The sequence below is a fragment of the Nicotiana attenuata genome, unplaced genomic scaffold (assembly GCF_001879085.1).
Source record: "Nicotiana attenuata strain UT unplaced genomic scaffold, NIATTr2, whole genome shotgun sequence".
Classification (NCBI taxonomy): Eukaryota; Viridiplantae; Streptophyta; class Magnoliopsida; order Solanales; family Solanaceae; genus Nicotiana; species Nicotiana attenuata.
This window is the reverse complement of record NW_017670422.1, coordinates 352,308-423,706: the sequence shown is the minus strand read 5'-3', so window position 1 is coordinate 423,706 and position 71,399 is coordinate 352,308. Positions and strand designations below refer to the sequence as shown.

Below are 71,399 nucleotides of genomic sequence, written 5' to 3'. Positions count from 1 at the left end.
TGGTGAATTGAGGGTTTTATCCTGTATAAAGTTGAATCCGTAAACACAAATTTCCGCCAGGTCTAATGCGTGAGTTACACACGTTCTAACGCGGATCAGTAACCCAATCAGAGGCTGACAACTGTAAATGGGTTGGAAAAGCATCTCACACGCTCAAATGTAATAACAACCCACACCCTGTGTCAGGTCTTGGGTGTCCACGAGACACACTTGTGTCAAGTTGAAGTGTCTATATGTGCACTCCCAAAGTTGGAGTGCTTACTTGCTTGCTGAGGCCAAGTTTGAATGCCTGTTTATGTATAAATGCCCTTTTGTGCCAGCATAATAACAGATCAGCAGGTGAATTTGGAATAACCCGCTTCAGGATCAAAACATTGAAGAACGTATGCCAAAAGAGATATGATCAGATTCTCCTCCACACAGAAAGCCCCTCTTTTGTATGTTGTTTTGACTAGCCATGTAAAGATTATCACTTCCACTGGTGCATTTAGAATTCCAAACCTTCTTCACGGGTGACCCAAAAATTTCCTGGTTGGCTTCTTCTTTTTACTAACACACTGTAAGATACAATTTCATGCTATATTGCTTGACATGAAGAAGAAGAAGAAGAGCAAGAGAGACATGCAACACAGTGATAAGTTCACAACACTATGGCTACCATTTTATCCAAAACATTTGTAGAATTTCATAATGCTACGATGTTAATAATGAGATATATTAGCCAAATTCATATGCTTAAAGTCTGCGTTGCTCATAGCGATTTGTGTCATTTAAGTACCTAAAGTGGAAATATAGAGTAATACAATTGAATTGGTGAAACTCTTCTGGTTGATAATAAAATTTTTAAGGATCATGTACAACGCGCAAGCTCAAGATCATAGGAAAACATGAAACAATTTGTTAGGAAATTGGGATCACACTAGAAAGCATATTAAAATTCCAAAAATAGTTCCACTGTCCCGCGTACTTTGAAAGGAGAAAGGTATTCATCAATATTGGTCAACATATAATAACTTGAAGCAACGACCACAGTGAGGCTGGTCTAGCAGTTGAAAAATTGGAGAAACAACCTCGGAAACCAGGTAGAATCCTGGCAGAGATGACACTAGATGAATTATTCCAATTTACCCAAGACCGGATGGTAGAGTTACCTGATATTTGTGCTGGTGAAAAGTACAAGGTACGAGTTTAATTAATCGAGTAGCGCACAAGCTGACCTAGATATCACTATTACTCCCTCCGGTCCAAAATAAGTGATTTTTTGGATGTTTTCACACAGATTAAGAAATTCACCTTTTAGCATTAATTAGCAATGGAATTGACCATATTAACCTTTACTAACTCACATAAACACTCCTAACACATATTCCAACACTATTTACTCCAAGGACAATGTAGGAAAAAATAATTAATTCATTCTTGAAATTTGAAAAAATCACTTATTTTGGACCACAAGAAAAAGGCCAAAAAATCACTTATTTTGGACCGGAGGGAGTATACAACAACAATTATGCCTCAATTCCAAACAATAATTTATTTACTTTTTGTTGAATTTGGGGAAGGGAGGGGGAAATAGGGTAGGGAATTACAAGGTGGATATTGAACCCTCACCAACAAGGTGAAAACTCAGGTAGCCAACCAACCAACTGAGCTATTAAGATTCCCCTATCCCAAACAGTAACTTGAAACAACAACTGCATAATGATACCTGCAAAAAACTGGGATCGGGAATAATGTTCAAAGCCTAAACTGAGATAGCCATAAACACACAATTGAGTGTTAAAATTGCTAGTGATTGAAATCCATACGGATGTGACGCTTCACTCAGGAAGAAAACAAGCAGAACCACTAGCCTTTAAATGTTGTTTATCATGATTAACTATTGTTCAGATTAATTAATTAGCAAACCGCTCCACAACTTCAAAGCTTGGTGGGGAAGAAAAAGATTCAGAAAAACAAAAGTAGAAAACAAAAAGTGATACCTTTTAGCTGATTCTGATGAGCAAAGATTTCATCACCAAGCAGGCTCATCGACAAAATTTTGCAAATATAAACTGCTGCAGTTATAAACTCTACTAAATAAAACTGTGGGCTGGAACCTTGTGTATTCCAGCATCTAACATTACCTTTCTCAAGGCAGCAGCATGATCCCACCTCTCTGCCCCAGCATAAATGCTTGAGAGTTGCACATATCGCCCAGAATGATTCGGTTGCGACTTAAGCAATAGCTGTGCGACTTCATTTCCCAGCTCAATGGCTCCATGAAGTCTACAAGCACCCATCAGCGCACCCAAGACAGTGGCATCAGCTTCAAAAGGCATCTTTTTCATAAAGTCATGCGCTTCCTGCAGTAGCCCAGCTCTCCCTAAGAGATCAACCATACAACCATAATGTTCCATCTTAGGTACAAGTCCAAATTCATGCGACATTGTTTCAAACAATTTAAACCCCAAATCAACAAGCTTGGCACGCGCACAAGCTGATAGAACTGCCACGAATGTAATCTCGTTTGGTTGCAGCCCCCTTGCTCTCATCTTCTCATACATCATTAATGCCTGCTTCTCTCTACCATTCAAAGCTAGGGAAGAAATCATAGCGTTCCAAGCACAAACCTGCTTGATAACCATTGCATCGAATACCTTTGAAGCATATACCAAACAACCCATCTTCCCATAAAACGCAATCAACGCGGTCGTCATGAAGACACTCAACTCCTCATTCTTTACCATGTAAGCATGTACTTGCCTCCCTAAATATAACGCCACACCAACATCCAAGAACGTGCAAGAAGAAAGAACACTAACAAAAGTAGCCTCATTTGGCTTCAATAAACCACACTTCACATCCTCATGAACCATCATTCTCTGGAAGAACTTAACAGCAACTTCAGAGCACCCATTCTTCATGTACCCATGAATCATACTAGTCCATGAATAAACATCCCTGTAAGGCATGCGAGAAAACATCAAAAAACCCAAACTCATATCCCCATTTTTCCCACAAGCATCAAGCATCGCATTATACGAAACAACACATGGTTCAGGAATTTCATCAAACACCTTGTGCGCACTCCCGAGTTCACACGCCTGAGAATACAGCCCAATAAAAGATGTACACACGTACGGGTCACTCAACACCCCTCTTCTCAAGACTTGACAATGAAGGGGTTTGCCTATATGGGAAGCCAAATGGGGCGGGAAAGATGAGGCTGCTTTGATAAGGGAAGGGAAAGTATGGCTATTTGGTTGAGCTTGATGAAAAAGCATGTGTGTGAAAAGGATGAGAGTTGTTTGAGGCTGGGAAATGTTGAGGTAAGCTCTGATGAGAGTGTTGTAAAGAAGTGTGTTGATCCATTGAGAGGTAAGGAGGAGACGGCCACTGGTTGTGAGAAGGGAATGTATTTGTTTGATTTGGTTAGAGTGTTTGATGAAATGCTGGAGAAGTTGGAGCATATGTTCTGGTTTCTTTGGGTTTGGCATTCCAACAGACTAATCATGTCAGAACCTAATATTTTTCACCCAAAGATGCATACTGCATTCCACAAAACAAAAGAGAACAACCATGTTTTCACTGTCCTTCCGTACTTCGGTTGCTATCGTGCAATGTTAATACTTTCTGGTTAGCCGCCACAAAACCAATTGACTCCATATTCTACTTCATTCGAAAAGATTCAACAGCCTTCTCTTTACTGTCCTTGAAATATGTCCAACAGTTAAATTGAGAAAAATGACAAAAATGAAAAAGTAGGTTTGAAGTTGTCCAAGCACCTCGAAGCAGTTATAATTTTTCAAATTTGCTAAAAATAATCTCTGTCAAATAGTATTTAATAAACTCCAGTTGTTATACTCAAAAAGAAAATTATTGGAACGGAAAAGGGCCAAAACTACCCCTATCGTTTGCTAAATGATTTATAAATACTCTCTTTCCATCTATCAGTCCAAAAAAACACACGACGTTAATCTATTAACAAAATTAGCCCCGCGACTAACGACAGAACTGGTGTGCCTACATTTAATGACGTGTTATTTTTCTACTGGGCCACGTGGCAATTTCTGACTGGAACGAAAATGGATACCATTTCGACCCACTTAGCTGACCCGACCCAATGGCTTTCCCATTTTTTCCGATCTTCTTCTTGATTTTCAAAAATCCAGAGATCATGTTCCTTATAGGGAGAAAAATGAATAAATCAACATATACAATATTTATGAATATAGGGCCAAAAGAATAATAAAGTATATGAACCACAAAAAAAAGGTTATACTGCTGGGAACAAAAAACTGAAATAAAACTCCATCTTCATCTTCACTCAAAACAGAAATTTGTGATATCAAATTGCTGATTTCTTGATCTTGTGTCGGTAAAACGCCTTCTTCTTCTTGCTAGCAGTGTTCTTAATTGTCAGCACAACTTTTCCAACTTCATTGTTCTTGAATGTGTTGCGAATTGGCGAGCTCAACTTCTTCTCCTTCTGAATGATAATTCTGTAAGAGTTCTCATCCTCTGGCACAAATTCCTCCTTATAGCTCGCTTCCCCTCCCACAATGGTAACATCCCAGATAAATGTACTTCCCATCTGACATAATTTTAATAGAATTTTAAGTGCCAAAAAGTTCAGAGCCACCATCATATAATGAAAAGGGCAAGATCAAAATATCAATATAACCAAGATTTCGTTCTCAAAGTTACCTTTGCTGCAGGTATTTCAATGGTTTTAGTTGATCCAGCTTTAAGGAGAATTTCTGAAGCTTCACAGTCTGAGACTGAAAACTCAAAGTCATCCCAGATAAATTTATAGGCAGAATTTTTGTTCCAGTCAGATCTTGAAAATCAAGAAGAAGATCGGAAGAAATGGGAAGCCATTGGGTCGGGTCAGCTAAGTGGGTCGAAATGGTATCCATTTTTGTTCCAGTCAGAGATTGCCACGTGGCCCAGTAAAAAAATAACACGTCATTAAATGTAGGCCCACCAGTTTTGCCGTTAGTCGCGGGGGTAATTTTGTTAATAGAATTAACGTCGTGTATTTTTTTGGACTGATAGATGGAACCATTTAGCAAACTATAGCGGCTAGTTTTGACCCTTCTCCGTTATTGGAACTCACATTTGGAGGTACAATTGTTTCTCAATTTCTGCTGCTTTTGGTCTATTTTTAGTGCTGTTGCAGTTTTTTGGTCCAATTTTTACTATTTTTTTTTGTTGTCTAATTCTGGTGTTTGGTGTGTTTTCTTTGTCCAATATCTACCTTTTTGGGTTAATTTCTGGTGTCAGCTACAATTTTTGGTACTCCAATTTCTTAGCTACCGTTTGGTCATGGAATTTGGGAACTTTTTGTTAAATTTATTTTCAAACATATGTTTGTTTATGGATTTTAACTATTTTTTGGACAGATTTGGTAAAGAAAATCTTCAAATCCCAAAAACAACTTTAGAGTAGTTTTTAAATTTTCTACTCACAAAACTTCAAATTCTTTTCAAGTAAAATGTATGTCCAAACATAATTTCAATTTTCAAAATTTATTTTTCATCTCATATTCAAAAACTCATTTTTCAAGTTTCAACCAAATCTATTTCCAAAAGCTAGCTTAGAGCCCGTTTGACCAAGCTGCAAAAAACTGCTTATTTTGAAAAGTACTTTTTTCCAAAAGTGCTTTATCCAAAAATACTTTTGGAAAAAAACAGTTTGTGTTTGGTCAATTCATTTAAGAAGTACTTTTTGCAATATTTGGTAAACAAATTGTGTTTGGCCGATCTTTCTAAAAGTACTTTTAACTTTCAAATTATCAAAAAGGATAGTACCAAAGTCTTATAATTATTTTAAAGAGAAAAATAAACTTTAATATTTATTGTAAGAGACTTTTATTATTTTTTGTTTTATTTAATAAAAATAAAATATAAATAAAACATACATATCAAAAATTTAAATCAATATAACATATATAGTTATACCAAATCATATAATATTATCTAGTATAATTATTTATTATTTACATGACGATTTGAATAATCAAAATACACCATTCAGTATGAATTAGAAGTATATTCCACCAATTACTATATATTGGATATCCACCATGAAATAATAAGCAAAGTCGCTCACACATGATAACATTTCTCAATAATTTCATCTCTAATTCTATCACACAACGCCTCCATATTAGTAAGACTTGCCTTGCATTTTTAAAGGAATACCAGAAGACCCATCTCCTTCCTCACTCTCTGCAATAATGTCTTTATTAGCATAATAGTTGAATTCTTTATCGGTAGAAGAATATCGTCGGGTGAAATTTTGTATAGCTATGGTAGCCGTAACAAGATGATTCTGAGTGTCAAACTTGAAAGATGGCATTGAGAATAAAATAGAAATAATTTTAAATATATAAAAAATTATTATTTTTGTAAAAAAATTAATTAAGTAAGATCGGAATTCAAATTCAAAAAGAGTAACTAATTATTAACAACAAATAATGCATAATTTATTTGTTGTAACAAGATGATTCTGAGTGTCAAACTTGAAAGATGGCATTGAGAATAAAATAGAAATAATTTTAAATATATAAAAAATTATTATTTTTGTAAAAAAATTAATTAAGTATGTTTAAATTCAAATTCAAAAAGAGTAACTAATTATTAACAACAAATAATGCATAATTTAAATTCAAAAAATAATAATTATTACCTAACCTAACTAGTGGCTTATTGTGAGGTTGTCACTTGGCTCAATGTGGAGGATTTTTCTTCTTCTTTTAATAATATATAAATTATGCGATGCAATTATAGATTTATTACCTATTTGTAGGTAATTTTCACAAATTAGATTTGATAACTGTTTGAAAAATTCGGGAATTAATAGCCTATAAGAGAAGAAATTATAAATGATTACTTGTAAGAAGATAATTGATAATCCAAAAAAGGCTGTAGATAATTTACTTTAGTGTGGAAAAAGAAGAAGAAGATTTGGAAAGGTACAAGACATTATACAAAGAAAAATAAAAACAAGAAAAGTCAATAAAGAATTTGAAAAGTTACAATATGATTATGTATATGATATATTTAAATTTTAAAAGAATGGTAAAAACTAAAAACAAAAATAAAAAAAACTTAAATCAATAAGGGATAATTGGAAAATATAAATTTATAGTGAGGATAGTTTTGTCTTGAATAAATTAATTTTCTGCTTCTGCTTCTGCTTCTTGGGAGGAGCTAAAATTTTCTGCTTCTTCCCAAAAGCAGAAAAACTGCTTTTGCTACTGGCCAAAAGTACTTCTCTGTCTTGGCCAAACAGCTTAAATTTTTTAAAAAATACTTTTTTTTTGGGAGAAAAAGTACTTTTGCCCTCACAGAAGCTTGGCCAAACAGGATCTTAGATTTGACAAGACTTTTCTAACATTTTTTTGGTTAATTTTTTTTGCAGTGTTCATTAAATCTAACAATTAGCGCTTGTTAAATATTTGACAGAGATTAAATGTACTTTCGTTTAACAAATTTAAATGACCGAAATTACTCTAAGTATATTTAGGAGATTATTTTATACCTAGTCCCGTCTCTCAAAGATAAAGATCATTTTTATTATTTTCTCTATAAATTACAATCTTTTTAAATGAAAAATCCTCAAGTATCTGTGTTGCCCAAGCACAAGTCTTGGAATGATTCTAGTTGCGTGGAGCAAAATCAAAAATCTTGTCACTATTCTAACAAAATTTTGTTGGTAAGCAAGCAATGTAGGACATGTATATGATCCGTACTTGTTTATATGTGGAGCCATTTACCGAAATGTATTTGGTTGATCATATAAAGATACATGTTTGTTGTCTATATGCCAAGAAGGAACCAAAGCATTGTTGTGTTGAAGGAAGGAATCTCTAAAAGGAACATAACATGATCACATTTAAATATAAAAATATTTATTTTTTAATATTTATTTACAATAATAAAAACAATAGGAAGCCGGCTAAGCCTATACCGTCGGCTCTGAAGCTCAAATTTCGGAATTTTTAAAATTAAATTTAACCTTACGGTCTCTAGTTGGAAGCGGGCTACAAAGGTCTGCAGTCTGAAGTTCAAATTTCAAGCTTTTAAAGATTTGAAGTTAGTGTCACGTCCCTCCAAATTATTTCGGATACTCTCAATCTCTTCAAGAGTGTACCCTTCAAGAACGCTAAGGGTACCTTCCACCTTCCTCAAGCGTTGGCCAAAGATCTCTACGGCATCCATCCTCGCGTTCATCTTCATCACCCACTCTTTACCGAGCGAGACGTCCTCGGGCAGGACCTCCACTTCATCCTCGCTCACCTCAGTGGCAGATGGTTCTTGGGATGTAAGCCCTTCGTTTGACACAACCTCGGGTGGCACCTCCTGGAACTTGTTGGTGGCATTCCTCTTTTTGCTACGGCCGCTCTTGCTAGCAGCATCCTGGATGACGTTGGCTTGGGTGTTGGCAACGTTAATTTCTCCGTCGTTCGTCATTCCCTTAGTTGCAATCTTTGCTCTGATACCACGTTGCCACGTCCTTAGTCGTTAACTAAGTACACGTGCGGCACTTGACAACTTGCTCACGATCTTGCACAACTTGCTCACGTTCTTGGTATGCCAAGTCAGCCTTATTGCACTCAAGATCGCTAAGAGAATGGTAGAAAGAACACAACTGAATTGTTAAAGGAAGCTTTGTATTAGAGAGAACTTGAATTGTTTGCTTCGTGAATTATAAATGAATGGCCCCCTTTATATACTAGTCTCCTAGGGGCTACTGTGTAAATATTAATTATTACACAGGTCCTTAATATTTACAAGTAAGTCTTTTCTCTAGAATTCTCTACAAGCCTAGAAGATTCCAAGGACTTTCCTAGCAAATTCATAAGGATCTAGGGTCTTCCTAAGGAAATGTCCATACTTCTCTAGAATCTTCTCACAAATGCTAGCCTTCGTCTTATGTAAGCTTCCACATGGTATTAATATATGTCAAATGGGGCCTATGTGGCATGATGACATGGCGAGTCATCGCATTAGGCCTGGTAAAGTTTCAACTTTAGACCCGAATAACTGCAGTTGAAGTTAGATTCGCATTTTTCAACTTCAGTTAAACTTAAAATACTTTATAAATTTTAACTTAACAAAGTACGTTGGTTAACATTTTTAACACCACCATTGATATTTTAACCTCATTAAAAAAATCTTAGATGTTTTAGCTTTCTGTCATATTTTCTTCTTCTCCTGCTTTATCCTTCTGCATTTTCTTCTTCCCCTTTCTCCCTTTTCTTCTTCTTCTTTTTCTTCCAATAAATTATGCACACAAAGGTAAAATTAAAATATGTGAATGTATACGGTCGGAATCGTATGCTTCCGATTTATAGGCTCGAGGGGTTATCTTGAGCCCGAATTCAGGCAAGGTCGAGTTCGAGCTCGAGGGACCAGATCCGAGCTCGAGGACAGAGTGCAATGCCCGAAGATTGAAGTACGATGTACACCGAGGCCGAGTATGCTCGATCCCGAAATTGTACCGTTGAGGATTTGTAACAGAATGAGCTAGATTCCTGCCACATCCCCAAGATCATGGCGCAAATCCCAGGATAAGATTGTACGATTCCGTAGTAGGCGGTTAGACAACTGTATTAAGATATTCTTTACTGTAAATAGAAATATACCTTATTTAGCGTTCCTCTATTATATAAAGGGGACCCCAATCATTTGTAACATCATCTATTGGTTACTCGAGCCCTAGACATCAAGCATGCACGCATGTAAAATCATCTATCAAAAGAAGTGCTTTTCCTTGTCGATATCCCCTGGCCTTATTAAATTTTCATATTTTATACTCTTGATCTATTGTGTAAACAGGCTTAAGGGCCGATCGCGGCGAAAATTCGAACAACTGAACCATGCTTGAGGGCCGCTGTCCCAAAAAGCAAATGGAATCAAACTACTAACATTCCGAGACCATAAGACCTTAAAGGCAATCTTCGATTTTGTGGGCCACCCCTCTCGGGGACTGACACTTCGAGCAAGCTTGAAGTAAAATGGAAGATCAGCCCAAAGGGCAAGTTCCAAACTAAAGAGGCTACGACCAAACTAATGCGGATCGGAGACATCCGAAATCCGTGACAAATACGAAAGCCCAAGGGCTACCTTAGCCCGAGTTCGAGAAAATCCTCACTCGGAGACCGTCTATGAAGCCTACGGGCTAACTTTACTTCGAGTTCGAACAAATCCTCACTCGATCATAAAAGCCTAAGGGCTATCTTAACCCAAGTGCAAGCATGTCTCGAACACTCGATGACTATTTACTCGAGCTATCTGAGTTCGAAATAATAAGACCTCAAAGAGGCATCCCCGATATACAGGCCAAGGCCATCACACTCGGGGGCTAACATTCCGAACAAGTTCGAAATGTTATCGGGAAACAAGTCCAACAGACATACCCGAAGGCTACGGCCAGGACTACGGTCATATAAAAAGGCTACGGCCGAAATAATGCGGCTCGGAGACGTCTGACTTCCGCCATAAAATAAAGGCCTTCAAACACTTTGAAAAAAAACCCGGTTAAATCAGGCTACCTTCGGCAAAAGCAAATGATAAAGGGCTTCGATAAAATCAGCCCTCGAATAAGTTAAAGGCTTCAATAACATTAGACTTCGAAAAAGCCTTAAGAGGTATTCGATTGTCGTTACACAAACGAATTACAAATAAGGTTCCGATCGGCCGAGCCTTCGAAAAACCCAACGCGTACAAGAAACACATGCTAAGGCATAGAAAAATTTTCACTAAGTATTTTAACCGAAAAGAGGAAAAAATTATAGCCATTATTAGAGGCCGATTGGCCCAATTCAAAGAGCCTAAGGGCCGATCCAAAGAGCCTAAGGGCCAATACGAAAGAGCCTAAGGGCCAATATAAAAAAGCCTAAGGGCTACCCGAGTTTGACAAAACTCTTACTCGGGGACTATCTATAAAGCCTAAGGGCTAACTTTATTTCGAGTTCGAGCAAACGCTCACTCGACTACTAGGCCCAAGGGCTACCCGAGTTCGACAAAAACCTTACTCGAGGACTATCTGTGAAACCTAAGGGCTAACTTTACTTCGAGTTCGAGCAAATCCTCACTCGACTATAAAGCTTGAGGGCTATTTTTCATTTCAAGACCGAGCATATACTCACTCAACCATCAAGCCCAAACCTCATCTACTGTTTGGCCTAAGATCTACTCAAACTCAAGTTCAAATGATCATTCGGGGTCCTTTGATCAGAAACGGTCGAGGGCTGTACTTATTATCGGTCATTACCATCTCAAAACTGAGGACACTCAAAGGGAATTTTATGCTAAGACACTCTGACCCGCACAAAAGGGTAACAGATTCTAGAGCCATGGAAGGATAAAAGTTTTGTATAAACCTATTTACAAGGGCCATAGGTCACGATCAAGAGTGCCTCATAAGGGCCAATCAGCCTCAAAAGCGAAGAATCATGAAGAACACGAAACCTAAGCAACGCGATCTTTATCGGCAGAAGCGTCTTCACCCTCAGAATCTTCCCCACCGCCGGACTCGCTAGAGCTCTCGGAATCGCCCTCGGAAAAGGCTAGCTTCCGAACTTTTGTTTCCTCAATCGCTTACGCCACGATGATGATGTCGTAACAAATCGGGGTAAGGATCAAGGACTCAATTCGTTTCTTATCGCCCTACTCTAAGAAACGCGGGGACTATCTGTATACGGCCAAAATCGTATGCCTCCGATCTATAGGCTCGAGGGGTCATCTTGAGCCTGAGTTCAGGCAAGGTCGAGTTCGAGCTCGAGGGACCAGATCCGAGCTCGAGGACATAGTGCAATGCCCGAAGATTGAAGGACGATGCACACCGAGGCCGAGTATGCTCGATCCCGAAATTGTACCGTTGATGATTTGTAACAGAATGAGCTAGATTCCTGCCATGTCCCCAAGATCATTGCGCAAATCCCGGGATAAGATTGTACGATTCCGTACTAGGCGGTTAGACAGTTGTATTAAGAATATTCTTTACTGTAAATAGAAATATACCTTATTTAGGGTTCCTCTATTATATAAAGGGGACCCCAATCATTTGTAACATCATCTCATCGTTGGCAAGAATATAGTATCATACTTTTCTCTCTTACTATTCATCAGAATTGTTCTTTACATTTATCGTTCTTACTTTATTGCTCTTAGTTCGTCTCGAGGTCACCACTGCTGAGTAACATTGGTTTGATTATCTTATTCCTTTTATTTCTACTTCTTATTTCTTGATTATTAATCAGTATTGACCTAAATCACATATCTTTAAAACCACCAATCAAATTTAATTGTTACTCGTATTTTCGAGGTAAATAGTGAACCTATTTCCTTTTTGGTCCGTTCCAAAAAGAATGACCCCTTTCTAAATTTGGTAACCATTTAGTTTAAACTTGCAATTCTACCCTTAATGAGAAGCTTTTATAACCACACAAATACTCTGGCCCCCTTTTAACTTGTTTAGGATCACAAATTCCAAAAGTCTTCATTTTTTCTTAAACTCCGTGCCCAATCAAATAGGTTCACATAAATTGGGATGGAGGAAATATTAAAATACATAGTATAAAAAGTTAAAACTTCAGTACTTATATTATCTATCTTTAATGATTTGAATTGGTTTGGTCGGAAAAAAGTAAAAAAATACCATTTGTTGGTTTTTGTTTCAGCTTGAAAAAAGCTTGTTCAATATGACCAAGAAGGTGTATTAATTTTGAAGGTTTAAGTTGAATCTAACCATTGAAAATCATTGAAATTGATATTAGAAGGTTGTATATCAAACTTGGAGTAATTTGTATTGGTCTGGATCGACTTTAAAGCAAAACATGATGGTAATTTTTTGCACGACAATTATGGCGGTGGTCAGAATTTATGGCTAACTATGACGATTTATCAGGATTTTTGAAAATCAGTTATGAGGATGATTAGAATTTATAGCCAATACGACGATCGCAACGATTGTTGCAAACCAGTTATGATGATGGTCAGCTTATAGCTAATTATAATTGTCAGAATTCATACAAATCAGTTATGATGATGGTCAAATTTAATAGCCAATTATGATGATTGCTAGTTTTTTGCAAATCAATTACAACGATGGTAAGAATTTATGGCTAGTTATAATAATTGGTTAGAGATTTTGATCAACTCCATAAGACAAGAAATTGTGACGAGTGTACTTTAAAATTCTGACACGAGGCTATTCTCTCAAAAATGCTTTTAACGGGGTCAAAATTCATCGGTGGCACCAAATGATCCTGTTTGTGCAAATCACCCATTTTAACTGGTCCTCTAAGTGGGAGATTTGCATCTATACCCGCTTTTTTGGTCACATTTTAACTTGTGCTCATTTTGCAAAAAAAATTACAAGCGTACCCACTTTTTCGCGTAACTTCTGCATACGGGGCTGAAGTAGCAAAGACAATCATGCAAAACTTCAGCATTCTAGTAGACGGGCCTAAAGTAGCAAGTATACTGAACCAAGTGTGCTGGAGTTTTTGTTTGTAATTGCTGAACTTAAGCATAGTAGCTGAAGTTTTGTTCTCTATTTCCTGAAGTTTTTGTTTGTAACTCTGAACTTAAGCATAGCAGCTAAAGTTTTGTTCTCTATTTGCTGAAGTTTTTGCTTATAATTGCACTAAATAAGCTGAAGTTTTTTTTGTCCGGGATTCACTAGTTTTGTCATTAAGCTTTTTCAAAAACTTCAGCAGAAGATGCTGAAGTTATTTAGTTCATTTATAAAAACTTCAGCACTAAATAGGCTGAAGTTTTTTTGTCCTGGATAAGCTTTTTCAAAATTTTCAGCAGAAGATGCTGAAGTTATTTAGTTCATTTGTAAAAACTTCAGCACTAAATAAGCTGAAGTTTTTTTGTCCTGGATTCATTAGTTTTGTCATAAAGCTTGTTCAAAAACTTCAACAGAAGATGCTGAAGTTATTTAGTTCATTTGTAAAAACTTCAGCACTAAATAAGCTGAAGTTTTTTTGTCCTGGATTCATTAGTTTTGTCATAAAGCTTGTTCAANTCTTCAAAAGCTCCGAATCTAACCATAATCAGAATAATATTATCAACATGGCTAGAGAATCGAATTCCACAATAAAAACTACAAAAATAGGCCAAAAATCCGAAAAATTTGCCAAAATCCGGCCCCCGGGTACACGTCTCGAATTTAGTAAAAAATAGCAGAATCAAAACCCTCGTCCTCTCCCGAGTCTAACCATATAAAATTTATCTAAATTGGACTCTGTTTGGTCCCTCAAATCCCTACCTAAAACTCTCCAAAACTCAAGCCCTAACTCCCTCAATTTCACTTTGAAATCATCAATCAAATTCCAAAAACGAATATGTTCATGAAATATAATCAAAACCGAGTAGAGAACACTTATCCCAATCCATATGGTCAAAATCGCCTCCAAAATCGCCAAAATCCGAGCCCCCAACTCAAAATATGACCGAATGAACAAACTCTAGTTATATATATATTTTTTTGCCAGCTATTCTACCTCGTTTCTCGTGCCAAACGATCCCGAAACCAACTTTTTATGCCTCCAATGGATTCCTTGTGAAATTATAGTCAAGTTAGGTTTTTGAATCACTCAATTTGACCTTATAATGAAAATGTTGGTTATAATATTTGCAAATAGTGCAAATTTTTAAATACGCCGTCAGTGGCAATTTCGTAATTTATATGAAAAATCTGGCAACCTAATTCTTAGTAAAATGACCATAAAATCCTCATACGATGTCTAAATTCGATGATTTTTTTTTTTACGGGTCCGTAATTACGATACGGATCTAATGCTTCAATCAAAAAAGAAATCAGAGCTCATTTGTTCAATATGATATCATTTATGCTTGAAGAAACGACGTCGAAACATAAGAAAAACGAGCGCAACACAACCCAAACCTATCCAAAACTCACCCGAGGCCCTCAGGACCTCAACCAACAATTCCAACAAGTCATATATCACTACCCGAACTTAGTCGAACCTCCGGAACACCCAAAACAACACCAAAACACCAAATCAACCTCGAATTCAAGCCTAAGAACTTCTAAACTTCCAACTTTTGTCAATTCAAGCCTCATTCTACCATGGACCTCCAAATTACATTCCGGACACACTCCTAAGTCTAAAATCACCCAAAGAATCTAATCGAATCATAAAAATCCAAATCCGAATTTGATTACTCATAAGTCAACTTCAGGTTGACTTTTCTAACTTAGCTTTCTAACTAAGAAACAAAGTGTTCATTTCACTCCAAAACTACTCCGAACCCAAATCTACCAACTCGATATTCAACTCAACACAACTGGACAACACATAAATAAGCATAGATGGGGAAAATAGGAGCTATAACTCTCAGAACGAACGACCGGGTCGTTACAAAATTTGTGTTGTGTTTTATAAAAATAATTCAAATTATATTTTTTAATATGTTGTTATAGTGAATTATTATTTGTTTACTGTTTAAAATCGTGACACCGCTTATGAAAATCCTCCGTACGTCACTGCACTTGTGTATGAACGTCCAGCATATTATGCTAGAACTCCAACACACGGAAATTCCAGCATAATATACTGGAGATTGGAGTACCTGTGTATGAACTTTCAGCATATTATGCTGGACCAGTATATTATACTGAAACTCCAGTATATTATGCTGGAACTCTAGTATTATACTAGAACTCCTATATATTATGCTGAAATATTTTCCAGATTTTGAATAGTGTTTTCGTTGAGATTTATCTTTACATAAAAATGGCTAAATTTTGATTACTTTTAAAATTGTGGCTATTTTTTAATTTCACCGTAAACGCAGGGACATTTGCATCTATACCCGCTTTTTGCGTCACGTTTTAACTTGTGCCCGCTTTGCAAAAAAAATTGCAAGCGTAGCAACTTTTTCGCGTAACTTCAGCATACGGGGCTAAAGTAGCAAAGGCAATCACGCAAAACTTCAACATTCTAGTAGACGGGCCTGAAGTAGCAAAGGCAATACGAACTTCAGCAGAAGATGCTGAAGTTATTTAGTTCATTTGTAAAAATTTCAGCACTAAATGAGCTGAAGTTTTTTTTGTCCTGGATTCATTAGTTTTGTCATAAAGCTTTTTCAAAAACTTCAGCAGAAGATGCTAAAGTAATTTAGTTCATTTGTAAAAACTTCAGCACTAAATAAGCTGAAGTTTTTTTGTCCTGGATTCATTAGTTTTGTCATAAAGCTTTTTCAAACACTTCAACAGAAGATGCTGAAGTTATTTAGTTCATTTATAAAAACTTCAGTACTAAATAAGCTGAAGTTTTTTTGTCCTGGATAAGCTTTTTCATTAGTTTTGTTATAATCAGACTACTATAAAATAATCAGATTGCCATTAGTATCTAAATCATAAAGTTTTGGAAATAAATAAACGTGAAAAGAACAAAATTATCATGAAAAGAATCACTAAGTGTGACCTTAAACTTCCCGTACGTGGAAATATTCACAAACTATTGTCTACTAACTTACGTAATTATTTATAATTTGTTTTTAAATAATCTAATAAACATACTTATGGCAATCATCCCATGAAATGAAGTTTCATAGCAGCACCAACAGCAGCAGAAGAAAGAAGAAGAAGACGAAGAAGAAGAAGAAAACGAAGGAGGAGAAGGAGGAGGAGAAAGAGGGTTGAGTTGTTTAAAAAGTGGGTACAAGTTAAAACTTTAAAAAAAATGGGTATAGGTTAAATGGGGGCGACCAAATAGGGCGCCCCGTGCAATTTTTACCCTCTAAGTGGCTATTCACTCGCAACAATAAGAAACCTGAGCTGGCCGGCCCAGTTTCACTATGGTTTAGGGCCTTAGTCCAACTTAGGCCAAAAAATGGGCCTAAGCCCATCCATTACGAAGTTCAAAATCAATAGAAAAACAAACATATTAAAGGTCTGTTTGGCAAAAGAGGTTTTATATACACACAGAGGAAGGGAACTTTAGAGCTGCCGGTTGATTTTCTCTTTCTGTTTCCCTTGGAGAAGAAGTTTGAGTTTTTCCGCTTCAGATTTCGAAAGAAGCAAGCAATAATGGACGTAATCAAGTCGCAGCAAATATCAGCTCGGGCGATTGAGAAAGTGATAGTACATCCGCTGGTACTTTTGAGCATCGTCGACCACTACAATAGAGTTGCGAGAGACACCAGGAAACGTGTTGTTGGGGTTTTGCTTGGGACTTCTTTCAAAGGCACCGTTGATGTTACCAATAGCTATGCAGGTCTCAGATCTATATATTCACTTTTGCCCTTTTATGGAATTTTAAGTTTTTCAGTTGTGTTTTTTAATTACTGAAATAAAAGTTTTTTAGGTTTCATATGATTTAAGTTAGTGAAATAAAAGTAAGGTCAAGCTAAATTGTGAAATAAAAATTAGTTTGCCTTTATTTATGGGATTAAGTTTTGCTTGATGGGGTTTATTGTTGTTTTTGTGTGTGGCTCTCTGTGTCATTTCTGTTCTTGCCTTGTATTTGGATGGAATTGAAAGATAGTTAGTTTAGGCTTTTTTCTGAGCTAAGTTAAAGAAAATGGGTATTGCCCGGAAAAAGAAAAAGGAAAGAAAAAGGGTAAAGTTCTTGCCTTGAATTAGGTATAAGTACTTGATCGTGCATCCAAGGGTGTGACCTAGTGGTCATTGAAGAGGGTGAATAGAAATATGAGGTCTCAAGTTCAAATACTAGCGGAGGCGAAAAACACTAGTGATTTTTTCCCATTTGCCTAGGCCTTGGTGGTAGAGTTACTTAGTGCCTATGCTGGTAGAGGTAGCAGCTATGTTGTGGAAGTAGAGGAGATGCATGCTAGCTGGTACACCATCGTAATAATAAAAATAACTACCTAATCACCGGGAAATTGTAACATGAAACTCAATCTGCCTAGTTACTTTGGGTGAATACATCAAGGAAATAAACTGAAGTGGAGTTAAATATAGTTGAGTTGGCCCTAGAGCCAGGAGGCTTTTGTTTGGTGGTCAATGTTGACTTGACGTTAGATGTATGCTTACAATTTAGAGAAATATATGGTTTTTTGAAGAGCGGATCTGTTTTTCTGTCTGTTGGGAGGTCTTGGCTGGAGCTTGGAAAAGCAATTAGCTTTTTGGTTGTCTAGAATGGGAAAGAGAAGCTAGAAGTAATGTAAAGTGGCTTCTTTTCAGTTTTAATGTTTCACATGAATTATGCTACATTTCTGGAAGGAGGAATTGGTGTATTCTTTGTTCTGGTAATTACTTAGATTTGTCGCTTTATTCTTCTTTAGTAGAGAATCATATTTCTGTGTAGGTTTTCTACTGTTTTGGTGTACTGCTTGTATATGAGGTTTTTCCCCATCATTAATAAAATTATTGCTTCATCAAGAAGCTTAGATTTGTCGCTTTATTGTAAAATGTTCTTGCCTCTTTGCTAAGCTTGTCAAGGAAGGACAGAATACTCATGATAAAAGGCTTTTAAAATGTGTGATTAATTGGCTTTATATTGTAAATTTTATTCTAGAAAAGTAAGGAAATTTATGTTGGCTTGGGGAAATATAGAATACGGCTTATCCTATCAACTCCTCAAAATTATTTTTACTGAAGTGAATGAAAATAAGAAAATTCTAAATATACTTTGGTAACTGACACAGTTAAGTTCATTGCTGAATTTTGAGGGTGAAGACTGGCATCTAGCTTTCCTGTGGAGATACAGTATCAGTTAGACGGTCTATATAAACTCATACTTCGTGGAATGCCGTTATAATTGTGAAACCAATGCAATATCTTGAGGTTCAAATGAATAACCTTCTTTAGATGGCTTCATTCCGCTGGAATACTTTACCCTTTTCCATGTTTTCTTCTGCCTAAATCAAGAGCGGTCCAGCCTATATCTATTAGACCGTTGTGATTTTACCCAACATCTTTTGTTGTTGCATGCAGTGCCCTTTGAAGAGGATGACAGGGACCCGAGTATCTGGTTTCTTGACCATAACTATCATGAATCAATGTTTTCCATGTTCCGTAGGATAAATGGTATGTTTATTCTGTACGACGTGGTTTTCAATTCATGATTTTATTTAGAAGTATTATCACCTGTAAGGTTCATACTATTTTTGACTTAATTGTTTCAGCCAAGGAGCATGTTGTTGGCTGGTATAGCACTGGTCCAAAACTTAGGGAAAATGACCTGAACATCCATGGGCTTTTCAATGAGTAAGGACATTACCTTTTTTTTATCCTATTTGACCTTTAGTTTCTTTGAGAATTATTTGATCTTTAGTTTGTCAACATGAGAATCTGTCGTGATCGATTATGCCTGGATGCTTTTTTCAAGCTACAAGCTTTACTTATCAAATGAATCTATTTGAGGGAACGGGAAACTACAAAAAGAGAAATTGGGGACAGAACTGCTTACTACACAAGTGAGGGGTATACCTAAAAAGAAAAACAAATTAATAGACTTGCAAGCAAAAAGTCAATGTCACAGGAAATGGTTGAAATGCACAAGTCAAACTAGTTTACCTCCCTGTTGATCTTGTACTAGTCACTTGATTGAACAACTTTCCTTGTTGACTTCCCAACCCCCTTAAGGCAATTTAAATAGCATCTTCATGGATATACAAAACTTTCAACTCAAAACTCCTTTTTGGGGGATAAGGTACTTTCAACTCTAAACAATTTTTTTTTCAAGTCGAGTTTCATGGAATTAAATCGCCTTGATGGTGCCAAACTCAAAACAACTATGTGGGAGTTATGGATTGTTCTTTCCCATTTGCTACAAATTTGGAAGCAACTTATATGCAAAAGTTGGGTAGATGTCTCCAATGGGATATTTTATCTATTGCTGAGAAAGGTTTCCCAATATATGAAGGTGGGTATGTGGGGAGTACCATTCCATCTGCAATTTTTTAAAAGCCCTCCTGAACTATATCAGTGCCTCACATCCTTTTTTTAATTTTTATTTTATTTTTCACACCTTATCTAAGTCTTCAAAAAGTCTTTGGCTACTTGCCATGTTGTGATATTTCAATTTTCAGAAAAGTTCCATTATTTTTCTCTAAGCTGAACTGCTGGAGGAACAAATAGTAAGAGCCAGAAAGCTTTATGGGTTACTGAAGGCGGTAGTAACATAGACTTCTCAGTGCTAAAGTCAATAAATTCTGTACATCTTATGAAGAATAGGTTTCCCGTTCTCTTTAGGTTCTATTCAATGTGTCTTTTCTGTTAAGGCCATGTGATTTCTGTATGAATTTTCACAAAAAAATTTCATCCTCGTTTTGCTCACTTTTTCACCTGCTATAAGCCCTGCTCTGCGCTGATGCACCTTAATGAGCAGGTGGCCTACCAAGTTTTATGCTGGTCATCCTAGGAAAAATTGTTTCTTGTCTCCTGGATTGCTTTTCTCTGAACAAGCTAGTCTTAAGGGCTAGCAAGAACATTGCTAAATCGACCTGCCCAAGCCAAAGAAGCCAAAAGTCCAGCTATGCTGACTGTTAAACCTTTCAAAACCAGCCTAAACTGAACTAGCCATGAGATACAGACTACAGTGTAAGCATATATATATATATATATATATATATATATGATTGGGTAAATAATGTAAATTACGGGGTACAAATTAGAAAGTTGCTTAAAATTGCTCCTCTTTATTTGTTCAAGAGAGTAAACTTCTTTGACTTGTGGCAACGATGTCTTAAGCATTGTATCTTTTGTGCTATAACCCAAATGTGCTGCTTATTATTGCTGGTGTTATTGCAGCTATGTTCCCACTCCAGTCTTGGTTATAATTGACGTCCAGCCCAAGGAGCTAGGAATACCAACTAAGGCATACTATGCAGTTGAGGAAGTTAAAGAGGTAACGACTTAGATTAGCAGTTGATCATTTCTACGAGGGTTTGGTGCTTGTTGACATTCATAAACTGTGTGCTATGAGCTTGATGTGCTGGACGGGTAAATTTGCAGAATGCAACTCAAAAAAGCCAGAAGGTGTTTGTGCACGTACCTTCAGAAATTGCTGCTCACGAAGTTGAAGAAATCGGTACAACTTCAAGCTTGTCTTTTTGTTCTGTAATTTACTATTGTTTTACTTGTAAAATTTTAACTTAAAGCTTCTATTCTTTTTCTTGATTTTGTAAGTAGTTTCCCAATCTTCTCCATTGCAAGTGACATTTACATGCGTATATGCATTAAGAATTTACTTACCATGTATTCTAATTGACAGGTGTTGAGCACTTGCTAAGGGATGTGAAAGATACTACAATCAGTACTCTTGCAACTGAGGTTTATTTCTGAACCTTCTTATGACCTTTTTACATTAAAAAAATAGACAATGATAAGTTTGGCTTCTTAACAAGTAGAGGGCAATAAGAACTTTGAACACTTCCAATCCAGGTAACTGGGAAATTAGCAGCTTTGAAGGGATTGGATGCTCGACTTCAAGAGATACGAAGTTATCTAGATCTTGTCATTGATGGGAAGCTTCCTTTGAACCATGAGATTCTATACCATTTGCAGGTTACCATTGCTATAAACTTTCCTTCTCTTTTTCTGACGTCATAGTCAGTCTTTTAGTTGCTGATTTCTATTTTTCTAAGGTTGTTGATGTTGGTAAGGAATTTTTTTTGTAAAAAGTTTAATGAATTTGTAGGTCTAGTTCAAGCAGCTTTCTCTGTTTTTAAAATACAGTTTTCAATGCTTAAGGACCTTATTTAAACAAATTAAGCTGCTAGATTTTAGGAATATCTTGTCCTTGGCTACAGGTTTTCTTTAAAGAATTTTCTGCATGGCAGTTTGGTTGACAGACGGCGATTGCTTGTTGCAATCTTCCCGAATCATTCTATGGTGATTTTTCTTTTAGTAATATGTTGGAAATAACTTTATTACTTTAGGCACCAATTGTAATATTAGATCGAGTCTATTACTACCACATGAATTTTAACATAAAGCGCTGAAGTGACTCTTGTTCTGCACTTAAACGAAAGTGTTTCTATCTGTTGATCCGGCAGCTGCTGCCAATGTTTTGTTCGTTTTATTGTGGTGCAGATAGTCTGATTTTTAATCAACTCTCCATCCAATTCCAAGATGCTAACATGTTGAACTTGAAAAAACTTCTTGCAGGATGTCTTCAACCTACTGCCAAATCTAAATGTTGCTGAATTAGTTAAAGCATTTTCAGGTAAATTAGCTGGAATGCCATCTTTGTTTCAACAACAGAATCTCTACCACGTTATGTTGTCTTTTGACCTTTTGAGTTTCCATTCAATTCCTTCTTGCAGTGAAAACGAATGATATGATGTTGGTCATATACCTATCTTCACTTATCCGAAGTGTAATTGCTCTCCATAACTTGATCAACAACAAGGTACATTTTAATCTGTAGTTCACTTGTTTGTTTGTCATCATTTTTAGAAAAAAATCTGTTGTGCAAAGACTAACACTGATCTAAATGAGTGTTTATGACTTATAAATAAATAAAAAGAGAGAGAGAGAGAGAGAGTTCCAGCGACTAGTTCAGTTTGTCAGTGGCACGGCTTTTAGTTTCCACAACAACCAAGCATATGGTTAGAAACGGATGCAACTGTCAAATCTTTCACTGAGCTTTCACTGAGTCGTAGCTTCTGCTATTGTCCGTTTATACCTAGAATGTTGATGTTGTTTCCTGCTACATTTTAGAGCGTATTATATTGCACATCAAGTGCTTTATCTATTTTCTATAGTAACTGAGGCTTGTGGTATCCGTTTCAGATGCTTAACAAGGAACATGAAAAGGCTGAGGATTCAAAGCCTCTTGCAGTGCCAACTGCAGCTGGAAGCTAAGCACTCAGTCCCCCTTCTTCCCCCTTTTGGTCATTCACTGCACAACACTTGCAGCTTGTTGCAATTGGAACCTGAATCTGCCTTGTGACAATCTTGCACGTGGAGGAAATCTCTTATGTTTTAGCATGTCTTCCGTTGGTATTGTTCCTCCAGATTTTAGAAGTTCTTGTCCAGTGGGATTTAGATCGACTGACAGAATATATATTTTTCTTTGTATTAATTGATCAAACTTCGTCCCTTATTTCTTTTTCTAAATTCAGTTAAAAAACAGGCTCAACAAGAAGGTACATGTTGCTGTGTTGTGTATGAATTAATCGCTTAGTACCTAAAATAGATGAATGTGACTTCTTAATTGCACTCTCTCAGCGGGTGTTTTGGTGTTTAGAGTGGCAAATGCCTATTTGCTACTTGTATGTATAGAAAGTTCTTCCGTGTATCAAGTCTCCCCAAGATTGCCAGATATTGTTTCCCGAAAAAGGAAGAGTTTTCGTTCGATAAAATTATGTTTTTCACTTGGGGAAGTAGATGCAAGCTCTTTATTTTGATAGTTGGCTAAATGGCTACAAATCATAGGCCTATTTGACCTCAATTCACCATTTCGGACCTTTAGTAAGGCTTTTTATACTGCCTACCTTTATCTCTGAGGTATTGGAGCGAGCGTATATTGCAGACTGAGGTTTGGAAAGAGTAAGCATATGTTGTAGACGTTCTTCTGCTTGTATTTCCGTAGTGAACCAAAAGCTATGGAACAACTTAGGTGTGGGGCTTTTTGTAGAAATGGAGCTTTTTATCCTTTTTATTAACCATCGTGAATGGAGAGATCATTACACATGGTATGATTGATCTTTGTTACGGATTGTTTTTGTGTTGCTTTATGCCCATAGCATCCTTGAGCTCAGGGTCTTCGGAAAAAGCCTCTCTATCTTCATGAGGTAGAGGTAAGGTCTGCGTAGACTACCCTCCCCAGAACCCACTTGTGAGATTATACTGGGTATATTATTGTTACTTTACGCCCACAGCCTAAATAAAAAAAGCTTTATTTGTCTTTAATATTTGTACGGTCGGCAATTGTGACCTCTAAAAAGAATTGATGACTGCATTAAAAATCAGTGCTAATATATCTAAGACTCCTCAATTGACATTGTTAGTGACTCAAGAGAATTGATGACTGCATAAAAATCCACTGTTAATACGTCTAAGACTCCTAAATTGGCTAGTTGTAGCACAAGATCATCTTGGACATAGGCCGATGCTTTCCTGGTGAATTTTCAATTTTCGAACAGAACGTGATAGATGAGAAAAACTGCAACAAAAACAAAGACGAGTAACCTACTTTTAATAGGCAAAGCGAGCTCCTTTACTCAGAATCAAACCCTCACCCAACGTGTGCGCTCATCTGTGCGTTTCGCATCTTAATCATCCTTAAGTATATGCTCCAAAATCCAAATTTTGTGGTCAATGCTACCTGCAAATTCTGGCTGTTGTAGCTCTCTTGTAACGAATTCATTACTATGCTGGTAGCACTCCTCATCCCCCAAAAGGTTATAACAAAAAAAACTAAATATCACAGGTATTAAAGGAGTATAGAAGTTGAAACTGAAGAATTGCATTCTCATCTCTAGATTCAATTCAATTACTAACTTACTTAGCTTGCAGCCTCAATAATACGCCTTCATTGACCATGTTTAATCTGGAAATTAACTTTCTTATCCATCCATTGATCCAATTACTCCTTACATTACCAAATTCAGCCTCTTACCTCTGACTTTATAACTTTTGAGTGATCATGCTCATCTTGCACCAATCAATTAAATACCTCAAACTAATTAAGCGGTTGACATATAACTCGTTTGTATCCATCCCACTCTTTCTAGACCCACTTTATTCTCAAAGACCGACATTCTGCTATTGTATTTGAATTGTCTAACAATCCCCTTGCATCAGCTATTAATGGAGCAAGATATCTAGATATGTAGGTATATCTATACGATCTACACTGTTATCGAAATAGAAGATCAGGCTATCAGCAAAATACTAAAAAGGTTACCGGTATTAAATTTGTAGGGCAAGACCATCATTCACAAGCACTCATATGATGCATCTTAGAACAACAACAACAACTGACCCAGTTTGATCCCAACATGAGGGGTCTGGAAGGGTAGTCTGTACGCAGACCTTACCCCTACCTAATGCAGGTAGAGAGGCTGTTTCCAATAAACCATCGGCTCAGGAGGGGCAAGAAGAAGAAGAGGGAAGCAAGGAAGGAAAACAGTATCCAATAATAGCAACACGGAGTACAATACCTGAGGCGAACAAAAGCATATACCGTAATAAAAATCAAAGAATATGAAGGGAAATGCATGCTACAAAGCCTATCGGTGAACATTATAAACTACCTACTAATCTTCTACCTTAATCCTCGACCTCCACACCCTCCTATCAAGTGTCATGTCCTCAGTGAGCTGAAGCAGCGCCATGTCCTGCCTAATCACTTTCTCCCCAGTACTTCTTAGGCCTACCTCGACCCCTCCTCAAACTCTCCATGGCCAACCTCTCACACCTCCTGACAGGGGCATCAATGCTTCTTCTCCTAACATGTCCGAACCATCTCAGCCGTGACTCCCGCATCTTGTCCTCCACGGAGGCTACCCCCACTCTGTCCCGGATAGCTTCATTCCTAATCCTATCTCGCCTGGTACACCCACACATCCATCTCAACATCCTCATCTCTGCTACTCTCATCTTCTGCACGTGGGAGTTCTTGACTGGCCAACACTCAGCCCCATACGACATAGCGGGTCTAACCACCACTCTATAAAACTTACCCTTAAGTCTTAAGGGCACATTCTTATCACATAGAACACCGGAAGCGAGCCTCCACTTCATCCACCCCGCTCCGATGCGATGTGTGACATCTTCATCAATCTCCCCGTTACCCTGGATAATAGACCCGAGATACTTAAAACTCGCTGTCTTGGAGATAACTTGAGCAACAAGCTTAACCTCTACGTTTGCATCATGGGTCTCACTGAATTTGCACTCCAAGTATTCTGTATTGGTTCTACTCAGTTTGAAACCTTTAGACTCCAAGGTCTGTCTCCAAACCTCCAACCTCGCGTTAACTTCGCTACGCATCTCGTCTATCAACACTATATCATCAGCAAATAGCATGCACCAAGGCACCTCACCTTGGATGTGACGAGACAGTACATCCATCGCCAAGTCAAACAAAAATGGGCTAAGAGCCAATCCCTGGTGCAACCCCATCACCACAGGAAATGGTCCGAGTCACCACCCACAGTCCTCACCCGAGTCTTAGCATCATCATACATATCCTTAATCACCCTAATGTACGCTACCAGAACGCCGCTAACCTCCAAACACCTCCACAGGACCTCCCTCGGAACTTTATCGTATACCTTCTCAAGGTCAATAAACACCATATATAAATCCTTCTTCCTTTCCCTGTACTGCTCCACTAATCTCTTTACCAGATGAATCGCTTCCGTAGTCGAACGCCCCGACATGAATCCAAACTGATTCTCGAAAATAGACACGCACCTCCTCACCTTGGCCTCCACCACTCTCTCCCAAACCTTCATAGTGTGACTCAATAACTTGATACCCCTATAATTGTTGCAATTTTGGATATCACCCTTGTTCTTCTAAAGCGGAACCATTGTACTGCACCTCCATTTTTCGAAATAACATTAAACAGCCTAGTGAGCCACTCCAAACCTGCCCGCCCCGCGCTCTTCCAGAATTCCACCGAAATTTCGTCTGGCCCCGCTGCTCTGCCCCTGCACATCTTACGCATCGCTCCTTTCACCTCCTCTACTGTAATCCGCCTACAGTACCCAAAATCCCGCCGATTCTCGGAGTGCTCCAACTCACCCAACACAATGCATCTACCCCCTCCTCATTCAACAGTTTATGGAAGTATGTCTGCCATCTTCTCCTAATGAGTGCCTCGTCCTTGATGCACTTGACTTGGTCTAAGTCACGGGCTTTCCTCTCCCTCACCTTCGCCAACCGGTACAACCTCTTGTACCCACCTTTGCCCTCGAGCTCCTCGTACAAACGAGCAAATGCTGCGTTCTTAGCCGTCGTAACTGCTAACTTTGCCTCCTTCTTTGCCTTTATGTAAGACTCCTGATAAGTCCTTTTTTCCTCCTCGTTTGTACTCTCTACTAGCTTCAAATAAGCAGCTTTCTCAGCTTCCACTTTACCTTGAACCTCTCCATTCCACCACCAGTCCCCTTTATGACCCCAGGAGAACCCTTCGTGACCCCCTAAGACCTCTCTAGCAGCTACCATAATGCAATCCGCAGTCATGGACCACATACTAGACGTGTCCCCCATACTCATCCAGGCCCTCATAGCCAACAACTTCTCCCCTAACTCCTGAGCTTTGTCCTTGGTCAAGTTACCCCACTTGATCTTAGGTTGCCTGCACCCCGCCCTCTTCCTCCTACTCCTCTTGATCTCCAGGTCCATAACATGCTGCATCTTAGAAGCAACCCAAAAATGTCTTTTAACAATGAATATATGTAGAAGAGAGCATGAACATAGCATCACATACAGAAAAGAAACCACATAGTAAATGCACTTATCACACAATGTTAAGGTAACTCCAGCACAGAGGGAAGAAGGAAAAAAAATGATATAGGTAGAAACATCCAACAACATTCAATCATCTCAAATATTATTCGTTACAAACTTCCTAAAAGATACAGCAGTACAAGCTACTCTTTCTCATATTTCAGGGGCCAGGGCGCCTTGGTCAAGAAAGGTGATGTCTTCCTTACTACGACTTGACTCAATTTACATAATGAAGGAAAGAAAAGGGTAATATAAGTTTCTCTATCACTTATCTTTGGTGGAAACACCATACTTCTCCTGAAGCTTCTGTAACTCTTCCTCCTTCTTCTTCTGGTCAAATTTCTTGCTCATCTTCGCTTGCTGGTAATATAGAACTATCAAGTATCTGCACAATAACAAAAATACCAAATATACATCAAGATAAGTATGTCGGTAGAAAAAAAGAGAAACTCTAGTGTTAAAGAAGCCCTAATTTTCTTGAAAAAGAAGTCCAAGTATAACCATCTAGTATCCAAAAGCACTAGCCTGACTAATCCATATTTGCGTCTGTAGGGCCCACTAAAGGGGTAAGCACTACCTACCACTAGTTTCTCCATCCCTAGGGCTCGAAGAACTCCGGTTCAGGGTGAAATCTATTATCCATCTCACCATTGATGGTAGCAAGAATGAATACACATTCATATGACTGATCCTAGCTAGTATTGAAAGCCAATTTACTGATTATTGGAATAAAACTAGTCAAAATTGAGCACAATGGAAATTAGTATTCATATAGCAGACTCCAACTAGTTCGCCTAGTAGTTGTAACTGTCAAACACTTTTTCTAACTATGAATTCCACATACACAATTTAGATAGTTATAATTATAGAAAAATTACTAGTGCAAACTTTATTTTAAAATAAACCAGCGATGTCTGACATGGGACCAAAAAAAAGGATATAAGATAAGTGAGACAGCGGGAAAAAACCCTAAGTGACAGTCATCCAATCACATTGAAGCAAATAAAATTAACACAAGTGAGATAGAGAAGAAGAGGTTTTTACCGATTAGCGACATTGAAGCCGGAGAGGTGGTCGACGGCGGTTTTAGCATCATAAATATCCTCGTAGACGATGAAAGCAGTACCACGGGTATCCTTGTTTGTGCCGATGCGAATCTGCCTAATAGCACCGTACTTGCCGAATATATCGTACATCTCCTCGCTCGTTATGTTGAACGGAAGGTTCCGAACATATAGCACCCTGTTCACCTCCGGGGGTAGCCGGGTATTTCCCTTTCTGAGACTTATCGCCGCCATTTTTCGCCGGAGAAAAATCGAGAATTTTAGCTTTTTAGGCGTTTACCTAGATTTATATGGGGGTTATATTTCAGGTCACTCGACTTTTAATTTGGTTTTTGTAAGGAAAAGGAGAAAATGGCAAAAACGTCCATAAAGTATGGAGTAGGTCTAAAATAGTCCCTTAAACATATTTCTAAGCAATTCAGGTCTTTTAATATGTTATAAAGTAGAAATGGCGTGAGATAGCCACTTTTACTATGGTATTTAGTTTTTATTTAGTATTTTTAATGTTGAGCAAAAATAGCCACTACTCTATTAAAACTAATACAAAAAAATATTTTTACCCTTTATTCATGAGTGTTGTGTAAATATTAAGGACATGGTGTCCTTAACATTTACACTGCACATGAAGTTAAGGATGCCATGTCCTTAATATTTATACTGCACATATGAAGTTAAGGACATGACATGACACTTTGTCCTTAATATTTACACAGCATTCATGAAGTTAAGGACACCATGTCCTTAATATTTACACAACACTCGTAAAGTTAAAGACACTATGAACTTAACATTTACACTACACATATGAAGTTACGGACATGAGGTCCTAAAGTTTAACAACAGAAGGTGCAAATACAAGTTAAGGACATTATGTCCTTAACATTTACACTGTACACATGAAGTTAAGGACATTATGGCCTTAACATTTACACTGTACACATGAAGTTAAGGACGCCATGTCCTTAACATTTACACTGCACATATGTGAAGTTAAGGATATGAGTAAAGAGTAAATACATTTTAAACTGTGGTTAAAGAGTAAAGACATCTCTAATTAATGGCTAACTGTGCACTTCCCTCATGTTATAAAAGTGAATATTTTTGGACTCCGTCAAACATTATTAAATTCTGATTATTAGGTTAAGTTTAATAGAAATAGTGAAAGAAAAATTAAAAGACTATATGTACGTAAATAATTACTTCCTCCGTCTCAAATTATCTGTCGTATTTTATATAGGGTAAAATATGTTTATATTATGATCGCATGAGGAAGTGACACGTGGAGAGAGACAGAAGATAGTTGAATCCGAAGGCAACGATCCTGAGAAAATGATACTAATAAAGATGAGATAAATGCTTGTCACCCGGTACCGTTTAGTGAGGAATATTCTACAGCATTAAGTACACGGCCCGTTACAAGGAATATGACATTCAATGCCTGCCGTTACACATTCTTCAATGACCCTCGTAATTGACATTAAAGAGGGGCTTGATCCTAGGTCCTTGTTCTCTAGGTGCAGCTATAAATAGTGAGCTCTATTATCATTGAAAGGACACGAATTTTCTGAGAAACCTACACTCTATTCAAAGCTTAACATAATTTTATCTGTTTGCTTACTGATATTGTTGCTATTGTCCCGTATGTCCTGCTCTCGGAGGCTATTTCTGCCATTTTAACTCCATTTCAAGGCTGAGTATTATATTTTTATCTAATTCAGCCATTATCTTAGGATCAAATTAATTCACTTGTCTATAAACCACATATAAATTTAATTGTACCGTTTTACGGGTAAACAGTTTGGCGCCCACAGTGGGGCTTGGACAGTTGTGTAATTAAGTTGGTCCTTGCCTCTTTTACTAACGTGTTTGATTATTTGTTCGGCAAAAAAAATAGAAAATGGCAGATAATGGTGTCAACAACGCACACAACCTTGAGACCCAAGGAAATTAGCCTCAGCACGAGGATTCAATCAGTGATACCTGCAGTGAGGAGAACAAGGCCACGCCAGTCCACGGCAGGCGGTACCCGTGACATGTGCGAGAAGCGACTCCTGATGATATTGAAGAAGAGCACGCCGTCGAAGCGGTAAGGGTTTTGCAGGAGCAACAAGAGTCCATTCTAGGCCATCTCACACGGCAGGATAAGGTTATGACATAGATAAAACTGGCATTATCGGGTGATTCCAATAACGCGAATGGACGAGGTCCGATTCCTCCCGATGCTCCTACAAATGAAACAACGCAGAGGGTCGACAACAACACCTCGAGGGGCGAGGTCGGCTTCGATGGGGCCGGGGGGAGCGGATCCGGTTACAACAACGAGAGTGATCCCTTCAAAATGAACTCATACGATTTATGAGGGAAGTGAACGCCTACATGGACCAAATTCCGTGTGCACCACCGGTGCTGAAGGGGTCGGACTCAAAGAACTACACTCAATTACCGTACAAACCAAACGCGACACCAGAATTGATCCCGAAGTGGTTTAAAATACCGGACGTGCCAAAATATGATGGGACTTTAGATCCTCAGGAGCTTATCACCACCTATATAATGGCGGTGAAGGGGAACGATTTAGCCCCCTACGAGATCGAGTTAGTTTTGCTGAAAAAGTTCGGAGAGACTCTCGGGAAGGGAGCCTTGACCTGGTATTCGCTTTTGCTCGAGCATTCCATAGATTCCTTCGAGATGATCGTGGATTCTTTCATTAAGGCCTATGCCGGGGCCAGAAAGGCACATGCCTGAAAGGACGACATATTCAGGATTGCACAAGGAGAGTCCGAGCTGCTGCGGGAGTTTGTAACCCGGTTCTAGAAGGAAAGGATGTTGCTACCGGTTGTTCCAGATAAATGGGTGGCTGAAGCATTCACCGGGGGTTTGAATCCGCGAAGTTCCGATGCTTCCCGAAAGTTAAAAGAAAGCCTGCTCGATTTCCAAGCGACAACTTGGGCGGATGTTCACAACCGGTATGAGTCAAAGATAAGGATTGAGGATGATCAACTCAGTTTCCCGGCGTCGGTTAAAAGAAGGCACCGGGAAAAGAATATAGAGAAATCAAAAGACAATTTTGACACAGATTGACGGTCTTCGAGAAGCCAATTTTTGCCCTATGAATGGGCCGAAGGACGCGACAAAGGTTTTCAGTTGGCGGATAGGTTCGTTACCGATAGAAGAACTGATCGCTGCTGGAACAACAGGTCGTTAGAGGACAAGGAAACGCCTGGTTCTCGAGATTCTTCCTACCCAGACTTTCAAAATATAACTTCAACGTCAGTGTAGTAGAGTGATCACGTCCAAATGCACACCTCAATAGAGATATGAAACGGTCGTATGCAATAATATATACCCAACTAGGAGTCGGGGTCGAATCCACTAGGAGTTATGATTGGAGCTAGGGGTATTTATTTGAAGTAAGCAGATGGGCTATCTAGATTGCACTTCCACAAAAAGATTTTGTTTTCTATTTCTACTGTTAATCTAATAATTGCAAGATAAAGAAAATAAACTAGAGATAAATGTTTTTGAGATTTTTCCAATTGGATTAAAGGCATAGGGCTGTGACCATGACCTAGGTGTTTGCCTAATGGGATAAAGACGTTAATGCTTGTGTAGTTGATTGAGGTGTATTATAGCTCACAACTCTACATTACCTACTTAATACCTCTCGATCAGAGAGTGGTTTTGCGCAATTTGGCTTTCTCAAGACCAAATGGGTATCTACCAAAATAATTGATAAGAGCTCAAGTCGGGTTATTACTCTCTAGGTTTAACCCTTTAATTGGATTAATCAATCTCTCAATCGACCTAATTCCCTGTTAGCTAAGTTATCCTAGACTAGGTCCCTTTTTCTCAAGTAGAGACTAAGTCAAATAGACATGAATCAATGTTTGCAACCATAAATTCTACAATTGAAGCATGAACTAAGCTAAATAATAATACCCAATCATAAACAAACACTAAATTAATCACCCATAAGGTTTACACACTAGGGTTGGATCACAATCCTAGTAGAAGTCTAGCTACTCATGATAGAAATTACAGAATATAGAGAAGAAAAACTAATTAAACTCATAATGGAAGATTAAAATAAATAAATCTAATGTTAAAACACCAAAATAATGCAAAACTTTCTAAAGTAGTAAAGAAAAACGGCTACAGCAACTTCAAATGTTCAAAACTTGACCTAATTTATGAAACTCGTCTATTTATACAGGGCTAAAAATCTCGGATAAAAATGCCCCTCGGCAGGTTCTGCGGCCGCACACTTCCATGTGCGGTCCGCAAATTTCTTCATTTGGTAGTAAGTGGAATTCTGCGGCCGCACATTTTTGAACTGCGGCCGCGATGCAATCTTCTATGGTCCGCACAGTTTAGGACTGGCTCCTAGACTTGGTCTTTCTGCATACTCTCTGATCTTCGACTCTTAGCCCAGCTTTGCGGCCGCACAATTCATGTGCGGTCCGCCCTTTGTGCAAAGTTCTGCTAAAATCTTCCTCTTGGTTTGCGGTCCACAATTTCTTCTGCGGACCGCACATTTCTGCTTGTGCGCCCTTTATTGCCTTATGCTTCGGTATACTCCTTTTTGAGTCGGATTTCATCTTGGGAGATCAACTTCCATCATTCCTGCAATTTTCACAATTTCATTAGTTTTGAAAACACAATTCGACATTTTTGGGTTAAGACAAGAGCTAAAAGGTGCTAATAAGCAGTCAAAATCCCCACTTATCAACTCCCCCAAACTTAAGTCTTTGCTTGTCCTCAAGCAAATAAATTAGTTCCCACCTCCAGAAGTTAAGGGTCATTACAGCTAGCCAAGGGTGAGCCATTCACACCTCAGTTGGGACCAACAATTATCTACACCACTCATGCATTATCAACAAGGCGACGAGATAATCATTCATGCATATATAGTTCTAATGTGACATTTGAGCTTCAAGAATTGACTTTACTCATCAAGGACTCTTGTTCTATCATGTAAGACATGGTGGACTCCAAACTCTTCCTCCTCTACTTTCCATTTGCGAAGCTCACTTAAGAAATTAGCATTCGATTCAAAGATTTATGAAAGGCTCATTCATCTCTCAAGAGAATGTCACAATTACGGCTTCAAGTACCATAGGCTTGCCCATCATGTAAATCACCACTAATGTAAGCTCACTCGGCTCGAAATCAAGTAGGACTTCTTTCAGGATGTAATGAAGGCTTTTGAACTAGGGTTTGATACAATATGGGTAAGTAGTTACACCTTCCTTAAGCACTCCATCTTTCATTTCTCGGTTCACACTTTGCCAATTCCTTGAGGCATTTTCTTTTCCTTAGGGGACTAGAGAGACTTAACATCACTCTTTCTTGATCATTACATTTGTTTTCTCCCTCTTTGATTTCCCTTGTTTGAGATCATTACCTCTTTTTGAATCCCTTCAACTCTTCCACTTATTCAGTTTTTTGCATTTTTCTTTTTGTTCTTTTCTTTTCTTGCCTTTCCTTCTCATAATTTCTTTTCTTTTTTGTGCCTTGATACCTTTTTTAATTTCCTCGTCTCTCCCCCAAACTTACATTTTTAGCCATTTGTTTTACATGAGTGTTACGGAAATCTCGCGTGCCAAGAGAGGGTCACGATAGAACGGGTAAAGACTTGTAACATGGTTTTTAAATGTGAAGGGCTAAAGGTTCGAAGCTGACAACATTAGTAGGCAATAGAAAACTCAAACGGACCAAGGAAAGCCTACAATCACTTCTCAAGCCAAGCAAAACTTATGATTTTGCCTCAAAATACATTCGGGGCAAGTTCTAGACCCTTCATACGGGTACTTGGACTAGTAACAAAGCATCTCACCCCTCACGTAACTAGATTGTTAAATAGGATAGAGTCGAGGGCCCACAACGACCACATTCAAGATTGAAGATCACTATGGTCCAATTAGACCACCCGACGATATCAAAGACAACACGAGTCACAAAGTCACTAACTAGAGCTATTTCCTTTAAAAACCTTGTCTCTAACCATAAGCACGTAGTTAAGTGTGTTGGTGCCAAATGAAGCATGTTTGACTCTTTGAGCTTGACTTAATTAGGTCTTTTTATTTATTAGTACTACTATTATTACCTAAATACAAAACAGACTCATTCCTTTAAGAAGGTTGTCACGCCATTCATCATTGGGATGAGTCACCCGGTTCACACAATAACTACCTCTGGAAAGAACCGTGGCATTAAGAAAATCAAAGGCTTGTTATCTACTAGAACATAAAAAAACACTACTAAATCAAAAAATAACTAATAAAGAAACTAACGTAAAGAAGCTACAAAGAAAAAACTATTGAAAGCATAACGAATATACATAATGAGAGAGAGAGAGAGAGAGAGAGAGAGAGAGAAGATATATACATAATGAGAAAGAAAAAGAAAAAATATGAAGTTATTACAGGCCAAATGTCTCAGAATGTACCAAATAAGATAAATAAATTAAACTCCACCCCTCCCCCCGAATAAAGATAAGCATTGTCCCCAATGCTTGACAAAATAAGGGAAAGAGTGAAGAAAACTCCCTATGGCTCCCAGCAATGTCACCGCCCTTAGTCTCATCCAACTGAATCTCATCATCCTCAACTCTGGGTGTGACTGGGTTGGTGAAGATCTGACGCACTGCCTCGGCAGCCAGGGCTGGCTCCTCAAATTGGCCAGCTGGTGCCACCGGTGCCGATGGTGCTGTAGGATCTGGGCCTGGATGGTGTGGGTCAATCAACATGTCAAAGGGAAGATCTTTGGCTGCAGCAAGCTTGGTCACCTGTCTCCGGAGCTTGTCCACTGACTTCTTGCTAGCCTGGGACACTCTCATTTTCTTTACTTCTTTTCCCAGCTCCTCGATTACTGACCCATGCTGTACCAAATTAGCCAATGGTGTTCTTGTTCTCTAGGAGATTCTTCAAAGTATCTTCAACTGTCGGGGGAATCTGAGGTTCCTGAACAGAAGACTATGCTGCAACAGTACTGGATAAGTCAGACAGCTTTGCAGTGGCTATCTGCAACCAGTTGTTGAGGCTCGCCAATATTTGGGAGACTCGCAGCGCAGAAAGTGAGATAGTAGCATAGGCACCAACTTCAAAGCCGAGGTGGAAGCTGGCGGGGATTGCAGGAGGGACTGAAGATGATGGTGGAGGCATAGCTGCGGCACTAGAGGAAGGCTCGGCCGAAATGGATGCAATATCAACTGCCTCCGTAACTACCACAGCTGGCTCATTAGACTGGTCTGCGGTGGTAGAAGACTGACTTTTTCTCTTTGGGTTGTTCGCATCCATAAGTGAGTACCATGAGAAAGGCTTCTTCGGCCTCACCTTTGTATCAAAATCTTTTGGTTCCACCCTCCCATCCATAAGATACTCTGTAATGGTATTGGGATACGAGTAGGAAGAGTCATCCTACTTGGCGATCACTAAGATGTTGGCCGACATCACGGCACCCTTATTGATAGGGTACCTGAACATAATAGAGGCAACCAAGACTGACCGAGGAATCGGCAAGTGAGTCTCATTTTGACTTGGGTCAAGTCTGCTGCAGACAAATGATTGCCACCCTTTTGCTTCAAAGCTCAATTTGCTCCGGTGGATAACCTGTTATGATCCATGGTGGTGGTGGTCCTGGTGCAGCTAGAATCTCAGCTAACCAAGGACGAGTTGCATCCCTAAGTGCACACTTCTCTAAGTATTCTTTTGGCTCGACATCATCAAAGCCCAAGTACGTGTTCAGTGTGTGCTAATCAAATCTCACTTTAAGGTTTCTCACTTTTGTCACCTTTGTCCCCTTTTTGATATGCGCCACATTAGCGTAGAAAGCATCCACCACGCTCTGGGTAAACCACAACCACCCTATATGTCATCTAAAATGTCTCAGTACGGCCGGGTTATACCTCTCTAAATATGTCAGTAAGAACTGTTGCTCAAGTGTTAGCGACGTCGCCGGCCACCAAGTACGAAAGCTGGTGAAGGCAACCAGGCTGACAAAACGGTCCTCCTAAAATTCTTTCTTCTTCGACCTTTCAAGGCTGACAACTGTGGCATCTTCCCCTCTGCCATCATCGGGGATGTCTTGAACTGATGTATCTGGTGCCTTAGGAACAGGTGTAGTAGATGGCTCAAAAGCCTCACTAGCACTTTTCGAACCCTCGGAAGTGCTATGAGATGAGGACGACTCGTGCCTGAGTTGAAATCTCCCTGGCGGCCTTGACTGGACAGTCAACTGCTCTTGCACAGAGGTCGAGTTGCCCTCTGATGCTTCCCTAGACGGGACATAAGAGCTCGTCTTGGAGAGATCTGCACCTCTCCCTCTACCGGCTGTAGCTTTCTTTGTAATTGTTCTTTATTGGCCGAGGGGTAAGGAACTCTTTCCTCGACCCCTAGAAGTTTCACCCATCCCTTTAGAAGTATCACCTCCGCCTCTAGATCGAACCATTATCTGTATCAAGCAGAAGCGGTTGTTAGTTGCAATTCAATGTTCAATCAATCAAGGAGATATGCAAGTATACACCAAGAAACACAATGAGGGTCACAGTTTTAATCATGTTTGCAACATGAGGATCTCCGGTCCGCACAATTCTCTTGCGGCCGTAGATGAGGCCTTGCCGACAGCAGAATTTTATCTTACGGCCGCAAAAAGTGAAGTGTGGTTCACACAATTTCACTTGCGGCTGCAACTCAGAAACTCAAAATATGCCAACTCTCTGATGAGAGAGAATTGGCTGATGTGCGGCCGCAATATATTTTCTGCAGTCCACACAATTTGTCCTACGACCGCACAATTGAGTCACAATTTTGTAGACACTCTGATGACAGTACAAGGGCTGTTCTGCGGCCGCAATGGGATTTCTGCGGTCCGTATAATTTTCTTGTGGCTGCAGATTCCTTCCTCACTAATGTTGCCCTAGAATCAACTTCTGCGGACCGCACAATTTTCTTGTGGCAGCAGAATTTAAAAAGACATGAACAGTCCAGTATTACTATCTAGGTTTTGCTATTTTTGTGCAAATTATGACATGGTAACAACATAAAAGCATGAAAATACATTGACCCAATCCACATAGAACATGTACTAGTTAATCCACTACAGATTTACCCCCACATGAATGCACAATTGAATTCTACTCACAAATGGCCTAAAATTGAATAAAAATCTACAAATTAAAAGAAAAGATTAACAAGAAATTGAAGCATACCAGATGAATGAGTGTGAAGAGTGACTGATCAATGATGTTGTATGTGTGTATAGACAGATTCACCAAGAAATTCCAAGAGGTTACTGTGTTTGTGCTTAGAGAGGGAAAAATCGTAACAATTGCCCTTAGCCCTCTACTTATACTATTTTGTTTTCTAAGGGAAGGAGCGACGAGTGCGGCCGCACAATTTCATGTGCGGTCTGCACTCTATTACCTGAGGCTTTAGTTGTGGTTCTCCATCTGCGGTCCGCAAAATTCTATGTGCGGCCGCAAATTTCTTGTTGCGGCCTTAGATTTCCTCTTGCGGTCGTACATTGACCTTTTTTCTGACAGACTAAATTCAGAGAGTTCACATTTTGAATTCTTCATTTGTGCGGTCCGCAAGGTAATTATGCTGCCGCTTTGCTCTTTTGCTAACGCACTCCAAATTGTGCGGTCTGCACAAATCAATTGTGGTATGCACTTCTTTCAATACTTAGCCTCATTTTTGTCCACAGTTCCTGTAAGTCTCTCTCAGACCTGCAGCACACTTCAAATCAAGTTAGTACAAAAATAACACCTAACTACAGAAGAAAAATAGATAAAAGGAAAAAAAAACATGGGTTGCCTCCCAAGAAGCGCCCGATTTAACGTCGTGGAACGACGCAGAATACCATCAATTGAAATGGATGACCGCCACGACTTGGCTATCTCCAACTCTTCCCAAATAGTGCTTCACTCCGTGACCACTGACTCCGAATACTTCACCGTTTTTATTCTTCAAGTCCAATGCACCAAAAGGTGTCACACCCAAAATTTCGAAGGGACCACTCCATTTAGGTTTTAGCTTCCCGGGAAACAACCTCAACCTTGAATTGAACAACAATACGAGATCGCCCACCTTGAAATCTTTGTTCCAAATGTATTTGTCATGAAGATATTTCATTTTTTCTTTGTACAAGGACGAACTTGTGTAGGCATGGTACCAGAATTCATCCAATCCATTCAAATGTGCTACCCTCAAGTTAGTGGCTACAACCCAATCAAGATTCAACTTCTTTAGAGCCCTCGGAGGATGACAAGCTTTTTCGAACACCAACCGTATGGCGACATTCCGATAGGTGTTTTGTAAGCCGTCCGATAAGCCAATAATGCATCATCAAGATTCTTGGACCAATCCGTCCGGTTAGCATTCACTGTTTTGGACAGAATACTCTTTATCCCCCGGTTTGAGACTTCCACTTGACCGTAAGCTTGTGGATGATAGGGAGTCGTGACCTTATGAGTAACACCATACTTGCTAAGTAAAGTGTCGAAAGCCTTGTTGCATAAATGTGACCCCCCCACCTCGCTTATAATAGCCCGCGGAGTACCAAACCTAGTGAAAATATTCTTCTTCAAGAACACAACCACACTTCTCGCCTCATTGTTGGGTAGAGAAACTGCCTCAACCCATTTGGACACATAATCAACCGCGACCAAGATGCAAATGTTTCCACAAGAACTCATGAAAGGACCCATGAAGTCAATACCGCACACATCAAAAATATCAATCTCCAAAATGGTAGTGAGAGGCATTTCATTTTTCTTTGAGATTCCACCGGCCCATTGACATTCATCACATCTTTTCACTAAATCACTTGCGTCCTTGTAAAGAGTGGGCCAATAGAAACCACAACTAAGCACTTTGGTTGCCGTTCTTGCTCCACCATAATGACCACCATATGGAAAAGAATGACAAGCCCCAAGAATTTCACCTTGCTCTTCTTCTGGTACACGTCTTCTAATCACCCCATCCTTACAAATCCGGAAAAGGTATGGTCCATCCCAATAATAATCTTGACAATCCCGTTTGAGCTTCTTCCTTTAGTTGGAAGAGAACGAAGCGCCGCATGATCCGTGTGGACAATAACTTTTTTTTTTTGAGTAATCCACTAGGCAGTGCTTAGGGCTAGTTTTTATTTATATATAAAAATAAGCAACACAGTGTCATGAGATCCTAAAAACAGAAAGAAATAAAAATTGAAAACTACACAAATTCTATTATCAATGTTGAGTTTTATGCTCAACCTTGATATCACATGAAATCTACTGTAGTTTATACATCTAAGAACTAGCCCTTTAATCCCAAGAGGTTGTAGAAACAACTTCATTTTACTCGCTTTGCACAAATAACCATCTGAATGAAATACCGCTGCCCAAAATTTGCATACATAACCTCTTTGTTTGTGTTGATGATGAACCGACTTTTTTCTTTGGTTAGCCACTGCCCAGAGTAGCCATTGTGTATTTCCCTTCATTTGTTGTTGATTAGCTACTGTCCAGACAATATTTCCTTGCTTGATCCATAGAACTTTGCAAACTCTTGCCTCTTGAAGCCTCCAATTGTCTGCTGCATTCATTGCCCAGCTCCACTCTTCGATTGTGCCCTTTATTCTGCATTTTTCGTGTGAGATCCATGAGTGTTCATGCTTTTTCCTCTTCCTCTTGTGTTCTTTGTATAACCTGCTATCTGTGTAAGATGATTTCCTTCCTCTAGCCTGCCATTTAGCCTTCATAGCTCCAGCCTCAAACTGCTGCATTCTCCATGATTTATGCTCCTTATGATTGCATTTTTCCTCTGCTTTCATGCCTTCCTTGTGACTTAATTGGTTCCCCTTTTGTATTCCTGTTGCCTGACTCCCTGTATGTGCATATGAATTCCCTTTAGAAATTGAGAGAATCCATCTGCATACCTGATCTGCAGCTTTGTGTTTGCTGCAACCATATTTGGTACTGTCCCTTTTGACATCAATATCGTGTGTTGTCTCTATGTGTTTTGTTAGAATCCTTGTCCATTTTGATGCCTCATATGCTAAATTATGATGTAGCATCGAGGATTTGTGTCCAGTAGCCTCCAGTTTTCTCATAATTTGGTGCCAAAACATGAGTTTGATCAGGCCAACACTAAGGTATTTCCAGCACTGCTTCCTCATGCTTTTGCATGTCGCTTTTCCTCCTTCAAGGGAATGAGCACATAGTGCTAATACCACCCATAGAAGGCGTAATAAGTGACAAGGCATTAGCATAGTATCGTTTCCTGCAAAAAAGAACAAAAGATTAGTGAAAAAATAGATCAACATCATCTCCTCCACAAGGATTTGAAGATATTGATCCTGAATTAGTTCCTACTCCATCACCAGATCCTTTGCCCTTTTCTTCATCTCTCTTCCTACTGCCTTGACACCTTGACTCTCAAATATGGACATTGCAATTTATCCCCATTAACTAGCCTCCTGCCTTGTGTGTCCAAATGATGGAAAGAGTAACATCCAATAAACCCCTGATCGAGGGCATAGTTTGCCAAATGATCAGATAACTTATTCCCCTCTCCAAATATATGTGAGATTCTGCCATTGCATATGCTCATCATCTGCCTTATCTCTTTCACTTCTTCCTCAATAACCTAATGTGGCTTCCAATCCCCTTGAATCACCTTCTTGAGAATCATTGAATCTGTTTGCACCCAGATATTTGTTAAATCATTAGCCATGCTATATTTCAGTGCCTCCAGTATAGCCATAGCTTCTGCTTGTGTATTTGTTACTTCCTGAATTTCCTTACCACACGCATACAGCAAATCACCATACTCATTCCTCAAGCAATAGCCAATTGAACTCCTTCCTGGGTTACCCCTCGATGCCCCATCAGTATTTATTTTTATCCACCCTTGCATTGGAAATTCCCATAGCACCTTATTAACCTTTAGCTTAGGAGTATAGTTTTCCATCATTTTCAGAATATCAGGCCATCTAAATGGTACTTGAGCGATCCTAGGCTTCCTCACCTTTATGAGTGACTGTACAGTTGTGCAAACTTGATAGACCACCCTATTAGTAGACACTGGCTCCCCATGTTTATTGCTATTCCTCCTTTTCCATAATTCCCAAACAATAATACAAGGTAAAGCTAGAAAAATAGGCTTTAGTCTAGGAATCACCTTCAAAGTCCAGCACTTCACAATAGCTTGATGCAAGCTTAATCCCTCCAAAGATAGCCCAGCATAGGAGAAAAAGTAAGACCACACTCTTGTGGCTGTGTAAGATCTGAAAAACACATGATTAAATGTCTCTTCATTTGGCATTACACAGCACCAACATTTTGAGGGCATAAAGTACCCCATTCTCCTTAAGGTATCATCCAGTGGTAGTTTACCTTTCCACAACTTCCACATGAAGAATGAGATTTTAAATGGCAGTCCTTTAATCCACATGTTAGAATATGAAACAGCAGGATCTTTTCTCCTTCTTAAGTATTGCCAAGCAGACTTAACTGTGAATTGTTCTCTAGTTTCTAGGCTCCAAATAGGCTTGTCCAGTTCTTGTGAGATTGCAGGGCATTGTATGTTGTCCATAATGTGCGAGGCTAAATCATCCGGCAATATTTCTCTGAGCTTCTCCTCATCCCATTGTCCTTCTAGCATCACTTCATTCACATTGTGGATTGATTCATCAACAGTAAATTCCGGAGGTGTTACAAAGTAAAGAGCTCCCAAGCCTGTCCAATTGTCAAACCAAAAAAGTGAGGATCCCATTTTCAATTTCCAGAATATCTGATGCTCCACAAGGTCCCTACATTCCAACATCTTCCTCCATATATGTGAACCACCCCTCCAAGGTACCACAATGGCATTCAACTTCTTGCAATACTTTTGGCACATAAAAGAACTCCACAAGGATGGCTTAGTCCTAAAATTCCACCATAGTTTGCAAAATAAGGCTTTGGACATGTCATGTAAGGATCTAAATCCTACTCCTCCTTCATCATAAGGTAGGCATAAAGTATCCCATGATGCGCAATGTCTTGCTTTCCCATCAGTAGAGTTGCTCCAATAGAACCTAGCAAATAGTTTGTGCAACTTGTTGATCACATAATTAGGTGGATTCACTGCTGAAAGCAAGTGAATAGGCATGTTTTGCAGCACACTGTTTATCAACACTGCCCTCCCTCCAATAGACAAAAGCCTTCCTTTCCAAGATTGTATTTTACCAAGTACCTTTGTGATTAATCCTTCATAGTAGTCCATCCTTCTCTTTGAGTAGAAAATAGGACAACCAAGATAGATGAATGGAAAATCTTGCCTTTCAATTCCAGTAACTCTTTTTATTTTTCTCACAACTTCCTCACTTGTTGAGTGATGCACATAAACTGTAGATTTGGTTTTGTTGATCAGTTGCCCAGAAGCTGCTTCATAGGAATTCAGAATCTCCATTTCAGTCTCAAAGATGTGGCATCTGAGGATGAAAATGTTATTGTGTCATCTGCGTATGCAAGGTGATTGATCTTGGGACTCCATTTGGGCAATCCAAATCCACAAAAATACAAATTCTGATGTAGTGCATTCAGCCCCCTTGAAAGTGCTTCAGCAGCCAAGATATACAATGTAGGTGACAAAGGATCACCTTGCTTCACCCCTCTAGTTGACTGAAAAAACCATATGGTTGTCCATTCACAAGTACTGAGTACCAGTTGTTAGATACAATACCAAAAATTAATCCAATAAACCTTTCTGAAAACCCCATCTTCCTCAAAACCTTAGTGAGGAACAACCAAGACAGTCTATCATATGCCTTCATCATGTCAAGCTTAATAACCACATTAGGACCTGCTTTTGTTCTTAATCTAATGTCAGTTATTATTTCCTGAGTAAGCAGCACATTTTCAACAATACTCCTTCCCTTCACAAAGCCTGCTTGCTCATCAGAAATAACAGTAGGGAGTATATCAACCAACCTTTCATGAATGACCCTCGATATTATTTTATTTGTGAAATTACTCAAGCTGATTGGCCTCAGATCTGAAAAAGTCTGCACCTCCTTCTTCTTTGGTAGCAGGACTAAATTTGTGTGAGTCACAAATTTAGGTAGTTCATGTCCACAGAAAAAAGCCTTCACCATCTCTACTATGTCATCCCCAATGATCTCCCAACAAGCATGGAAAAAATTGCCATTGAAACCATCCGGACCACCTGCACTGTCTCCATTCAATCCAAATACTGCCCTCTTTACTTCTTCTACTGTAGGCAGCCTTGTGAGATCATAGTTCTGTTCCTCTGTCATCATCGAAGGTACATAATTTAGGATTGAAAAGTCAGTAGGAATACTGTCCTCATGGAACTGTTGCTCGAAAAAATGCACAGCCTCATTGGCTATAGTTTCAGAATCTTCTAGCCAGTTTCCAGTTCTGTCTTGTATGCTTTTGAGCTGTAGTTTCCTTCTTTTACCATTCACATGAGCATGAAATAGTTTAGTATTTCTGTCCCCCTCTTTAAACCAAGCCATACCTGCTTTTTGTTTCCAAAATTCTTCCTCTATAGCCCACACACGAATCAGATCAGTTTGCACTTTTTGGAGTCTTGCACGATTTTGTATTGTTGGATTCAGTTCAAATTGAGTTTCATGCACCTTAAATACTTCCTCCAAATTGGCTATCTTTTGAAATATATCTCCAAAGGTTGCCTTACTCCATATAGATAGAGCCTTCTTCAGTTTTCTCATCTTATGATTGAACATTATAAAAGGACTTGCATGAAAATCTGCCTGCCAGCTCTCCTTAACAACATCTAGGAATGTGTCATGTTTGATCCAGAAATTCAAGAATCTAAAAGCTTTCTTGATTGGACCACTGCTGGGATTGTAACTAAGATGTATAGGTCTGTGATCTGAGCCAATCTTAGATAAGTGATTAATCTCCAAACCTAGCAAAAATTGCTGCAGCTCTATGTTGCCCGCACATCTATCCAGTCTTTTGAATATGCTCTCCCATTCCACCAAGTGTAGATGCTTCCCTTAAAGCCCAGGTCAGAAAGATTGCACGTATTAATACAATGCCTAAAGTCATCTATCTCATTGATATGAACTGGGAGTCCTCCAAATTTTTCTTCTTCATCCCATATCACATTAAAGTCTCCACCAACGAGCCATGGCAAAGTCATATCACTAGGTAAAGAGTACAATGTATCCCACAACTCAATTCTTTCAATTGCATCGCATTTAGCATAAACCATAGTAATGATAAACTCCTTATGATCATCAGTGTCAGTCATTCTCAAAGTAATCTGTTGCTCCATGTTGAGAAGAATGTCAAAATCATATTTTTGATCTATGAAGACCCATATCTTGTTGGACACATTAACCACAACTTGCTCAAAACCAAGCCTTCTCCAATATTGATCCACAGTCCTAGTCTGTTGCTTAGGTTCCATCAGAGCAATAAAATCAAAATGGTATTGTCTATCCATTGTAATAACCCTTTCAAAGGCTTGCATAGTGTTAACTGACCTAATATTCCAAATCAGAGCATTCATCATCAATTAATTGATTTGGATACGGTTCTTCTTGTTTGAATTCCTGGAACTTGCACCCCAGTATCAAGTACGGGCGGAACTTCTTAATTGCAAATACAATGGCAAGGAGCTCTTTCTCCGTAATGGTATAGTTGACTTGGGAACCATTCATGGTCTTACTAGCATAGTAGACCGGGTGTAAAATCTTGTTGATGCGTTGCCCCAAAATAGCCCCCACCGCTACATCACTTGCTATCACGCCCCAAACCTGGGGAGACATGGCTGGCACCCGATGCCGTATTGGCCCGAGCGAACCACACTGTAACTCATTTTTTTCTTCTAACTATCATGGGCCAACATGGCCACAACTTGTAATGTATAACTATAAGTGGGAAAACACTATATCAATGAACCATTTTTCTTAAAACATGAATATATATGGGCCGTCAAGGCCTCTGACATACTGCACAAAATGAACCTCTGGGTCTATAAAGCCTCAAGATTATTCAACATCAAATGGGATAGGGTACCGGCTTATCCATAACTCTGTAGAAAAACTATGACACGATGACTCATAGACTTGGCTGCACTCCGAATGAGGTGGAGCCTTACCGATCCTTCGTTAAATGCTAACCTCGTCTACTATGAGGGCTTGTCAAACTGATTATCTATACCTGCAGGCATGAATGCAGCGTCCCCAACAAAAGGATGTCAGTACGAATAATGTATCGAGTATGTAAGGCATGTAAATAAGTATATAATGGACATGGAAGAAACATGGAGTAAAATACTCAACCTGTAAGTCTGGATAGCTCTATAAATCACGAAATATTTATAATGTCATGCATATGCGTGTAAATGTCATATAATGCATAGGTCTATGCGTACATAACATCATCAAGCCTCTGAGGGCATCCCATCATATCATCTCAGCCTCTGTAGGCAAAATCAACAATGTATACCAGCTGATCAGGTGGTGGTGCGTATATAACGTCATAACCTTTTCCCATATCCCATATACATATATATATATATATATATATATATATATATATATATATATATATATATAACGCCATCTGGTCATGGGTCAGTGTAAATGAATGCAATGCATGAGAAGTATGTCAATAAAATCTTTCGGAGTGTCATAAGACCATTATGCCTTTGATTAATATCATGAAATAAACTTTATCAACTTACGTATTTTCTGAGACTCGTGAACAGATGATAGAATAATATGACACATGGGGAATCAAGAACATAAATATCTGTAGTATTTCTATGAATAGAGTCATTTATGGAAATTGCATATTTGCTCGTTTCGTTTGTGTCGTAAGATCATGCCAAAAGAAAGAAGGGATAGCCTTAACATACCTTAAACCCATCTTTGGATGACTTCACATTGCTGCTACAAATGGAAAGAGAATGCTACTGCTATGTTGGAAAGGAAACAATGCTGCTACTATATCTCAAATCATAAAATATTGAGTTGAATAGAAGAAGATCAAATTAAAAGGTGATGCCTCCATAAACTCATGTTTCCACTACCTAATACTATGTACTGCATATGCATTCCTCAAGCCCTCCCTCTCCTAAAATGAAATAAGATACATATGTGTGTGTGTGTGTATATATATATATATATATATATATATATATATATATATATATCACTTCTTCCTCCTTATACGTGGGATCCTCCCTCATCCACTCTTCCCTTAATTGATGACACATGTGAACTTTGATGCCACCCTTGGCCAACTTCATGCCATGTGGCAGCCCACAATTTCCCCTAAAACACCACCTAATCCCATAAATCAAAGAGTCACCATTTGGATGTTTGAGTCATTTTTACTTGTTGCCACATGGGGGTGATGTTCCCACCTAACTTGTCCACCAATTTCTTAAATGTGCCATCTTGCTCTATGACTTAAGAGTCATTTATTGGGCTTTTCCTTGGCTGCCATGTTGGGAGGTTTATCAAGTCAAGCCTATCCAAATATTTTAATTACTTATCCATCCCAATAATTTGATGACTAAGCCACCAAAACTCCCTAATTTTTTCACCTAGGTCCAAGACTTGCCTAGTCAATATTGAATTCCCTAATTGCTGCCACCTCAATCCTTATAAAGTTGATTAGTCATGAGTCCCCCTTATCCTCATTATTCCACGTGGATTCGTACAAATTACACTTATCCACTTATAACTAATTCCATATTCCATGACTTTATACCAATATTTAACCAATTATTCACACAATAATTTCTAGGTCACGATTCACTTAAATACTAATATATTTCATATACCTTACTATCATGGTCATATGGTATAGCACTAGTCCATAAATACAGGTATTATAGTTTGGACCGTATTTTATCCCAAAATATCAAACATCAACAAAACTCGCTTTCTTCGATTAGTTTACCCTCTGACCTTCACAACACTTACTTATCACTTGCTATAAATATCATAAGTACTTATAACCTCAAAAATAGTCTTGTCCTTGAACTTATGTCGATTATCTTATGAAAAATCCAATGTAGAAAAGTACGGGATGTAACACTTGCATCACACATGAGTTCAAAAGGGACACTCCAATTTGGAGCGGTGATGTTGGGAGTAGTTGTCAACTTGAACTTTAGCAATTCAAAAGCTCTCATGCATCATCATTGAAGTTAAACTTAGCATCCTTCTCGAGAAGCTTGCACAATGGGTTTAGCACCTTAGAGAAATCTTTGATGAAGCGCCGGTAAAACCCGCGTGGCCTAAGAAACTCCGCACGCCCTTCACCGAAGTTGGAGGTGGAAGTTTAGAAATCACCTTAATCTTTGCCTTGTCAACACTTCAATTTCATTCTGTGAGATCTTGTGGCCAAGGATAATGCCTTCCTCGACCATGAAATGACATTTCTCCTAATTGAGAACCAAATTTGTTTCATCACATCTTGCCAACACTTTATCCAAATTTGCGAGACAATCATCAAAAGAATCCCCGACCACCGATAATTCATCCATGAAAACTCCAAGGTAGTCCTCCACTATGTTCGTAAAAATAGCCATCATACACCTTTGGAAAGTCGTCGGTGCATTGCATAAATCAAATGGCATCTACTTGAAAGTAAAAGTACCATAGGGACATGTAAAGGTTATTTTCTCTTGATCTTCCGGAGCAATAAGAATTTGGTTGTAGCCCGAATACCCATCAAGAAATCAATAGAAAGCACGTCCGGCCAATCTATCGAGCATTTGATCTAAGAAAGGAAGTGGAAAGTGATCCTTCCTTGTGACTTTATTAAGCTTGTGATAGTCTATATACACTATCCAACAGGTCACCGTTCTTGTAGGAATCAATTCATTCTTGTCATTAGTTACCACCGTTGTGCCCCCCTTCTTTAGGACACATTGAACCGTAGAGGTCCACGAATTATTGGAGATGGGATAGACAAATCCGGCATCCAACCACTTGATAATCTCTTTTTTAATAACCTCTTACATATCCTCATTGAGTTTCCTTTGATGTTCAATAGATGGTTTGTCTCCTTCTTCCAAATTGATCTTATGCATGCAAAATTCGGGGCTTATCCCCCGAATGTCTGTCAAGGTCCATCCAATAGCCTTCTTCCTCTTTTGTAGCACCGCCAAAGTAGAATCTACCTGCACGTTAGCCAAACAAGAGGAAAGAATAACTGATAAAGTAGAAGAAGAACCAAGAAATTCATACCGAAGATGTGAAGGCAATGGCTTCAACTCCAAAGTAGGAGGCTCTTCAATAGAAGGCTTTGTAGGAGGAACTGTCCTATATTCAAGATCCAAGGACAATTTTCAGGGTGCATAGTTGTACGACCTCATTCCATGCAAAGAGTTAACACATTCCATGAAACCATCCATCTCGTCATCATCAAGATGGCCTCCAACATATCACCAACATTGATCATAGCACTTGTTTCATCAACAATAACATCGGTCACCAAGTCCACAAAAGAGCAGACCTCATTGCTATTTGGTTGCCGCTTTACACACATGGAAAACCACTTTTTCATCACCAACCTGGAAGGTAAGTTCTCCGGCTTCAACCTCACAAAGAGCCTTGCCTGTAGCAAGGAAAGGTCTTCCAAGAATAATAGGCAACTCATAATCAACTTCACAATCGAGAATGACAAAATCCGCCGGAAGAATGAATTTATCAGCACGAACCAAGACATGTTCAATCACTCCCAAAGGTCTCTTCATAGTACGATTGGCCATTTGTAATCTCATAGAGGTGGGCCTTGGTTGTCCATTTACCAACGTCTTGAAAACCAAATAGGGCATCAAATTGATACTCGCCTCAAGATCACAAAGAGTTTTAACAAACTCGGCACTTCCAATAGTACAAGGAATCGTGAAAGCACCGGATCCTCCAACTTAGGAGCCATTGAATGCACAATTTCACTCACTTGATGAGTGACTTTGATAGTTTCAAAATTCATTGAGTGCTGTCACAAGATCCTTCATGAACTTTGCATAACCAGGAATTTGTTCCAAAGCTTCAACTAATGGCACATTGATTGAGAGACTCTTCATCATTTGAATAAACTTCTTGAATTGGTTTTCAACATTTTTCTTGGCAAGTCTTTGAGGGTATGGAGGTGAAGGCTTAGGTAATGGTGCCTTAGCCATTTGTACTACCTGTTCCGATATGTAAATAATGTGATCCCTAGACGGGTTCACCTCCTCTTGAGTCTCTTCCAAACTATCATCAATATTAATCCAGAACTCATCATTAGGTTGCACTACATTGTTCGGGGTCTCTTCTTCTTGCACTACTTGCTCTTCATCCACAAGTTGCCTTTGACTTGAGGTAGGTGCATTCCCACCTCTTCCACTTCTTGTAGTAATGGCCATGACATGCCCCGTGTTGTTACGACCCTTAGGGTTTACCACCGTGTCACTTGGTAGTGCCCCCTTAGGACGAGTATTTAGAGCTTGAGAGATTTTCCCCGTCTGAACTTCTAAGTTGCGGATTGATGTGTTTTGTGAGGCAAGTTGGGCATCCGAATTGGCATTCTTTTCCATTATTTGCCTGAATATGTTTTCAATACGCCCCATCTCATTGTTTGACGAACTTGGACCATGGGAAGGATAAGGAGGCAGGTTGTTCGGTTGTTGATACATCGGGGGCCTTTGAGAACCCGACCCCCCGGTTACCTTGATTATTGTTCCATCCGCCTTGATTGTTACTCCCCCAATTTCTTTGTTTGTTGTTGTTATGCCAATTCCCTTGATTGTTGCCACCAATCCAATTACCTTGGTTGTTTCCACCACTCCAATTACCTTGGTTGTTGCCACCACTCCAATTTCCTTGATTGTTAGAATTCCAATTACCTTGATTGTTTTAAGTGCCATTGTTGTTGGTTCGGGCCTTGGAAGTTGTTTCTTTGCCCTTGAGAATTGTTCATATATTGCACCTTCTCTTCTTGTTCATTATAAGAATCACCTTGATCAAACCCACTATCCTCTTGCACATAATTCTCCACTCGATTTTGCACTTGTGGACCCTTTGTCCTTCTCTTGTTTACCATCATGTTCACCCCTTCCATGGCATTGACTTGCTTAGGATCTTGCACTTGATGAAGTTGAGCCTTTGCTAGTTGATTCATTATGGTTGTCAATTCGGCAATGGCTTGCCTATGGTCATGCAATTCTTTATGAAGATGGATCATGTTCGGATCACCTTGTGGAACATTAGCCCGGGATTGCCATGCCGATGACTTTTTGGTTATTTCATCCAAAATCTCACAAGTCTCCGCATAAGGCGTAGTCATAAAATTTCCACCGGCAAGTTGATTCACTACACATTGGTTGGTCGTGTTAATCCCACAATAGAAGGTTTGTTGAATCATGTTTTTCATCATATCGTTGTTGGGACATTCCTTGACAATTGTTCTATCCCGCTCCCATATCTCGTGTAATGGTTCATTGGGCTCTTGCTTGAATGCCAAAATCTCATCTCGAAGTGTAGCCATATGCCCGACAGAGAAGAACTTAGCAATAATTTTCTCCGCCAACTCGTCCTAAATGCGAATGAAATGGTTCGATAGTCGTTCCAACCAATCTAAAGCTTTCCCCTGTAGAGAAAAGAGAAAAATCCTTAGCCTCAATGCATCCTCGGAGAGATTTGTCTGTTTGCTCCCCCCAAAAGTGTCCACAAACCCCTTCAAATGTTTATACGCATTTTGGCTTAGAGCACCGGTGAAGAAACTCTCGTTGGTCTAGCAAAGTAAGCATCACAATGGTGAATTGAAAGTTACCCACCCTAATACGGGGAGGGATTATTGCACTCGCATACCCTTCATTGGGTAACACCCGGTGTGGAGCCGCTCTTGGTGGAGGTGGGGTTGGAGCAGGGACATTGTCATGAGGCGCTCGGCCTCTTCTATTGGCTTGAGGTTCAAGAGGAACCTCATCAAATTGCTCATCGTCGATGTCCACATCCCCAAAAGACATATTTCTGAGTTCATTGTTTGCCGCCATAATTGTACTTACAATTGTTTCACACAAATTAGTAACACGGAAGGAAAAGAAGATAATCCATACACAAACCCAAATATATAGCTAACAACATTTTTAACTCCCTGACAACGGCTCCAAAAATTGATCATGTCCAAATGCACACCTCAATAGAGATATGAAATGGTCGTATGCAATAATAAATACCCAACTAGGAGTCGAGGTCGAATCCACTGGGAGTTATGATGGGAACTAGGAGTATATATTTGAAGTAAGCAGATGGGCTATCAACATTGCACTTCCACAGCAAGATTTTGTTTTCTATTTCTACTATTAACCTAATAATTGCAAGATAAAGAAAATAGACTAGAGATAAATGTTTTTGAGGTTTTCCAATTGGATCAAAGGCCTAGGGTTGTGAACATGACCTAGGTGTTTGACTAAAGGGATAAAGACGTTAATGCTTGTGTAGTTGATTGGGGTGCATTATAGCTCACAACTCTATATTACTCACTCAATACCTCTCGGTCAGAGAGTGGTTTTGCCTAATTTGGCTTTCTCAAGACCAAATAGGTATCTACCAAAATAGTTGATAAGAGCTCAAGTCGGGTTATTACTATCTCTAGGTTGAACCCTTAAATTGGATTAATCAATCTCTCAATTGACCCAATTCCTTGTTAGCTAAGTTATCCTAGACTAGGCCCCTTTTTCTCAAGTAGAGACTAAGTCAAATATGCATGAATTAATGTTTGTAACCATCAATTCTACAATTGAAACATGAACTAAGCTAAATAATAAACACCCAATCATAAACAAACACTAAATTAATCACCTATAAGGTTTACACACTAGGGTTGGGTCACAACCCTAGTAGAAGTCTAGCTACTCATGATAGAAATTACAAAAAATAGAGAAGAAAAACTAACTAAACTCATAATGGAAGATTAAAATAAAGAAATCTAATGTTAAAACACCAAAATAATGCAAAATTTCCTAAAGTAGTAAAGAAAAACGACTACAGCAACTTCAGATGTTCAAAACTTGACCTAATTTGTGAAACTCGTCTATTTATACAGGGCTAAAAATCTCGGATAAAAATGCCCCTGGGAGGTTCTGCTGCCACCATGCGGTCCGCAGATTTCTTCATCTGGCAGGAAGTGGAGTTCTGCAGCCGTAAATTTCTAAACTATGGCCGCGATGCAATCTTTTGCGGTCCGCACAATTTAGGATTGCGGCCGCACAATTCTTGTGCGGTCTGCTATTCACAGAGGCTACTCTCTGATCTTCGACTCTTAGCCCAGCTTTGCAGCCACACAATTCCTGTGCAATCCGCACTTTGCGCAAAGTTCTGCTAAAATCTTCCTCTTGGTTTGTGGCCGCAGATGGATTTCTACGGTCCGTAATTTCTTCTGTGGATCGAACATTTTTGCTTCTGCGCCCTTTATTGCCTTTTGCTTCGCTATACTCCTTTTTGAGTCGAATTAATCTCGTGAGATCAACTTCCATCATTCCTGCAATTTGCACAATTTTATTAGTTTCGGGAATGCAATTCGACATTTTTGGGTTGAGACAAGAGCTAAAAGTTGCTAATAAGCAGATAAAATCCTCACTTATCTTAGAGTTGGTATCGGCTATGAGGAACATTAAAGAAGAATGGTTCTCGAAGACAATAAGATCTGATCCCAGCCAGAGGGATCCTAATTTTGTGGTGCGAATACCACGGGACGATTGGTCACTGGACTAGGAACTGGCGGCATCTGCGCGAAGAGGTGGCGACACTGCTAAAAAATGGCCATCTCAGGGAATTCTTAAGTGTCCGGGCTAAAAAAAATACGGTCACAATCGTGACAACATGGAGCCCTCAAAAGCAAGAGAAGATCCCCCGCGCCTAACGATCAACATGATTTTCGAGGGGATCGAGATTAACAGGGCTCCTTCTCAGCGGCGAAAAAGACGACGGTGCCAGTAACCCACAGCAAGAGGCTCCGGGAAGTCGCTGAAGACGACATCACTTTCATGAAGGAGGACACATATAGATTGTTGCTACCACACAACGACGCATTGGTAATCTCTTTAAATGTATTAGATTTTAAAATCAAACGTGTTTTGGTGGACCCAGGGAGTTCGGCCAATATTATACAATGGAGGGTACTGGTGCAAACCAAGCTCACCGGAAGCTTCATTCCGGCCACAAAACTCATCGTTGGGTTTAACCTAGCAAGCGTGACAACTCGAGGAGAGATCCTGCTGTCCACGAGTGCTGAAGGGGTGATGAAGACGATCCTTTTCGAGGTGGTGGATGGTGATATGGGTTAAATATTATCCTGGGAAGACCACGGTTGCACGAGATGAAGTCAGTGCCATCGACATATCACCTGTTGCTGAAATTCCCAACTCACAAGGGAATTAAAAAAATAAGAGGTGACCAACCGGCGGCAAGGGAGATGAATGCAATTTCGGTCTCCAATAGCAAAGGGAAGGAGCATGCGGCATAGCAATTATAGGAACCGACGCCTGCTCCTAAGTCAAGCAAAGTCAACCAGAGGGAAAAGGCATCGGAAAATTATCAGGTACCATAAGAGTTGGACACAATAAAATCCACAACGAAAGAGCTTGAGCAAGTCATTGTTCAAAAAGTTCTTGGAAAGGAAATTCCACTTAGGAACAAGACTGCACCCCGAACTAAGGTCTGGATTTATTGAATTTCTTAAATTTAACGTCGACTGTTTTGCATGGTCGCATGCGGATATGATAGGTATCCCTCCGAAAGTGGCCGTACACAAGCTAAGCTTGGATCCCAACATTCCTCCGGTAAGACAAGAAAGATGTCCTATTGCCGAGGCCAGAAACAAATTCGTCAAAGAAGAGGTAACTCACCTACTTGATATCGGTTCAATCCGAGAGGTAAAGTATCCAGAATGGCTAGCTAATGTAGTAGTAGTTCCAAATAAGAACAATAAATTTTGCATGTGCGTAGACTATAAGGACTTAAATAGGGCGTGGCTAAAGGACTCGTTCCCATTGCCGAACATTGATCAAATGATGATGCAACGACCGAGCATGAGTTAATGAGTTTCCTTGATGCTTACTCCGGGTACAACCAAATTAAAATGAACCCGGAGGATTAGGAAAAAACTTCGTTCATAACAAATTTTGTCACATATTGCTATAATATGATGCCCTCGGGCTAAAGAATGCCGGAGCCACTTACCAGTGGCTCGTAAACAAAATGTTTGAAAAACAAATAGGGAAAACCATGGAAGTTTATATAGACGATATGTTTGTTAAGTCTTTGAACGCAGGTGATCATCTTAAACACTTGCAAGAAACTTTTGACATCCTATGGAAGCATAACATGAAGCTTAACCCCGAGAGGGTCAGCTCCGACAAGTTCCTGGGATTCCTGGTGTCACAAAGAGGGATTGAGGTTAACCCCGATGAAATCAAAGCCATCGAAGACATCTCGGACCAGCTATCAAGTGTAAAAGAGGTTCAAAGGCTCATGGGGAGATTAGCCGCTTTTAGGAGGTTTATTTTCCCGTCTTCGGAGAAATGCCGTCGTTTCTTCTCATTACTCAAAAAGAAGAACAACTTCGAATAGACCCCGGAATGTCAGCACGCTTAGAGGGATTTGAAAAAGTACTTGTCAAGTCCTCCGCTATTATCAAAGCAAGAGGAAGGTGAAAAACTGTTAATCTACCTAGCAGTCTCGGAGGTAGCGGTAAAAGCCGTTTTAGTCTATGAGGAAGAAGGTAGGGAATCTCCCATTTATAACCCCGAACTTTCGGGTAGGCTGGCCAAATGGGCCAACGAAGTGAGTGAATTTGACATAGAATATAAACCTAGGACTGCGATTAAGTCACAAGTTTTGGCCAACTTTGTGGCTGATTTTAGTCTGGGATTGTTACTTTTGGCAACCAAAGAAGCAGTGATGGTGTTGGAATCGGCATTAAAAGTTTGGACCCTATTTATGGATGGAGCTTCCAATGTAAAAAGGTTCGGGCTTGGCTTAGTAAACCACGCCTTCGGGAGAATCCCTAAGGCAGGCCATAAGAATGGTTCCTCAGACTAACAATGAAACGGAGTATGAAGCTTTGATTGTAGGGCTCGAATTGGCCCGGGGACTAGATTCAGAGGTCATAGAAATCAAATGCGACTCCCTACTGGTGGTAAATCAGGTCTATGGGATCTTCGAAGACAAAGAGTAACGCATGCAGCAATAGTGAAGGTTCAGGCTTTGCTTGCTCGGTTCTGAGAATGGTCAATTGTGCATATCCCGAGGGAAAAAAACGCAGAAGCGGACGCATTAGCTAACCTTGGCTCATCAATGTAAATGAAGGGATCGGACTCCGGTACGGTCATACAGCTTATGCATTCTATTCTGGATGCGGGTAGCTACTACGAGGTAAACGCAACTAATTTGTTCTGGGACTGGAGGAATGAGATCATTGATTACATCGAGCACGAAAACTTACCTGAAGATCCCAGGGCATCCCGGGCGTTGCGCACTAAAGCAGCTGGTATAGTTTCAAAGGAGGCCAATTGTACAGGAAATCCTTCCAAGGCCCGCTGGCCCGATGTTTGGGAGCCTCCAAAGCTGATTATGTTATGCGAGAAGTCTACGAAAGGATCTGTGGAAATCATTCAGGCACAGATTCTTTAGTACTAAAATTGGTAAGGGCAGGATACTATTGGCCTCGAATGGAACAAGACGACAAAACTTTTGTTCCAAAGTGCGATAAGTGTCAACTCTACGCACCGTTGGTATATCAACTAGCAGAACTATTGCACTCAGTTTTGTCTCTATGGTCGTTCATGAAGTGAGGAATAGATATTAAGGTAAGGTTTCTTTTGATTTTAACTGACTACTTTTCTAACTGGGTTGAAGCAAGTCTTTATCAGAAGATCGGTGAACGTGAAGTGGTGGATTTCTTGTGGGAGAACATAATTTGCAGGTTTGGGATACGAAAAGAGATAGCCTGCAATAACGGGCCACCGTTTATAGGCGCAAAGGTCACGAATATCCTTGAAGACTTGAAAATCAAAAGGATCACGTCTTCGCCCTATCATCCGACCGCAAATGGTCAAGCAAAATCAACGAACAAATTGATTATACAAAATCTCAAAAGGATATTGGATGCAACTAAAGCCAAATGGCCCGAGGAGCTGCCCGGTGTATTATGGGCGTACCGAACAACAGCCAAATCAAGTATGGGAGAGACTCCTTTTTACCTTGTGTACGAGCAGAAGCCTTGATCCCGGTGGAAGTAGAGGAGCATACCATGAGATACTTCCAGGTGAATGAAGAAGCAAGCAATGAGGCAATGTTGGTCAATTTAGAGCTACTTGATGAACGCAGGGACTTGGTGCATATAAGGATGGCAGCTCAAAAGCAAAGAATAGAAAGATATTATAATCGAAGAGCCAACCTCCGTTATTTCAAAGTGGGAGACTTGGTTTTAAGGAAAGTAACTCAAAACACCCGGGAACTCAATGTAGGGAAGCTAGGTCCAACATGGGAAGGACCCTACCGGGTTTCAACTGTCACCGGGAAAGGATCATACGAGTTGGAGAATTAAGATGGAGAAAAGTTGCCAAGCAACTGGAACGTGGCACACCTCAAGAGATACTACTACTACTAATGGACTCACCTGTACTGAAAGTATGTGCTGCACTCTTTTTCCCTTCATTCAGTTTTTGTCCCAATTGAGTTTTTCTGGCAAGATTTAACGAGGCAACAACATAAAGCATACTACAAAGGAAGTTTCAACAGCAGCAATAAGTCCTTTTAATGACAAGGCACACAAGCAAAGAACCACTATGGGGCAGTTACATAATCTTTTGCTCGATAGCAAAGTTCCTAACGGGAAGTTAAGTTTGCTATGGAACAAAGATTACCCGACTGTTCGCAAGTGCAAACCACTAGGGGATTGTTAGATAGTCTTTGGCTCGATAGCACAAATTCCTATGGGGAAATGAAGTTTGTTAATGAACTAAAGATTATCTAGCAATTCATTCGTGGAATTCTCAAAGGTGTAAAACTTCCAGTGTTCAAACACGCATTCTTTGCATTCGAACATTGGGGGGGATGATATGAGGATACGGCAATAACGATTGCTGCTTCGACCGGAATACGAAACCCAAAAATATAGTTGTATCATCGGGATCGGGGACTGCGCGGTCAGCCCCGTAGAAACAAGTTGTACAAGTTAGCCATAAGATATGGCAATTTCTTTTTAGCACAACAAATTTTTATGTACTTTTGAAAATGGAAGGAATAAAATAAAGTCCTTTTATTTCTGTCTTGTTTCTTGTCTGAACGATGAATTGATTTTGTCATTTGAAAGTTAAGCAAGTACTTCAAATGCTATCGCCGTAATGAACAGGAGAGGTCCTCTTCAAGAGCATCGTAAACATAAGAGGGCCCTCTCTTATGAAAAACCTCATGTTAAAGGGTTGATTTCGGAAGAACTTATGCCCGAAATCCAAATGCCTTCGGGAAAAATACACCCGAAGCCTGGCATGAAAAGACGCAAAAAGCAAACTTGCACAAACACTTAAACAAAAAAAGACGCGAAAAGCAAACTTGCGCAAATACTTAAACGAAAAGTATGCAGAGACTTGCACAAATAAAAAGTATGCAAAGAGAAAAATTCGCACAATACTTGAGCGAAAAAGTGCTTCTATTCACAGCAAAAGCAGTACAGATACCAAAGTATGGAAAAGAAAAAAAACAAAAACTAAGCTACTGCATCTTCAGGACCCGGAGGAAGAGAAGCATCTGCGCCTCCAGGAGAGGTGGATGGATCCGCCACCGGCTTGTCATTTTAGCCTTCGGCATTATCACCTTCTATTTCTTCTTCAGTTCCAAAGAACTTAGAACTAGAAACAGAAGAATTGGTAGCATCGGGCTGGGCCGGAAGACCCCTTTTTGCAGCTCTCCAGCTCACGGGCCTTAGCGATTTCGGCATTAAAATCAATAACACCTGCTTTGGCCTCTTCTAAGGTTTTTCTCCTCATACTGTACAGAGCATATATTTTTTCAACAATGAGGGAAGCCGCTCAGTGCAGAAGTTATTCTTTAAGGTGGCCGACCTCAGCAGAAAGGTTCTCCCGCGCAGATCTAATGGATCGGAGGCTGACATCGAGGTCGCGGACAGTAGAGTTGCAAATTCTATTATGCTCAATGGTCCTCTTATGCTTCTCCTCCAATTGGGCATGCTTCGCCCCGGCAACATCAAGTTCTTCAGCTTTGGAGTTTAAGGCCGCCTCCAAATTATTCAATCTTTCAGCGGAGGCAGCCTCGCGATCGGATGCAGCAAGAACGACACTATGGACTTCAGCCCATTTGGCCCTAGCCTCTTCAAATTGAACCCTCAAGGGGCGATTTCTTGGCTAAGGGTCTCTTCTTACTTGCTTTACTACAACCGAACCTCCAACACAACGGCCTCAGCAACTTTAGCTTCCAGTTCTGATAGGCGAGCAGCAGTTTCGTCCCGCTCGGCCAAAAGTTGATCCCGCTCGGAGGTAAGTTCCTCCTTATCTCAAATCAACCTTTGGAGGCCCTTGGAAGTAAGGAAATTGGCCTGCGAACAAAAAAGGAAAACTCAAAATACTACTATATCAAAGATAGAAGAGATAACGAAAGAAACGAAGAATATACCGTTGCTGCATTATGCTTAGCATTGTTCAACAAAACCTCTCCCGAGAGAGCTTGTATATTTTCCCTATCTTTTTCTGAAGCCAAAGGCTTCAGATAGTTGGCAAGCTCCACCGGCCAGGACAGCAGATTGCATCGGGTGGAGATCGAGAGAGTAACGCTCCTCCTCCTTTGCAGATATTAAGAGGGGGCGACATAATTTTGCCCCAAGTTCCTATGAACTTGGGATTGGGAGAGAGGAACATCCTATTTCGGACAGATGCGGCCGGTGTATCAGCAGTCTCGTTGCATCAGCAGGACTAGCCAAAATTTCTTGCTCGGGGACGACAACTGAACCCTAGTGTAGACCTGAATTCAACAAAAGAGAAAGGTTAATCAATTACTGATGTTCTAAACGTCAATACCACACAAGAGGGGGGGGTGATTTGTGTGGTACCCAATTTTCGCTTATCTGAACTATAGAAGGACCTGGTTCTTCTATGTGTTTATTCTACTACTGTTGCGAAATAATAAATGTAAAAAGTAAAGAACACGGAGATTTTTACGTGGAAAACACCTGGCTCAAAAGGTGAAAAAATCACGACCTACTACTCAGTAGGATTTTCCCAAACTTCTACTAAAATCACTGAGCCAAAACAGCATTTACAAAACTCTTTGTAAACCTAAGGATTAACTCTAATCCCGTTGTGGCAACCAGCCTCTAACTGCTGCGACAACTTCAAGTTAACTCTAACTTGAATACTTAAAATACCTATTACAATTGCTTCTAGATAATGCTGAAAGGTACAATATGAAACACCTACTACAATTGAACTAGAAATAAAGAAAGACACATAAAACTCTTTATGGAGTTGGTTCTTCAATCTGGTTCATGTAGCTTCAGGTTTGCACACTTGAATCACACACGAACTGCTTGCAAAAAGCCTTGCTATTTTGCTCTCAATTCACGTTTAACTTCTACGTTTTTGTGCAACACTATAATGTGAGAACATCCTGCAATTTATAGAGTTAGTATATGAAGAAATAACTAGAGTTCTGATGAAACTCTTCCTTGGTGGAAGAGTTCTAGTTGATTTCAACTTCTAACTCCTTCCCTATCTTGGATAGTGTTCTCTTTGATTAAGGAGTCCTTCTCCTTATCAATTATGCAACCTTTTCGATCAGGAGATATTAAATACACCAAGTTAAGCTTATCTCCTTCCCGTGCATCCCACATGCTTGAATCTGCCCGTTTTTGTGCACCTGAGGGACGGACCAGCGGGATGGACCTAGTTCATCCTGAGCTTCCTTTGTCAATCTTCAAAACTAACCTTCACTTGGGCCAACAATTTCCTTACATGAAAAGTAAAGACGAGATGAGTCCAGTTTACCATGACTTTTGGCATTACACCCATATTTAAGGGCCAGTTCTTTCCACGTACGGGTCTCCGGCGTAGTGACGTCCAAGATTTTCTAGACCCACTGGTCTAAGCCTCCAACCCTAGGTGGTACCCATCGAGTTGCTGAAACAGGCAAAAGAAGAAGGGTCAACAATGATATGAGATGATCTTTAATAAAAGAAAAGATAAACGAGGAACTTACGAGTGCGGTTCCATTGTTCTGGAAAGGATGAGGCCATGGCCGGAATGATATCGCTGGTGGCGACTGCAACTAACTGTTCCATCCACCCACGACATCATCCATGCTTGATAGCAGAGCATGGTGGCCACGCTTGCTGAAATTTATAATTCTCCCGCAAAATATCTTGGGGGAATAAAGGTTCATCAATCGAGCTAGGGTTAGCTCCTCTCACATATCCTGGCACAGACGTCAAAGACAAGCGATTGTACTCCACACAGAAGGACTTACTTGAGCCAAGCATACCTGGTAGTGGATGCAAAACACCACGATGACGGAGTCGAGCTCTCTACTCAAAGAGAACGGCCCCAAAGTGAAGGGATACGTATAAAAATACGTAAACCCTTCTTGGGTAAGGTTATTCGCTCTGCCAGGTCGGGAGCAATAATGCCTAAATTTTGGCAATGATAGTATTCCTTCACAGCAGGAATACTGGAAGAACGGATGGAAGAAGGTTATACGCTAACGGCCCATGTGGGTTAGCAAAAGGAAATTTCTCTTCGAAGTTTTTAGTTGTGACAAGACTTCTAAGGATGATGGTGTTCACCGTAGGAGGAGCAGCCTCGTCGGCTTACCTTTGTTCTTTGAGGAACTAGGATTTTTAGAAGAAGAAGCCATTCTTTATTAGAAAAGAAGGAAAAGCTTTTCTCATAAGAAAGAGGTTAAAGAGAGGTTGAAGACAAAGTACGAGTTGAATGAAGAGAGTTTGAGAAAGTTTGAAGAATTATAAAGTGTAAATGAAGAAGTTTGATATGTATAAGTAAAGGAGTAGGCGGCTAAAATCGTGACCATAATTACCTCGAAAACCGGCAAAAGCGATGATGAATCGTGGGATGACGTGTTCGAGGGCATTAAATGCGGAGAGGTGTGCGTCTAATCAACCGTCAGAAACTTTTTAGAGGGTGTCAGAGATTTTCCCACCAAGAAAGGTATCTCTACCAACTTCCCGGTGGCACAAAGTTATGCCACCAAAAAGTAGATGGACTATCTGTATAGGGTAAAATATATTTATATTAACGGCCAAATACATCGGCAACCCCTTAAAGTTATCCTCACTTTTCACTTAAACACTCTATTTTTAGTCTGTTTCATTTGAACACGCCAACCATATCTCAAATGTATCATTTAAACATAAAATTCAGTAGCAAACCATATAAGACGCGTGTAAGTCACTCGCCAAAGTGACAAATAAAAAGGGGACATGTGGATTTAACTTGGACAAATTTAAAAAAAAAAGCTTTTTAACAAGAACACTATGCCGCCCTTAGTCATCTTCCCCCCCCCCCCCCCCTTCATTTCATCTTCATCTGCCAAAAGAAAAAAACACAATTTTCTTTCTCCTAATCTCTACACCAAATGAACACACTTACCACCATTTTCTTTCTCCTAATCTTCACACCCAATGAACATTATTGACTGAAATTGTTGTCATGCTCTTAATGCTACTGACTTTCGCAAGAACAACCACAGTAACAAAGGAAAAAACACAGCTTTAAATCAAGTGTTTTTAAAATGAAATGAAAAGCAACCGAGGAATAGTAAACTACCACCATTAGTATTCCTCCAAACAAAAGTACCGTTTTTGTATTTTCAGATCTGGGCAAGGGAGAAATTTATATCAATTTTTTTTCTTTCTTTTTTGGGTTAAAAATCCCTTCTTATGGCTAACTGGAGAAGAAAAAACTTGAGTTGAGAAAAAAGGGAAGAAACCAAAAAGAATAAAATGTTTAGGATTTTTCCGGCGATCTTCTTTCTTTTTTGGGTTGAAAATCCTGATGAGTGGTGATTTTACCACTCATTCTAGTCTCTTTTCTTTAGTTTTTATGTCCTTTAATTATACTATGAGGGCGTTTATGGTGTGTATTATTATATTTTCAAGTAAATGATGCCATGAAGAGAGTTGAACTCAATTGAAATGGAATTGAGCAAAAAAAAGGTTGAAACAATGCAAAAATCTCCCGTGGTTCCACATCTGCGGAAGTCTGGTCGTAGAAGCGACCTCGCATCTGCGAGGAAATGGACCGCATCTGCGCAATTGAGCTTCCTAGCCAGGGACTGCATCTGCGGTGATAGAAACGCTTCTGCGGTTGCACATCTGCGCTTGCAAGTCCACATCTCCGGAGACAGAACTTCTCTTCAATATTTGCATCTGCGATAGTGGATCCGCTTCTGCGGAGCCGCACCTGCGCAGATTCTTCCGCAGGTGCGGTCAACGGACTTCAGGCCTGGGCAAATTTGAAAAATCATATTTTCTCCATTCCAAACCCACAAATACACGACCTAGACTATCTTTGGCAGATCTTTTGGCTTATTTTCAGTCCTCAAGACTAGAGAGAACAAGTTTGGAAGCTAGGGTTTTGCACATACACTTGAGTTTTGAAGATTTGAAGATTTTGGTTAAGAATTTCTTACTCATTTCTTCATTTCCTTGCTTTGTATTGAATATCTATGTGTGTAATATTTATTTCAACACTTGAATCTTATTTATGGGAATATTCATAATTAAAGTGTGGATTAAATACCTTGTTGTGCTTATGTATTGAATGATTTTTTAACTTTTACGAAGTGAGTTATTGTTTCTTTAATTATTCTTGTTCTTTAATGTTTCCAAAGGGATTAGCTAACCCTAGGACTCGCCCATTAACTTCGAATTAATTCTGGGAAAGATTATTTGGGGTTGGGAAAGATTAATTAACAAGAACTTGAGGTTTTAACCTTCTTTTTATAGATTCTACCTAGGGATAGGATTGAACTACTTGTAGCCATATCCGTGTGTGCTTAATCTCTTAATTGATTTAGGGATAATTCAATTGAAAAGTCTTGTTAGTCTTTGGCAGAAGCTAATATAGAATTATTACCCGTGGCTAATTAACATAAACTCGCTCATATTTGTAATATCGTGAAATACATTGGATCGTTACTTGAATGTAATTCCCTGTGTATCCATACTTGTAGCCATTGATCATTTTACTTGCTTTCTAGGTTAGTTTACATTTTTGCATTTAGGTATAAACAATTTCTAAAAACAATTCTAAGTGTTTGGCATTGCATAACAAGTGATAATTCTCTTACATTCCTAATCGCCTACATATTGTTCTCTGTGGGATTCGACCCCGACTCATAGTTGGGTAAATTATATTGCATGTGACCGTGTCCATTACTTTTTATTAGTGGATTTGATCGTCATCAAATCCCTTCTTTTAGCTAACTGGAGAAGAAAAAATCTGAGTTGAGAAAAAAGGGAAGAAACAAAAAAGAATAAAATGTTTGGGATTTTTCCGGCGATCTCCATTTCTTCCGGTGGTGAACTGGCGGAGGGAGAAAGAGAGAGGGGGATGACGTGGACGATGATATGCCAAAGAATAGGAGAAAAAAGAAAGTAAAAAAAATGAAAATAGAAATACTGATCTCTCACGCTCAGGAAAATAGTGTAATACACGCATTATGCCACATCATCAAGTTGTGTTTAAATGACACATTTGAGATATGGTTGGAGTGTTCAGATGAAACGGACTTTAAATAGAGTGTTTAAGTGAAAAGTGAAGACAACTTTAAAGGGATGCCGATATATTTGGCCTATATTAAATGATTGCATGAGGAAGTGATACGTAGATCCGAAGATAGAAGATGGTTGAATTCGAAGGCAACGATCCTGAGAAAATGATACTCATAAAGATGAAATAAATGCTTGCCACCCGGTAGCGTTTAGTGAGGAATATTCTACAGCATTAAGTACACGACCCGTTACAAGGAATATGGAATTCAATGTCTGCCGTTACACATTCTTCAATGGCCCTCATAATTGACATTAAATAGGGGCTTGATCCTAGGACCTTGTTCCCTAGGTGCCGCTATAAATAGTGAGCTTTATTATCATTGAAAGGACACGAATTTTCTGAGAAACATACGCTACACTCTATTCAAAGCTTAATATAGTTTTATCTTTTTGTTTACTGATATCGTTGCTATTGTCCCCGGAAGCCATGTTCCCGGGATTGCTATTTCTGCTATTTTATCTCCATTTCAAGGCTAAGTATTATATTTTTGTCAAATCCATCTATTATCTTAGGATCAAATTAATTCATTTGTCTATAAACCACGTATAAATTCAACTGTACCGTTTTACGGGTAAACATATTTTTCTTTTACATGCCCCTTAAGAAATATTAAATAGGAGAGGTTTTTTACTGTTTTAGCATTAGTTATGTCTTAAGATATAATCTCTCTTCATTTAATATTTACTCATAATTGAGGTATTTGTAATCTTCAAAAAGAATTAATATCAAGGGTATAATAGGAAAAAAATAATTAAGTTAGTCTTGAGCTTCTAAAATGACAAATAATTTGAGACAACAATTTATGGAAACCACGACAGACAATTTGAAAAGGATGGAGTATTAAACAAGTAGTTCATTCGGTTCGATTTTTTTCAGACTTTTTTATTTAAACCAAATCAAATCAATATTGCTGACTTTCAAAATTCTAAACCAAAAAAGAACGAATTTTCAAGTCAGTTTGACTCAATTTTCGATTTAAATCAGGTTTTTGTTTAGAATACCTCTTGTTAAAACTATGGTAAGTTACAAAAATTTACTAACATTCATGAAAAGAATCTTACCAAAGTTAGATTGACTAGAATTCCAAACCTCAACTTTACCCTCACGAGTCATGACGGCAGAGCTCAATCCTAGACCAACGTCAACTACCTCAACATGTCTCCTTTATCACCTCATGAGCCAAATGCCTCTCAGTCCAGGCGCAAGCGCATCAGTAAGGGCAAAAAATAGGTGTTTATACTTCCTCCGGTCCAAAATAAGTGATTTTTTGGCCTTTTTCTTGTGGTCCAAAATAAGTGATTTTTTCAGATTTCAAGAATGAATTAATTATTTTTTTCCTACATTGTCCTTGGAGTATAGTGTTGGAATATGTGTTAGGAGTGTTTATGTGAGATAGTAAAGGTTAATATGGTCAATTCCATAGCTAATTAATGCTAAAAGGTGGATTTCTTAATCTGTGTGAAAACATCCAAAAAATCACTTATTTTGGACCGGAGGGAGTAGTATTTAATATGTCAAAATCTTTCCAATTTTAATGAACCTTGAGCAAACTATTGATGTCAACGTCGGTATTTTCAATTTTCCATTTAAAGCATCGAAATTTGTAGTTAAAAAAAAAGTAATAATAATCAAACTCACCAAAGATGCCGACCGGACAACGCGATTATTATAGATTATTTTATAAAGATATTTACAATGCTTGCTTTCAGCGGCGTTGCATGAATGAAGCTTCCTTGCCCTAAGTGGTCATTAGCAAGCTCTTTGGACATCCCATTTCTTCCCAACTTGCTTAGTAACAAATATTTTTTTCAACTTCTTGCATCTTGGTTGGTTTAATTTGTTGACATATCCATTCTTAAGAAGAGATTTCTGATTTAAGAGAATGACCATACAATGAAACCAGTCTATATATATTATTTCATCCCACAAATTGTATTACCGTAGCTAGAGGAACTTTAGAGCATATTCCTAAGATTGTTTGAATTCTTCTGCAGCTCTAGAGCTACATATTCCAATCATGTTTATTAGTTTTATTTCGAGGAAATCTTCCACGGGGTTTGCAGTTTGGGACTGTTACAAATCCATCTTTTAGTCCAACTACAAAATTTATAAGCATGTTAAAGACTATGGAACCATTACTCGCCAAGCTACTCAACCAGAAAATAAACAGAAATACTCTTTCTTAACCAGCTACAGAAATATGCTTTATTTGAAATCTGTTTATCAGATATATCAGAGACCAGAAGTGTACAGCTTATAAGAATATGCCAAAAGTTAGAAAATAAATTCACATTGCCTGTGATGCAGTCAACCTAACACTTTTTTAAAACCATTCCCACTTTATGCGCAATCTAGAAACTACTAAAGGGAAATGCTCATCCTATGGCAAGATTAGCTTGCGACATAGCAAAAGTTACCTGCAACATTTGGAAAAGGAAAGGGATGTTGTTGATACATGTTTATCTAGAGAGATAACTAAACCAGTGACCAGATCCGGAAGTTGACAGAATAAGATTCTTTTGCTGCAATCTCTTACATTGGCCACACAAAACCACTTTAAACTGATAGGCTCAACCCTGATAGAGATGAATAACAGTTTCTTAGGCACCACATAAGAATTTGATAGATCTCTTCAGGCAATTAGATCAAACACCTATTCCTGTATACCTTCATATGAGCTAGCTTGTTAATGTTTTTTCAGGGCATTCATTTTATCCCTGAGGTAGTATAGCTTTGCCCTCCTCACTTTTTTCTTGTCCAGCACCTTCATCTCCTTTATGTTCGGCGAGTACCTGCAAATCATCGAGTCACTTACAAAAGAATAGGAGTCCAATCTTGTGAAAGCTCTGAAACCAAATCATGGAGCACCTCTGATAATTGCGACTGTGAGAGATATTCACATATTTGCAGGAATCTAGTGTCAATTATGCATAGCTAAAAATATTTAGATGTAAATTGTGCAGGTTAAACTATAACTTTCTAAATATAAATGAAAATAAGGGGTGCACTATGAGTTTAATGAAAAAAAAGTGTAGAATGCTCAAAAAGGAGGAGAGGAGGTGGGGGCCTCACGCAGAGGCGAAGTCATGATTTTAATTTTATGGGTTCTGTTGACAACTTCAAGTACTAATAACTGGGTTCTAAATTTAATATTTGTAAATATTAAATGAAATTTTTAACACAAATACACCGTTTGAGCAAAAGCTAATGCGCTCGGCCAAACCCGTACTCGGGCTCCTAGCTCTGCCCCTAGCCTCAAGGTTCAAGCATTTCGCAAAAAGCATAAGAGTTAAGTTAACCCACTTCGCCAAACACAAATAGGACGAAAAAAGACAGATGATGAAACATACATAGGGAATAAAGTAAGAAAAGTAACTGCTGCTACTTCCATGCTAACCTTCTGGTAAAGGCCATACTAGCTCTGATCACCATTTACTACCAGCCACATTTTTTAAATGTAGTTATGATATAACAGAAAGCACCATTATGGTTTCTTTTAAAGAAAATGTTTAGGCACCTAAATTACCAAATGTTAAGACACTCAACTGTGAAAGCCATCTCCTACAGAGCAAATGAAATCTCCAGATTAAACTATCTCTCCAGGTAAAACTGACCCATCATGTTATCAACACTCTGTCCGCCGTCTACTTACCGTGACAGAGACAGATTGTAACAGGAATTGTGCCAAATAAAAGTCATTTGTACTGAAGTGCACAAATTAAAATCAATTATAATATCAGCAAAGGATCATTCCACGATGCCATGCCAGCATCGATTATTATTAGAAAGCATCCCGCTTGTGAGTTCTCTACCATAACAGCTCTTACAGCAATTACATCAATCAGGTTGAAGCAGAGGATCACTGTCGAAACTTTGATTTGCTCAACAGTGCAATAACATAAGGAAATAGCATCATAACCTAAACCTAGCAACTGCAGGAATTAAGTGACAACCAAAAGAGCATTCATTTAAGAATGTGACAAACACATAAACAAGCAGATGAGGACTTACAGATGAAATAGGTTTTCAACCCCAACTCCAGCCACAAGTCTTCTTAATCTGAATGTAGTATTTAAACCTGCATTGCGCCTTGCTATCACTATGCCTTTGACAATTGAAACACGTCTCTTGTTCTCCGGCACTTCCTGCAATATAGCCATCACCATACCACCAGCAGAACATCAGTTTTCCTTTTTCTTTTTCCTAAGTAATATACTTTTTTTTTAAAAGAAGGAGCAAGCACACATGAAAAATATATGCAGGACTTTCTTTCTAGAAAATCAGTCCAATCATACTATACATGTTGGAGGACCATTTGGTCAATCTGGTTGTTAAATAGGAATTGAAAAATAAGACATGATCCATTTTAACAGAAGCTTCTGTACCACTTTGAGCTGGACAATATAACCAGGCTTTATATCAGGTATCGGACTCCGTGCCTTTACTTCTTCAACAGCTTCTTTGTCAAGAATCTACATTGTAATAGAAATAGGACATTCATTAGACATTGAGGATATCTGAAGTCTCTTAAATTTTAACAAAAGGAAAAAAAGGGCAAGAAAATAAACCAAAGAGACAAAGGAAACTATAATTTTTAGGAAAAGGCCCTATCTTCTATACCTGCATTATATGTGCTGCTGTTTTATCAAGCCTCTTAAATTTGATACGTGGAGTTGCCAAAGAAGAAGCATCTTCAGGAACTTTGTCAACTGAAGTAGCACCCATTGTGAGGAACCTCCTAGGGAAGTTTGGGACCATGGTAGTGTCTTGTGATAAACATGATCTAGAAACCTTGTAAGGTGATGCCAGCGACTCTTGGGAGTAATGCTTAGAGTGAACAGACAAGTTCAATCTGGACTCGAAGTTCTGACAGAGGTTGCAAGTTCAACAAATTAGTTATCAAAAGAGAAAAATATCAATTTTATATAATGCTTTTTTTTTTTTTTTTGATAAGGTGAAGATTATCAATTTTATATAATGCTAAAACAGTATTGCTTCATGCCTGTACAGAAAAGAACCACCATAACATGTAATATATTCCTTCCATTCAAATTTGACAATGCAAAAGGCATGCAGGTCCATACTCCATAAACCACAACATGTCCTTATAGAGCTTAGTGGCAACGTCCACAACAAATATACATCTTCAAACCACTTCATATAGAATATACTGAGATTCAAGCATGTCTGAATGTGCACATATGGAGCTTAGAAACATTCTAGATTTCTAGCACAACTCATACAGCTTTTAACCAATCCACATCGTCATTAAATCATAGGTACTTAACAGACTCCAAAAGTTCAATGAAAACACCTTTTTGTCAATAATATCAAAAAGGAATTATCAAAACAATAAATATAACTACAGTATGCTGGAACAAATAAGAACAGGGTTTTACGGCCTCAGAAAAGATCCGGTTCAACATGGAAACTCTGAAGCTCTCTTGGTTCTCTTGGCTTGATGCAGCACTCGAAAGAAGTGCCCCACCTCGTTTTGCATTTCAGGGTTACAAGGCAGTTATGGGACATGTTTTGGAAATATTTGGCATGTGGTGGACCATAACAAGCTCAATTTTAGTCTTGTAGCAATGCTGGAATAGAGAGGGGCTATGCAAGAATCTTAAAAACACTATACCTCAGACAACTTGGTGGAGGACTGTTTGGCTTGAAATAAATATCAAATATTGTTTTAAGCAATAGAAGAAACATACATAGCCTTAAACATAGATGTATTTTTTTGCTAGTTTTCTGGTGCAACCCAGTTATAGAAACAATAGGAGACTTGCACAAATTTTAAATTATGCCTGATGCACGGACCTAGTGCAAGTATTGATAAAATCTCAGTATTACTTATTAAACAAAAACGATAGATATCTCTTGTATGTCAGTCATTCACATTTGGGACGACACTAACGATCAAATACAAGTAACAAGCAGACATCATTCAAGATTTTCTTCAACAACACACGCCATACGCCCAACACATTGTTCATTGTAATCTCATAGTCAATATAGAAAAAATTAGGAAGATGAGAGTGATAAGAACTTACTCCGAGCTCGACTTCCTTCTTTGTAGAAGCATTACCTAATTTACAAAATCCAAATAAAAGAATTTCAACTCATTAGCATCGAATATAAAATCAATACATACAACCTCAAAACGAAAAATACAAAATCAGAGACAATCCAGGATATTATGTCTCGACAGCACCCACTATTTCATGGCACACACACGTATTCAACTAATGAATGACAGTGAGGTAAAGATGTGAACAATACTAGCGTACCAAAATCAGAGCTAAAATGCCGAAGATACAGAGCAATGGAGGGACGAAAGATCTCCGAAATTGGAGATGAAGGCGAAACAGAAGCAGTGACGAAAAGGTTGCATTTTGGAGGGGACAGGGATGGGGTTAGCGTTCGGAGCTGCGAAGAGAGTCTTCTCCACATTTCTTCAGTGCTCTAATGCTTCTAGGGTTTTTAGAGAGGTGATGGAATTGGAATACAGAGTCGCTTGCGATTACCGCCGGTAGAGCGGCGGAGGATGGCGGTGTTTGCTGAAACTGAAAGCGTGTGTGTGGGTTCAGATTTCAGAAGCAGTAGCAATTTGGGTTTTAACGCGAATATTTTTGTCAAAAAAGTTTCTCAAAATAAATCAAATAATTTTCTCGAAATTATTTTAAAAACTAGTAGTAGGTATAATTTTTCGAGAATTAATTCCTAGTCCAAATGCAGGTACAATAATTTATTCACAACTAGGGTTAGGTTATTTTTGGTCAGATAAATTAAACCGAAATCATATTTTTAGATTTTTCACGGACCAACTTAATATGACTACTATAAGAATTAAAATAATACACAGATTATCAGAATATTATCTTTGATATCTAATGCCTAGTTTTTTTAATCATTCAAAACATGTATTTAGTTTTAATTTTGAGTGTTTATTTCCGGTATACTCTTGGCTATATTCTAAGTTAATCAATCTTATGTTTACTTTTTATCGGATGTGATTAAAGGTGTAATAATTAAAAAGTTATTTATCTATTAAAGAATCTTTTAAAAGAAAACTTAAAATTAAGTATGCTAA

General features: G+C 39.0%; 5 protein-coding genes across 6 annotated transcripts; 1 reads left to right on the top strand and 4 right to left on the bottom strand.

Annotated features, from left to right (window-relative positions):
• Positions 1–1,453: 1,453 nt before the first annotated feature.
• Positions 1,454–3,768, bottom strand: LOC109239211 (putative pentatricopeptide repeat-containing protein At1g10330). Its single transcript, XM_019405739.1, has 2 exons — positions 2,127–3,768; positions 1,454–1,718 (listed from the first exon to the last, which is right to left on the bottom strand). The coding sequence occupies exons 1-2, from the start codon at positions 3,477–3,479 to the stop codon at positions 1,608–1,610; spliced, it is 1,464 nt and encodes a 487-aa protein (XP_019261284.1). The 5' UTR covers positions 3,480–3,768; the 3' UTR covers positions 1,454–1,607.
• Positions 3,769–16,929: 13,161 nt separating this feature from the next.
• On the top strand, positions 16,930–23,171 carry LOC109239210 (26S proteasome non-ATPase regulatory subunit 7 homolog A). The gene is made up of 10 exons (XM_019405738.1): positions 16,930–17,251; positions 18,934–19,026; positions 19,125–19,206; positions 20,752–20,848; positions 20,956–21,031; positions 21,215–21,273; positions 21,385–21,507; positions 22,111–22,168; positions 22,269–22,354; positions 22,738–23,171. The coding sequence occupies exons 1-10, from the start codon at positions 17,065–17,067 to the stop codon at positions 22,807–22,809; spliced, it is 933 nt and encodes a 310-aa protein (XP_019261283.1). The 5' UTR covers positions 16,930–17,064; the 3' UTR covers positions 22,810–23,171.
• Positions 23,172–24,022: 851 nt separating this feature from the next.
• Positions 24,023–26,076, bottom strand: LOC109239202. Its single transcript, XM_019405724.1, has 3 exons — positions 25,915–26,076; positions 25,029–25,112; positions 24,023–24,112 (listed from the first exon to the last, which is right to left on the bottom strand). The coding sequence occupies exons 1-3, from the start codon at positions 26,074–26,076 to the stop codon at positions 24,023–24,025; spliced, it is 336 nt and encodes a 111-aa protein (XP_019261269.1).
• A 1,374-nt stretch (positions 26,077–27,450) lies between these two features.
• Positions 27,451–28,780, bottom strand: LOC109239204 (splicing factor 3B subunit 6-like protein). Its single transcript, XM_019405726.1, has 2 exons — positions 28,456–28,780; positions 27,451–27,796 (listed from the first exon to the last, which is right to left on the bottom strand). Exons 1-2 carry the CDS (start codon positions 28,707–28,709, stop codon positions 27,676–27,678), a joined length of 375 nt encoding a protein of 124 aa, XP_019261271.1. The 5' UTR covers positions 28,710–28,780; the 3' UTR covers positions 27,451–27,675.
• Positions 28,781–66,487: 37,707 nt separating this feature from the next.
• LOC109239209 (50S ribosomal protein L19-1, chloroplastic-like) lies at positions 66,488–70,937 on the bottom strand. 2 transcript variants are annotated; one of them, XM_019405737.1, is made up of 7 exons: positions 70,597–70,937; positions 70,360–70,394; positions 68,930–69,175; positions 68,695–68,781; positions 68,321–68,454; positions 66,977–67,101; positions 66,488–66,885 (listed from the first exon to the last, which is right to left on the bottom strand). In XM_019405737.1, exons 1-6 carry the CDS (start codon positions 70,757–70,759, stop codon positions 66,996–66,998), a joined length of 771 nt encoding a protein of 256 aa, XP_019261282.1. In that variant the 5' UTR covers positions 70,760–70,937; the 3' UTR covers positions 66,488–66,885; positions 66,977–66,995. The 2 variants fall into 2 exon arrangements, with proteins under 2 accessions (XP_019261282.1, XP_019261281.1); XM_019405736.1 differs by having other exon boundaries at positions 66,488–67,101.
• Between the last annotated feature and the right edge of the window lie 462 nt (positions 70,938–71,399).

What these genes read in the sequence shown, in the direction of transcription:
- LOC109239211 (XM_019405739.1), bottom strand. Translation starts at nt 3,479, where the DNA reads ATGCCAAACCCAAAGAAACCAGAACATATGCTCCAACTTCTCCAGCAT. An exon ending in ATGCTGCTGCCTTGAGAAAG is followed by an intron (nt 1,719 to 2,126) that starts GTAATGTTAGAT and finishes TCCCGATCCCAG; the next exon opens with TTTTTTGCAGGTATCATTAT.
- LOC109239210 (XM_019405738.1), top strand. Translation starts at nt 17,065, where the DNA reads ATGGACGTAATCAAGTCGCAGCAAATATCAGCTCGGGCGATTGAGAAA. An exon ending in ATCCATGGGCTTTTCAATGA is followed by an intron (nt 19,207 to 20,751) that starts GTAAGGACATTA and finishes GTGTTATTGCAG; the next exon opens with CTATGTTCCCACTCCAGTCT. An exon ending in CAGTTGAGGAAGTTAAAGAG is followed by an intron (nt 20,849 to 20,955) that starts GTAACGACTTAG and finishes GTAAATTTGCAG; the next exon opens with AATGCAACTCAAAAAAGCCA.
- LOC109239202 (XM_019405724.1), bottom strand. Translation starts at nt 26,076, where the DNA reads ATGGGGTTGCACCAGGGATTGGCTCTTAGCCCATTTTTGTTTGACTTG. An exon ending in AAGTTAACGCGAGGTTGGAG is followed by an intron (nt 25,113 to 25,914) that starts GTTTGGAGACAG and finishes TGTTCGCCTCAG; the next exon opens with GTATTGTACTCCGTGTTGCT. An exon ending in TTGCCCCTCCTGAGCCGATG is followed by an intron (nt 24,113 to 25,028) that starts GTTTATTGGAAA and finishes TTTTTGTTGCAG; the next exon opens with TTTTTCTCATCTATCACGTT.
- LOC109239204 (XM_019405726.1), bottom strand. Translation starts at nt 28,709, where the DNA reads ATGGCGGCGATAAGTCTCAGAAAGGGAAATACCCGGCTACCCCCGGAG. An exon ending in GGCTTCAATGTCGCTAATCG is followed by an intron (nt 27,797 to 28,455) that starts GTAAAAACCTCT and finishes GTTATTGTGCAG; the next exon opens with ATACTTGATAGTTCTATATT.
- LOC109239209 (XM_019405736.1), bottom strand. Translation starts at nt 70,759, where the DNA reads ATGTGGAGAAGACTCTCTTCGCAGCTCCGAACGCTAACCCCATCCCTG. An exon ending in AGAAGGAAGTCGAGCTCGGA is followed by an intron (nt 69,176 to 70,359) that starts GTAAGTTCTTAT and finishes AACCTCTGTCAG; the next exon opens with AACTTCGAGTCCAGATTGAA. An exon ending in CAGCAGCACATATAATGCAG is followed by an intron (nt 68,782 to 68,929) that starts GTATAGAAGATA and finishes ATTACAATGTAG; the next exon opens with ATTCTTGACAAAGAAGCTGT.